Genomic DNA, 72,089 nt, shown 5'->3' with positions numbered 1-72,089 from the left:
TTCCAGTTCACTGTAGGTTTTTGGGAATTTGCTGCAACAAATGAATACTCAGTCTCTCCTAGGAGAAGGAACCTACTAGACATCACTGGGTGTGTAAAACAAACATCTTCCAAGGGATCAGCAATATCAGATGCTATTTGACCACTGATAAAACAAGACACAGCAGTTCAGAACAGGCAGTAAATTTTGTACTTTGCAAAACAAATGTCTTTTCAAGTGCGAATTCAGCATTTAATCAAAGCTTGTGGTCACAAGAGAGTTGTCAGCTTTGTTTTCCCTTGTTCCTTCTTTTTTTTTTTTTATGAGTTGCTTTTATTAACATTGTCTTTGATATTTCCTAGAAACTCTTCTTATTTTTTGCTATTTTTAAGAGGTGTGCTGCTGGAAAAGTATTGCTGTGCAAAGCGCTCCAGTATCAAACTCCTCTTTGTTTTCAATGTTTTAAAAATAGTTCTGTATTTCAATATTCTCTAGCACTGAAGAAAATAACTGAGCCGTTTCCTTTATGGTTTGTATTGAACCATATGGATGTGAGGCAGTGCTGTACAGGACTTCATATTTTTTCATTAATTTAGTTTGAGAGAGTAGCTGTTTGATGTGCAGCTATTTCAAGCCAATTCTACTTTCTAAAATCCTTCTAATCAAATTGGATAGCCTCCTGATATAAATATTTCATTTAAAAAATCCTCACACTTGTGATAATTTTTATTCTGTATTGTAACTTTCAGACTGTTCTTCTATGCATGAAGAAACTGATGTTACTCTCATATAAACATGAAGACTAATATTTATCTTCTACCTTGTGTAAACATGATTCAGTATAATTAACTAGTTTAAGGTTTGGGACTGACTTTAGACGTATGACAATGCTGTGTCTGCTCCTGTCTGTAGCTTTATCTGTAGCTAATTTGAGGCAAAATTTGCATATTTCCTAATGAATTTGCCAAACTTTGAGCCATAGCAAGGAGGGAAGTGTTGCATTGCCTGTCTCTGAGGGGCTGAGCAGGCATCACCCTGTTATTTCAAGGCTCTTGTGTCCAGGACAGTGCTGGAGATGGTGAGTGTTGGGCTGCCACCACAGAGGGGCTCGTGGTGGATCACACGTGCCCAGTGCCACAGCCAGGCACCAACAGCCTCTGAGCATTGCAGTCCTGACACACAGCCTGTCCTGGCACCTGCACCAAGGACACTGGGGGCAGCTGTCATCCCCTTCAGGTGAGCATCTGGACCTGTGTCCTGAGCACAGACACTCACTCTGCAAAGGCTCAACTCAGAGATGACATTTAAAGAACATTTGGAGGGAAAGAAGGCTGAAGCAAGACTGGCCTTTTAGGACATATTACAAACTACAAAAAAATGAGAGGTGTTGGGTGATTTTATCTTTTTTTGGTTTCCTTTTTTTTTTTTTTTTTTTTTTTTTAAATTGTTTTGGGGGTTTTCAATTATTTCTGCAGTCTAGAAGGGCTCCTGGCTGAGCTTTGCCTCATGCCATTGTGTTGAGGCAAGTGTGGATGTGCAAGTGGGAGGCTTTACAGAGAAAGTGTGCTACCAGTAAGATGTAGCTTCTTCCAGGATTTACAGCAGCTGAATGAGAGTTTTCCACATCACACTTAAAGACTTAGATTACTCTTCAATTATAGCTGGCTTTCTTGGGGTTAGCCTTTAACTCCTCTGCCTGTCTTTTTCTCTCTGTTGAGGATATATACCTCCCTTCATGTACCTCAAAGAGAGGCTTAATATCTATCTTATATTACCTCATCCCTTCTGTCTTCCCACCAATAGATGATTTCTCTTGGGAGAAGTACTTAGGATTTTGGGTGGTCCAGTTCTGAAAGATTTTGGACACGAGAAACAGCCTCTTTCCTTATGGCACAACATCACTTTGTTCAAGTGGTAGAAGTTGCATTCCAGTTTAAATTTTTATTTTTCCTAACTTTGTCCTGTGAGAGTCCATTTAATTATACCAAGCAACTAAGCCAATTCTCATGCAGCCAAATTGGTGTTGGCTTAGTCTAACTCCCCCTGAGCTTGGAAAAGCACCATACATGTGGCAGAGTGGTAAAGGAAAGACATTCCCCTAACAGTGTCCAGTGGGTTTGCTGAGAATTGACCCCTCACACCTTGGCATGAGCCTGAGGGAAAGCGAACAGCCTGGGCCCACATCTCCACTATCCATCCAAATTTTCCATCAGTTTGATTTCTTTTTTCTCCAACCTGGTAAAAATGTTGATTTTTCTATTTAAAATAAAATAAACTCCTCTGTTTTTCAGCCCATTGTTATTTACCACAAGTGGGACTGAGGCATTTCCCCTCCTTTTTTCACTTCCCAAAGCAGGCTACAGTCAAATTCAAAATGCTCTGTGGCAGACAGAAGGACGGCAGGCAGACACATGGAACACATGCTGAACATTTTGAATGGACTCTGGAAAGAAATTTAGCATTTATTAGAAAATGGAAACACTTTTGTTTCTAATGTGCAATAAGGGAATTAAAAATTTTTAAAGAAAATCCAAATAGTCAGGATAAAAAAAAAATTCCAACAGCCAAATACCCCTAGTAACACTCAGGCCTGGCATTTAAATCAAGTATCTCCCTCTTTCGAGGTGTGATCCTTTTCAGTCGCCCTCTCCCATCCATGGCCACAAATCAACATTTAATGCCATTTGCACACTTAGAAAATCCACTCCTTCTGCTCTGTGAAAGATTCCTTCACCCTTCTCTCTTTCCCTTCCCAAAAGCAGGGAAAGGGTTGTTCAAGAACTGACACATTGTAAGAGAAGCTGTTTAACAAGAGTTGGGCAAGTTTGGATTTTTTCCAGAGCAATTCCTAGTGCAGCAGCTGTGAGGGTCCTGTCAAAACACCAGCCTAAATCATTTACTTGCTGTCCTTTGCCATTCCTCTATCTGTGAACAAACTAAAAATAGAGACCAACTGTGGGGCTCCAAGCAACTACACTGAGTGTAGCATTTGAGATGATGGTGTGTATTTAACAAGAAATGTTTTATAATTGAAACAGAAATAGTAGGAGCTAAATATAGACCTTTAAATTCATTTAGACTCTGGAGTTGGCAGTTTTGTCTTTATGGTATTTGTACGATTTCCTTATTTGAACCAACATGAAGTGATTTTTTTTTTTCAGACTGCAGCATTTCAGTGATCCAACTTTTTTGGTGCACATCAGCATGGAATATCTGGCAAGTACAAGTCAGATTTTAAAATCAGATTTTTTTCCTCTTAGACAAAGTGCCTGTGATGAAATCAAACTGGGTAATAGTGAACTCCTCAAAGGGTGACAGAGAGGAATAACTTTTTTTGCCAAATCTATTATTTTTGTTTAATTTTGATTAACAGGTCTGGGGTGGTGATTCTTTCACTCTGTTTGTAGAGAGACATGAGTTACTTCCTCTCACACTGATGCCAAGCCAGAAGTGCTCAGAGACAACTGAGTCTGCTGTGCACAGTTTATTGCTGCCATGCCAAGCTAGAAAGTCCTCTTCTGTGATTTCCCCCTTGAAAAGCTCCTGAAATCGCTGCACCACATTGTGGATATTCTCTGAATTCTCCTGGGCAAATGGAAAGCAGTCTCCTTTCCTGTAGGGCAGATGTTGCCCAGTAAATGAAAAGCAAGAGCATATTGAGTTGTCATTGCCCATGGATACCTGGAGGTTTTGGGAAGTACAGGGTGGGGAAGAAAAGAAACCAGGGTAAATGAAAAGCAAAACACTAAGGTTTCTTAGTCCTTAAATTTCCCACTAAATGGGCAATAAAACATCGTGAGGAGTCCTCTCACCGAGCTGTAGCTCCCTATAAAACAGGAGTCAGGTCTCAGCTAATTGTCTCCCTCTAAGACTGGGAGAAAGAGGGCTAATCCCACTGTAACACAGGATTAGTACTGCCCACTGGAAGTGTGCCACTCTAGTGGGTACTGAAAAAGCCTAGATGCCAGTTCAGAGTCAGAGAATTCTATTTGAAGAACAGAATTATCCAGAAAACTCAGAGATCAATGTGGGCAAAAAAATTACTTGAAAATGTCTCTGTAGAGGAGATTTTATACAACTTTTCCTTTCCAAAACAAATTATTGGCTAAAGATACCAACTCTGCTTCAGTTCAATCTCATAGAAATAAACAAAACATATTTTTCATTAAAACCAGCGATTACTGAATAACAGGATTTAACTTCCCACCACATCCTATTTCTAGCTGCAGGCCTTTTGAAAATGCAGCAGCATCCCAGTGGCAGATTTTGTCTGCCATGCACTGTTGTCTGAGCTCTCTGGTGACAGAGCTTTCCAATAACAGCAAGTCTCATCTTCACCTCTCCATCAGGGCTGCCAGGGGGTGAGTTCAGAATTAAGTCAGGAGGGGCAAAGACATCACTGCATCATCTTTCAGGCCTTCGAAAAAAACAAAGAGCACATACTTGGCAGCACTTTGATTTCTATGGTTACTTATGAATAACAGCACAGCTGGGGAATTGTTGCTACAATCCACTAGCAGAGATCATTTAAGAGGTCACACTTAAGCATATCCATTAAAAATTCTCTTTTTCAGAGATAATAAAACCAAGGGCTGTAGGTTGTATTCCTTATGTTACTATCAAGTGGACTATCCTAGTCCATGGTCATAGTTTTGCCCTCATTGTTTCAAAAGCAATAGGACGAAGGATGGCTCTTTATTTAAGACACCAGCCATGACTGATGATTTCTGGAGAAAATCTTGGTCAGGAGCATGATTCACTTGGATTTTGTCAGTCACAGATGTTGATTGTCTCTCATGCTAATGCAGGCCAGTGCTTCACACAGCTTGGAGAGGCTTTCTTCTGCATCAAGCCTTTGCTTTCTACCAAAGGCACAGTAACACAATTTTCCAGCAAAGTCCAGAAAAAATAATTGAGTAACTCTGAATCAGAATGATTTGAAAGCTCGGACATAGACTTCCTGTACAACATGGGTTCAATGGCTGGTTTGTGCTTTCAGTTTTGATCTTTATTTTGTTTCTTAGTTATCAGGGTGGCAGTCGTGAGGCCCTGGTACCTTCATTGCAATACAATATATTTTTAATTGATGGAACAGACTTTAAAAGTGTTTTGGCCAAGGAAATGTTATTGCTTTGTGTTTCACAGTGTCCTAATCAGGAGGGAAGTGAAAGCAAAATTCACCCGTATTTTGTCTGCTATGCACTTAGTGTGGTCTCCTCTGAAGCAAATTTACTCCTGAACAGCCAAGGGTAAGGACTTTAAGTACTTACGCTACTTTTGCAAATTCAAAAAGGCAGCACATCATCAGGGAATGGAAAAACAGTTATTTTACTTGTTTATGGGTAGAATTTGAAAGGACACTATTATAAATATAAACTAATTACTAAACTTAGAATCACAGAATCATAAATCATAGAATAGTTTGGTTTGGGAGGGACCTTAAAGATCATCTTGTCCCACCCCTCCCCCCCAACATGGGCAGGGATGTCACCCCCTGGATGAGGTTTCTGCATTAATGCACTGAGCCTGTGAGTCGGCCCACAGAAATGCACTGCTGCGTCAATGCAAATGTTGTGTTTTGACATTTTATTCAGTGTAATACAGGATTAGTACCGGAAAAGACAAATGAAATCCATGTAAGTCCTTTTTCAAGACTCTTCTTTTTACATACTGTCGCTACACACACTGGAATAAGCACATCATCCCAAATAAAGCCACTGACATCAGTAGTTTCACCTGGGACAGATTTGGCTTACTTTTGCTAATTGCATCATTACCCTCAAGCTACACTGAACAATTCATTAGTGGCAGACAGCTGAATTTCTAAAAGTGTGTGTAACATAACTCTAACAAACAGCACAGTAGAAACTACTCTCAGTAGCTCCTCTGGGCAACCAAGGACACTATGAAATTGAATAAATAAATATAAACAAAGAATGTTTTTCAATTTGCTTCCCATCTGGAGAACTGGCTATTTTTTCAGCTCTTAAACTGAGGCACCTTTGCACGCTGTTAAGACAATTCTCTACCTTTTGCCATCCCTGATGACCCCAGTGAATTTAAGAGCATTTTTATAAATTAGAGATTTCTCTTTTCAGAATAAGCCAATCTGCCATCAGTTGGTAAATTTTGAAAATTCCTGCTTAAATCTTTCTTTTTTTGTTGTCTAAGGGAAAGGTCAAAGTATGATTTCGATTTTTATTCATTCTTCCTAAATTTTTCTCGCCTATTTTAACCTACTTGTTAAATTCCTACAAATAATGAGGCATTGCTGGGCATGGCTCCTGGCCGAGTGGGGCTGATCTGCCAGAGCAGTGGCTGGGCTGGGGTGACAGGGACAGTCAGCTGTCCCCTGCAGGTCCTAGGGCCATTCCCCATGGTGATGTCCTCAGGCTGCTGCCCTGCCCTGGAGGAGAGGGGAGCTCAGTGGCAGAGCTTGCCCTGTGCCTGCCTGACAACCTTTCTGAACCTGCTTAATTTCCTTGCAGAGGCTTAACCTCAGTCTGCTGAGGCACCTTTCACTGGCAGTGCACATTGTGGTCCTTCTTCACTTTCATCTCTAACACCACTTACAGAGGAACAGTATTGCTTCATCCCTCTTGTGCTGGACTCTGGATAAACAGGATGTTTCTGACAGAACTTGCAGTTTGACCGATGTGTCTAATACCCAGTGTAGGACTTAATTAAATAAATATCCCCCATCCAAACAATCTTAGTTGTTGGTTAAAGTTTAATTTCTTGAAATACAAAAAGTTACCTCATCTGAAATGTCATGGTTCTTGTCCTCTTTCTCACTCTCTTACTTGTGGCCATACTTCTCAGTAGCAGTGCTTCAGGAGGAGAGGGACCAACACTCTATTAGTGGGATACTCTTCTTTCTCAATTGCTCCATCAGTGGGATACTCTTTTTTCTCTCTTTATCTCATGATGGCTGGAAATGGCAGAGGCTGTATGTAGATACTCACAGGCTTGTTTTGGGATCTCACCAGAGCTGATTTGGTGCAAGTGCAGCAGATCTAGGGACATGTGAAATAGACCTACAGGTATGTGCCCTAACAAATACTATAGTCTGGAAACAAATAACTTTTTTTTGTCTGCAGAAAATGTTGTTCATTTCACCCCACCACAGACCTCTGAAATAGCTGTTATGGACTGTACACTGCAAGACCCTGTTTCTATTCAGTGATTATAAGGGTATTCTAGATGATCACCTCAGTGCACCTTCAACAGATATCTAAGGCCAGGAGAGGCTAGTTCAGACACCAATCCCCTGCTGAATGTAGCTCTAGGTGGGGGCTGCTCAGCTCATCCCTTGATGAAATATCACAGATCGTATCACAGATTTTCTCACACAGATACTATCTACAGAGCAAAAATCTGAGATCAAATCTTCTGTTTCTCCAGCATGTCTCTCCCCACCCCTATGTATTCAGCACCCTTTGGCCAATGCCCAGCTTGCAGACTGAGCCCAAGATTTCCTTACACCCTGTCTGGCTTGTATTTGAGGAAGACCTACGTGTTCCAGTCCCAGAGTCAGCATTTTCAAGTTTTTCGAGAGCTGAGGTTGTGCCCAGAGAAGTACACTGGGGACTGCATTTGTGAATATTCCTGGTAGATGGTGACTAACCTGCACCTGCCGCTCAAACAGGTCCCTGTCAATCCTCGTTGTGGTCTGGGTTTTCTGTTGTCTGAGAAGTGCTGACTCATCAGAGCCTCTCCCATTATATGCTGGAGCAGTCTCCCCCTTTGTCCTGGACTTCTTCCAGACCTTATCACTTCTAATAGCACAGGGTTTCCAGGAAAACAAATCGTCCTTCATTAATGACCTCATAAGACAAGCATTTAATTGTCCTCCACCTCTGGTGAGCTAAAAAAGTTCCATGTAAATAAAGGAGCTGAATCATCTTTTTCACAAATGTTTAACTTGACCCAGTCAATAAAAAAAAAAGGATAAGAGTAGAAAAAGATTTTTATAAACATACTGTACATGTTCAATTCTTCCTGCTTCAGCAAAGTGTAACCAACAACTAGAGAGGTGTTGACCAGTAGTAGAAAGCTTGTTCCTTGTCTATCTATCTATCTATCTATCTATCTATCTATCTATCTATCTAATCTCAGTGTGTTCTTGCTTTCTTTATATCTACAAGGCTGATCCAGCAATTAAGTTTGGGGATTAAAAAAAAAAAAAATCTATTAAGGCCTAAATTAAGGAGACAGAACTCTAAAACTTAGTTGAGACCATGAGCAAGTAAGTTTGAAGGCAGCTTAGTGCACAGCCAAAGTGCTGGGAATCCCTAGCAAAAATCCCTAACAAACTCTCTGTGGTGCAGCTTTATCACTAAAGGTTGTGTCTTCATATAATTAGTGGAGTAAATTACAAGTAAAAGTTTATCTGACTCTTTATTTCTCTACTCTTTTATGTATATTTCTTTACTTGAGTTCTCTCAAAGAGTAAAATTGCTTGTGCAAAAGGAGCAACAGCAATGACAGTTTCTCACTTCCTCTGATTCCAGGAGTAAAGACAAAAAAAAAACCCCTCTGAGGCTTCACGTCCTGCCTGTCCATTCAAACCAGCTGCTATGAGTCCAGCCATTGTAATAATTCTCTGCATTTAATACCTCTTTGCTAATTTAAGCTCTCAAGCAGAGATTAAGGGGATTAATGAAATGGACAACCCAGTATCAGACTAATTTTTCTTTTAAACACAGAAAGTACCCAGTGTGAAGAATATAAACTGATAGCACTGTCATTTGCAGTAATTGGTGAGCCCCTGGTCAGAGGCCCTGGTCATTGGGGCTGTGGTGCAGTTGTGCAGTTCACCATATTCCTCCTTCTCATCTTCAGCCAAGGACATCACACAAGTTTTTGTGCTGAGGGCTTTGTAGAGCACAGAAGGAGCTGGGAACCATGTACCAAGCCTAAACATCTACTGCTGAGCTGTAGCTTTGCTTCTGACATCTCAGGATGCATGCAGGGCTGGTTTCAACTTGTTCCAGTCAGAAGCAAGTGGTGAAGGCATTTCCCAGGAAGGGCAGGTCATGCTGAGAAGGGAGCTCAATGCTGTCCTTGCTTTCTCTGAATCAGTCACCTCCCTGCTGGCAGCATGGTTATAAAGGCTCAGCCTTACCCACAGAGGGGGGCTGTGGACTTTGCACTCTCCTGAGTGTGATAAATTTGGTGTAAAAATTCGTGTATAAAATAATAATCCAATGTATAATAAGAATGATGTTAATAAAATGCAAAGTCTAGTAGGTAGCAATCTGTATCCCTAGCCTGCACGGCTTCAGTTGCGAAACAGGACAAGGACCATCAGACTGGACAAAGACGCTAGCCAGCCCCGATAAGAATCACATCCTTTCCAATGCAAGGAGAATTCCTTCTTGACGACGATGCAGATTTCATCAACGCCCTGGCACGATATGCACACTGAAATCAACATAAGACTGACTGGTACAATTGGCATAAGAAAAGACCAACGGGACTTGACAAGATCCGGGAAGGCCATCAAAAAGAAATTCGGACTATTTGGCCCACCCTGGACACCTGGACTGCCTCAGGGCAGAAAAATCCTATAAAACAGTGGACTGAGGACCGTTCGGTGTGGATTTGGGCATGTGCAGACCCCTATCCACCCGGCACAGGGCTGCTAATTTCCTATTTTGTGGTTTTCTCTTTTTGTTGGTGATCGATATCATGTTATTAATAAATTGTTTCTTTATTAATCCGATATTGCCATTTATAACATGGGTGTTCATCACCACCCTGAATTGGACTCAGTAGCTGCAGAGAGAAGCAGGGCTTTAGATGCACCTGTCTGCAGCATGCCTCCTATCACCAAGTCCTGCACCTCTCTTGTTCACAATACATACACCTGCTTGTACTTCTGCTCTTGAATTTTTGACCCATAGTTATGCCAGGCAGTTTTGAGTAATGTGATTACAGTGAGGTTTTTTTAGCACTTCAAAAATAAAGTAAAAATTAGTATTGGTACATTTAAAAGGTACATTGGACAGTTTCGATTGGGACAGTGAATGGTTGTCCAACTTTAAGCAGATTTCTTGCTATAATTCCTTAATGAAAATAAGTTTAATTTGTTGTGTGAAATGGGTAAAAGATTTTAGGGACCATTTAATACTTATGTACAGTCCAAGCCGATAAGTAGAACAGAAATGCTTTTTTTTCAAAACTTTAAGAATCATAGCATGCAGAAATGGTGATATGGCACAGAGCTTACACAATAGATTTCATTTTTTCTTAAGAGAACAATAATTGAAAACTGACTTAGCCCCTTAAATAAACCAGTGACAGCTAGAGAAATCAGCAGATTGGCCCTTTGTGCCTGTTTATAGTAGATTTTGGCAGCAAGATAGTTGATGTAGTCTCTATAGAACACATCTATTATATCTTCCAGATGTTCTTGACCTTTATCTTGGATAAAAAAGCATCTTGCCATAGAAACTATCAATTTATGTACTCTTAGCCTAAGTCATCAGCTCCTTTAAGATGCTGAAAAAACCCTCTTGTGATGGTAAAGCTTCCACTGCCATTCAGTACAAACATCTAACTTGTGAGTGCCTAGATTTTTCAGATGTGAGCACATAATTTAGATAAATATGCTTGTAGAACTTCTAATATAAGGAAGATCTGTAACACTGAGCGACAAGGGTTGCTCAGTGCTTGCAGAGGGACATTTGGGAGGTCCTTCCTTTGCTAGCTGCTCACAGGGGCTGGAAGTAGAAAGAAAAATGGCAATGGCTTCTTTAAAGGTTGCATTATTATCTATTTATCTGTACAGGGTGATTCTTCCATTCCTTTTGGTGATTTGGGGAAACCATATCAAGCACAGTGCCCAGGGAAGAGCTAAGCTGCAGACAGCTGAATGCTCACCTGCCAGGCAGTGGAGAAGGGCAAGGCCACCTCATACTCTCTGACTCAAGGGGACAATAGGACACCTGTGACAATGTTAACTGTCCCACTGTCAAAACTCCAGAGCCAGGAAAGGGAAAAAAGGAGCCTGTGGCTGTAAATGCACTTGATGAAAGGAGGATTTTCAGTATCTTATGTGATTCAAAATTTGTGTCAAAAAACTACAGCGGCACTTGGGGCAGCACAAGAACAGAGTGAGCGCCAGATATCACTGTTTATGGGGAGGAGAATAGGGGACATAATGGAGCAGAGGAAAATAGGGGAAACAGGTAGAGTGTTGTGGGATGAGAGGAAAACTGTGGGAAACCTGGGCTTGGCTTGGAGGCACGGAGGAGAGGTTGAGAGCATCACATCATCTTGATGGAAAATAAAGCAAGATGATGTCAAGTGTGTTGTACTTGCTGTCATATATTCAAGCCTCTGGGCTAGTAGCTGAAGAGTGTGGCTACCTGCCTCCCAGTGTGGCATCTGCTAACCCCATGCTGACTGAATTTCTTGCTTTTCTATTTTATATAAGTCAGGTATGAGAACTCCTGAAACAGAATACAGGTTCAGTAGAGGAATCCAGGCTGACACACTCACTCAGAGAGTTCTGTGTCCTGCTCAGTGCATCTCAGAAAACCTCAGTTCAGCACTGAAAACCTTCTGTGATGTCCTTTCATCACCAGATGATGTGATTTCTTGGTCCCCTGTAGCTAAGCAGGCTCATAGGTGTGTTTGTCACCTGCTCCAGGGCATAGTGCTCCCACAGGGCCACCTCGTTATGTGACTTTGCATACAAATGCCTTGTGTTGGGAATGTAAAGGTTTGAAGTGGGGTGTGACAGAGTGGATTAAGGTTCCAGCAGAAGAAACCTTGCTGCAAGAAAGAGCCAAGCAGCATGAGCCTGTGGCTCACCAGTATGGACCACTGACAACGATGAATACAACTCTGCCCTCTGCATTGCTGTGGGACAGGAAGATGAGCTTATAGAAAGATGGGAGTATAGAAACGATGAAGGGAAGAGAGAAGAAAGAGGCTGATCAACATTCCCTCATGTCCAAATTTCCCCTGGATGTAAAACCTTTGAGATCTTGTGACATAACAGCAAGGCAGTTTCAAGGGAGGAGGAGGATTCTGGAACACCATTTCTGGAATAGCATGTTGCACTGATTTTCTGAGGAATTGTTTGTGGGAAATTAAAAAACAAGCAAACCCAGAGTAACTGCACAAATTGGACCTAAACTGAGCACAGATCAAATATCTTGATTTTCAACCTTTGTGTCTGTCTTCTGGCTCTTCTATTGAGTCAAAAATGCCAGCTGGCAACAGATGGATGGCAATTTCTGAGATGTTGTTTCCTGGAGATGGGAATATTTTTAAGAGAGGTGATAGGCAAGGCAGGACTTTGCTTCATCATACAGATCCTCTGGTGTAATGTTGTTGGAAGACATTGCTTAGTTTTGCAAAGTGGCAGCTATAAACAGAGCTTTCTTCCTGTGCTCTGCAGAGCTTCCTGAAAAGGACATATTCCATCTATAAATCCCTGTTGGGGGAGATGTCATGGTACACATGCCAATGCAACCATATTTGGGACTTAAGTAATTTCACAGCATCTTTAAATCTTGAGGCAAAATAAGGGAGACAGTAAAGCAATATAGTAAAAATGTATTTCATCAAAATAACCAAAATGTTGAAATAGCAAAAAGGAAAGAAAGCAATTTGACTGGTGGGAGGAGGAAACAGCTGCGTCAGTCGTTACTTTGCCTTGTAAACAATTTAAAGCAATTATAAATATGCTTCTGGTCACACTGTGTTGTAAATAAAAGTTTTTCACGTACACTCTTCCTCTGCTTTCAGTGTAAGTCTTGCTCTTGAATCACAGGCTGTCTTGGCAATTCAGTAGCACATGGTGAGCTGTGTTTGTGGAGTGGCATGCAGATGTTTCAGCTGGAAACATGAAATGTTTCATGTTGTGCAGATGCTCTGCTTGTCTGCACCACTGGGGAAGGGCAGGTGCTGTCAAACCACAGGGCTGGGGAGCTGGGTTCAGGCCGTGCCTTATGCTTAGGCTTGGTGCCAGGCTAGACCACAGCTCATCTTCTCAGTGACCCTTACAAAATGCTGCTCACGTTTGACCCACACCTGTGATCTCTGACAGAATTAATCAGTCTTACTCAAATACCTCATGACATTTCAAGACAAAGCAACAAGACATTTCCCAAACTGTAAGTCCAGGTGTCTCCCCAGTGTGGCTTGTCCTATGCTGTGGCCCAGCTAGGGGACACTCTGATGGAGCTGTTGCCCTGAGTCTTCTGCCTGCAGGGTCCTGAGGCACCGGGTCACTCAGTGCACAGCCCTGGTGCTGTGGAGGCAGCTTCCCATGCACGGGGCACTGCCTGCTGCTTCTTCTTTCTGCTTCATCAGCTGAAACCCTCTGGCTTACAGAACATTACTTATTCTAGACAATTCACTATTGATTTTGGATTTTTTTTTTGGCATGATTTTACCCCTGACTGACTTGCTGTGCCATAGACACACACCATAACCTGCGTGAGACATGGCAGAGTTTGCATAGGTCACAAATTCAAGGAATAAGTTTATGCAGAGTTTGCCTTTGAAGTGTGGAAAGAGTACAATGCAATAATTTAAAACACATTTTATTGCCTCAGTAATCAGAGAGGGTGTTTGTGTTGACATGGAGTTTGCATGAAACCTTCAAGCTTTTGTAACCATTTATAGTTTACATAGCTATATGTTAATCTACAGAAAATCTATAGCTCTCAAGAGCCTCATAGCAACCACAGATCAACAAATGATTTCCCTGGGCTCTTAGGCATACCACTGCCCTTAGGTCCTCTGATTTTTAATTAAGAGGAAATGTCTCTAAACATCTTGAGGTAATTAAAGTGGTAATATCTTTTGTAAGATGCATTTGAAAAAAAACAGGAATTCCCCTATGTGACTCAAAAATATAACTGCAACTTCATTGCAAAAATTAGATTTACTGAATTTTTATTTTTTGTATGAACTTAAAATGTAAGGTATGCTCACAGTTCTGCTGTAATTCTTGAATGTAATAAGAGAATTCCTTCTCCCACATTTTACAGTGTAACTCTTGATACAATGCTCTTATTAACTTTTATTATGATTCTAATTAGTATGTCATGTTACAACTAGCTCCTTATATTTCTTTGCCATCCATTACACTTTCATAAGAAGATGATTACTGTGATAATGTTATGACTCTTAAAAAGTATACATGCTAACCTAGATTTAGACATTTATTTCTGGCTGAATTCTGACAGAAAGAAGTAGAACCCAGAAAGAGTATCATTTGCATAAGCCTGCCTAAAATTGTTTATTTTTGCTTCTGAACACACATGTGTGGGTTGAGTTTTGTCAATAAGTATGTGTCTGTGTGCATTTGAAATCTGTATATGGAAATGTTGCAACATGTTGCAGTGAACCACTGGATTTTAGAAGTTTCTAGAAAATAATATTATTCCAGGTGTTGCCTAGATACACATGGAAGCAAAAAATAACTGAACAAAAATTTTAACAGATGTAATTACTTAAAGTAGTGGTTTAAGGAGAGATTTCCAATGTGGATGAAAGCTCATCATCAGCCAGTCTTGCTCTTATGTCCAAACTATCTCTAGACTTTAAAATTCTTTTGAGTTCTCTGTAAAAACTATTGACTTCCCTCTCAAACAGCAAAACATACTTATAGAACTATGTACCCATTATTTCCTTCTCTCTGTCCTTGGAACACGCACCTCTGTCCTTATCATTCCCATGCCAAATACAAGACATTATTTGCACTTTCTCTTAGCACAGGACTTGGCACTGTGCCTTGCTTTCTTTGCCTCTCCACTGACTTCATTCCTACATTAAGTGTAAACTCTTGGTCTTCACTCTCAGGACTCATCATAGTGTTATCTTAAATTTGAAATCTTTCATTCACTGACAGGATATTTACTCCAGTCTCTATGATGCCATTCTGGATGCTGAGCACTGGCCACCATTTTTCACATAAGCTTCTTTTCCAAATTAGAAAGGCCTCAGAAAATTTTGGCTAAAAATGGCAAATGGAGCATTGAGATTGCTGCACATAGTGCTAGCCAGTACTGACATATTGATTTGTTCAAAGTGCATAATTTCTTGTCTTCTCTTTAAATTGCAGTGTTTTGGAGATCTATTTGTGTTCAGCATTTAGGATGGTGGGACCCTGAGTTGTAATTTCCTCTCTCATGCATTACAAGTCCACCAAGAATCTACAAAAACATGTGATGAAAAAGTACTAGATTTTTAAAACAAATCTATGCCTGTCTGTTCCAGGAAGTTAATTACAATTTAACATTGGATCTGCATTGAAGAAAATGTGAGATTTCAGGACTAACACAGCTACTATTAATCTTGTCTTGAAGAATAGCACTTGACCATACGATGAGTTGGTTCATTTCCTGTGATGTGGGAACATCTATGAGTGAGTCTATATTGGACCTCCTAATTGTTTATCTTGGTTCCATCCCTGAATGGGAATTTGAATACATGAGTGAACTTCTGCTAGTTCAGAGGTAAAATGCTGGTTCTGAGAAGTGGTGAGACACACCTGATTACTAATGGTGATGCTACCATATTCCTCCCCACTAAAACAAGCTGTAATCAATCATATTGCAGATTGACCTTCCAAGGAATGTAGAAGTTTTTTGTAGAAGTTTTTTGCCTTCTACCCAATTAAAGCAAAATAAAGCATGAGGCTTTTGAGTCTGAGCTTTCTTCAGTCAAAATGAAAAACAAAACAAAACAAAACAAAAACAAACAAAAAAAAACCAACTAAGAAAAGATATTTTTTTTTCTTTAAACATCTAAAATCTTGTCTTGTGAGATTAATGGGTGAATCAAGTTTTGAATAATATTATTATGGGAGAAGTCAAGCAAACAGAAAGATGACTCAAACAGTTTACTGCCAGGACTATTTCTTAACACAGAGGAAAATCATATCTGGTTGCATATGGAATCCTCCCACAATGAACAGGGAGCCTGGCAACAGAAATAAAACTGCAAATGCTCCAACTTTTATTGCTGAACTGTCCTCACAGCTGAAGTCTAATGAGAAGACACCATAAATTTGGACACTGAGGAGGAGAAACCATAACAGAGCTAAACAATTCTGTGCCTATTGCCTGATTGTCAAAACAGACAACCTGGTCATTAGAAAGGTGAAATTTTCTTTAATTCTCCCTCCCCATCAAAAGAACCAGAATTAAACCCAAATAAAAAGTAATCCAAAAAGATAGAGGGAAAATCCTTGAAGACGTTCTCTCTGTAACCACAATGGGTTGTGCAGGCCAAGAACCTGTTCTTTCTGCTCCAGGAGAATACAGCAGGACAGCCCTGCACCACCTCCAAAGGATCACCTGGTGACTATCACAGGCCACCCAGGAACAGAGCCCAGCAGTGAGAGCAAAGAGTGGCTCTGGCTGGACCTGTGCCCATGGGCTGTGCCTTGGATGAACAACACTGAGTGCAACTGATGGCTGTGAAAAAAGTACATGGTTTTCATCTGCCACAGAGCATAGCTCAACCATGCAAATATTTATGTATTGAGCAAAGAACTGGGCTGCTGCTTGCTGAGTGTCTGAGGCACTTGTGTGTTTGTCCCACTGCCCCACAATTCTGGCTGCAGGACTCACCCACAGATTTAGGACTGGAACAGGATATGCAATTCTGCAGGGCTGGAAGGCATCCCTTTAATAAGAATTTGTAAGGAGATCAAAACAAGCACAGAAACCCAATTCCATCCTATATGTGTCAAAAATAAACTTACCGCTGGGAATACTCCCCAGGAGATATGTTTTTCCTGGCTTCTCCCTCACACTTGTGAAACACAGCCAGTGCTCAGTTCTGGAGTTTGCAAACACTCATCATTGATAAACTGGATGGAAAAAGCCAAGTGTTTGTGTGGGCTTAGAAAAAAATCATTATTTAATGACACTCAGACAAGTATGTTTTTGGAGGGCAGTTCATATGGCACCAGCTGTTCTGATTTTTAAAGGATCTTGGTACAGCATGTAACAAAATCATAGACCATGGTTTTGTCATCCCAAATAATGTGTATATGCACAAACCTTCCTTCAAAGTAAACCATACCCTTAAATCTCTCCCCAGTGATCAGACACAAATTATATTTGTTTTGACATACAGCATTTTGCTCCACTTTGGAGAAGCCTATAATACTGCAATTGCTCCAAATTTTAAGCTTCTTTTTGACATGCTAAATATTGAGTTTGCTTAGTTTCCTGTTGTATCACACTTTTTTCCAGCTTTGAATTTAGTATTTTTGCTCCTTTCTGTTATTTTGTGTCCTGTAAGGAATGCAGGAGTTTGGCATATGGTTTCTGCAAGCACAGATGAATACTCATACACAATACAGTTTCCATTTTCTAGGCAGGCTGGCATTTGGAGCTGACTTTTTTAACAGGACTGGACAAGAATCAATTCTCTGATCATATTAAGGTTATAATGATCTCACATTTTCTTACTCTTCCCATGACACTTCTGTGGCCTTTAGAAAAATTTCAGTTCTCTCTCAAATACATTAGTTGAGGTCAGTCTTTAATGGGAGCAATCAGCCAGTGTGGAGAGAAAAGCACTCACCTTCCCTCAGCTCTGTCTGGCCTAGGATGACAAAATCTCTCTTTACCCCTTCTCATTTTTGAAGGAGATGTTGCATACTTGGGTCACTAAAACCAGTCTGGTTTAAACTTATTAAGCATTTCAGATTAAATCTGTTCTCACCTAATTTACCAGTCCACCAATTCTGCACATTTTAATAGTAGAGATTTTAAAATTATTTCCAGCTCACTGAGGAATATAATAAGCAGTGGCAAGTCTAGGATTATCCTTTACAACATCCCTAAAGCACAGAGAATGATTTCTCTACTGATGGCTTCCTGAGATCCTGTCAGACATGATGCTCCTAACCCAATTCAAGTGGGAAATTATGTCTGTCTATGGATTGTTTTGATTCTTACATTTTACAAGAAAAAAATATTAAAATTTCACACTATTAAAAGAGGTTTCATCTTCATGCAATGGTTGCCCATACAGGCTGCCCTAAAAAACCCTGTGGAGTGGTAAGGAGGTGGTAAGTGCAGTATATGCTGTACAATAGAGTGGCGTATGTGGCTTTCCTCTGGATGCCTTGGACCAGTCCTGGCCCATGGATCACATGTGGAAAGCATGAATCATGTCACAGTCACAGGACAAACTCCAGATCCATGCTGGTCCTTCCACAGGTTGTTTTCTAACTCCTGGTTATTTCTCCATGTCAAATATGCTGCAGACAACTGCAGCGGAATAACAATGAATATTTTATAAGTTGAGAAAAAAAAAAAGTAATTAGCAAAGCTCTGAGTAGAGAGAAGATGACAAGTGAAATGAGTTGGGAAAGGCAAGAGGATGGAAGAACATGAGCAGGTGAAGGCAGCTAATGTCCCATGATGCTGGGTCTTTGGAGACTGACGCAAATCTCAATAGATGCTCTACACTGATGCTGACAAAAAAAAAAAAAAAAAAAAAAAAAAAGGAAAAATCTGTAAATTGTCTTCAGGAAATACACTGGGAATTCTTCTAGCCACACACTTACTAGTCTATTATTTGACAGACACAGTGAATTCCTGATGGAACTTGAATTTATTCAAGAGAGATTCATGCTGTAGCAATGTTGAACAAACACAACCAGGCTGCAAACATTTAAGAAAACAAGGCAAGGTAGTCAGCAGAACTGCTGCTCTCAGCATTTACCTCTCTTTGCCTTCAGAGGGACTGATGTGAAATGATCTGCTTGTATTTCATAGACCTGTGACTTGACTTGCTTGGAGAAGAACAAAGCTTTCTGCTTCTGTTGGCAGTGACAGTGCTGTGGGCAGCCCGCTGTGATCCAGCTGACCACCACTTGGCCGCAGTGTGTGCTCAGATTATACCATCACATGGATGTCTCATGCAGAGAGCTCCCCTTTGCCTATGGTGCTCCTTAGGCCATTGAACCAAGTTAAAATGATCTCACTCTAATCTCAGGCTAATGAGAACTCGGAATAACAAAACACTTGAGGTCTGTGAAGGTATGTTGCTACCAGAGGACACACAGGCCTCTGTCATGTCCCTATGGCTGGAACAGAGACACAGACTGGTCATGCTGGTAGCATGGGCTGGTATGAAATCATCACTTGTGTTTGAAAACACATTAAGTCAGTAAAAAAAAATATGAACAAAGGCAAACAGAAGAGGAACTTGCATCCCTGCAGAAAACATGATAAATCATTCATTACAGTGGGAAGGAGGCTTTCAGACAGAAATAGCAGCATATGAGTCTACTTATTCCTGCAGAAAACAAGCACCTCTGAATCTACATCACAGAACTACAGATGTAAAGCACAGCAAGGCTTCCACCTGACCCACAAAACATTCCTCTTCAAACTACCACTCCTGAAAAGGTGATGTGAAATATTTATGTATTTATCTTGCCACATCAGCAAGGGATGTGCGTGCATTCAGTGCACTACCACACATAAACAACTTCATTTTTTTGTTAGAACCTTTTTGCTTTGAGTCACATCAGCAGAAGTAACATACCACAGAAGAAATAAATACCTGGTTTGAACTACCCACGGCAGGTGGTTTGACAGTCACAAAGCAGAAAACTGTCACTCTCCAGGAGAGCAGCAGGGCACAGGGCACTGGAGAAGCAGTGTTAATGCTCTTTCAGGCCTACTTGGATTCAGCTTTCTGGTTCCTTCATGTGGCAGCTTAAAAGGACAGATTCCTGAGGCCAAGTTGTTTTGGACTGAAGCTATTTGACTGACTTTGACCCAGCTCCCCAACCGAGATAAAATGACACATCCAACTTTATTTGGCATTTGAAGTGGGAGGGAAATGACTTCTCTGTTCTGCCAGAGGCCTCTTTTATTTAACATTTTACAAATAGGAAGAAACTGCATATAATAATGACATCTTGTGGTAGTTGTTGAATTATTACCCTATGATTTAGTAGATAATTAGATGCCAAATTTCATGACATCTCTCTCTTTCCATGCTGCAGCTCTGCAAGTTCAAAGTTACAAATTCTCCCACTCTGAGGAACTGGATGTAGACCTCTGGACCTCTGCCTGTTGACTTCAGAGGAAAAGGATATTTTGCTCATTTTATTACACAGATCTGGCTAAAAATACAGATCAGAAATTGATCACAGTTATTCAGGTATTCATACAGAAAACAGTAATTTTGATAATGTTGAGTGCAGAGTGGCTCTGGCCTGTAGAATGAGCCTTTGTGAATGAGTGCCTTTGCTGCACTATGGCTTTGTACTGGGTGTGAGAGTAAAGAGTGACTGCCTTTGCTGCAGCATGTAAAGCCTGACAGCTGCTGAACACCTGCACTGAGCTTGCAAACAGCCCTGGTGAGCAGCCACCAGCACCCAGTGACAGGGGACACAGGATATTTTAAAGAGTAAATGCCCAAGGCCTCACTTGCTTCTACTTATTTCAGCTTTGGTGCTCAGGTCTGTAACTCCTGACATCAACCAGGTATCCAAGGGTCCCATAAAGCTCTAAACTTATTGCAGGCTGTGTGACATTTCATATTCAGGGCCCATAACCATGCTATTTAACTGAGTATTCCACTGTGCCTTCCCATAATCATGTTGCTGTTGCAGCCTCTGCTGTGCTTGTTCTAGTTGATGTTAGAAGATTTTCAGAACAAACAGCACTTTCCCCTGCCAGTTTGTACAGTCCTTATCAGCACAGAGGGGCTCAGCTTTTATCAGGGAGTTTGGCTATTGCTGGAATAGTCATAACAAATAAGATTAGCAGGAATGGCTTAGGGATATACTTTTACAGGGTGTCTCTTTATCCTGTCATGTGTTTGGTGAGTATCCTTGTGGTTCACCAGGTCTCCAGATCTGTGCTACTGTGACAGAGTTCGGCTGTAGTTTTTTTATTGGGATGAAGATGGCTTAAGCTATATGCCAAACACCTTTGTGTTTTCTTCTGGGCTACCAAGGCCTCATAAACAGACTTACAGTTTATACACAAGATTTACACACAGCTGTTTCCCAGCTGTGGGGAAGGAGGCAAGAAAAGACCGAGTTACTTATGAAGAGCTCAGAGGTGATGGTGACATCACACACATGTATGACAGTGAAATAATGCTGCTGATCAGCATTGATAGTACAGAATGGGACTGACAGATCGATACTACTACATTTAATGTAGCATGGCATCCCTTTCTCCATTTGACTTTTTCACTGCCACAGTTCCTGGTGTTCACATTGGATGCTGGGCATAACAAGCTCTTCCTCTCTCCTTCAGAGACACTTGTTGGATTCTCTATCCGTATGGAAAATTCCTAAAGATAATCATGAGATCCCATGAATGCATAGCATCTAATGAAAGGTGTTTAGCTGTACTGATCTATGTTTTTTTTCATAGGATGATGCCACCTATTGGACTTTATTAAAAGAGGCAAAACAGTTCAAAGAAAATAAATACTTTATACTGGGTTGGTTTTTGTTTTTTTTTAGCAAAAAAGGTTAAACTTTCCTACAGTTCAATTGCAAGAAAAAAAATTTCCTGTTAGGACATCCCCACTTATAGTACCTCATTAGAAAAGAAGAATAGAGGCAGAAAAACCACAGGCAACACTGACTATCTCTGGTGAAGAAAAAGAAATTAAAGGAAAAAAAATAGAATTTAACTAGATAGCTTTTATCCATTTTTTTCCAATGGGGCTATAAACAACAGCCATAATAGTTCAGGCTTATTATTATTATTATATTTTATTTTAACTGAAGTGTGTTGAGGGTGATCATTTTTAATTGACCTTGAACTTGTGGTGGTAAAATTATTAGTATTTAAGACCACTCTCAGTCTGGCTAAGAAGTTATATTTACTGAAACAATATTCCTTTCAGCTAGAAGTTAACAGTGTGAATGTTTCCAACTTCCCACTTCTGAGCTAAGACAACACAGGCTGTGCTACTCGTCAGAGCCATCTTTCCATATTGCCATGCCAGTCAGTCACTGTTTGGTTCCCCAGAACTGGGGCAGTCAGCAAGCTCCCAAAGGCATCCTGTGCCTCCAGGGATGGGTACCTGGCTTTGTTAACATTGAAATGACTGCTTTTCCTTACATCTTCCTTTCTTTTTTTCTGAAAAGCAATATAGGTAGGTTCTCTTCAATCTGAGGACAGGGGAGCAGAGGGAAAGATGCTCCCCCAATGTTCTCTCACTGTAATCATAGATAATACAGGCTTTTTTCCATCCTGTCCTAAATTTTTTTTTGCTTTTATCAGTTTATTCATAATTCCTGGTGGCAAATGTTTTTTTAATTATTTACCTTCCGCAATATGAAAGTAATGACAACAGACTGATTGGAAAAAAATTTTAATATAAACTTTGCAAAGCAGCGATTATAATAAATCTTCATTTTTTAAAATTTAATTGAGTAAATATGTATCAAGTGCAGACGTGTTGCTCTTGCTCTTGTCATTATTATGTTAACAGTCCCTCAGATCAAGCTGGACTTGATTTCAAAGTTATTTTAAAACTTGGCACCTCTCAATGAAAATCTCTTCCATTTCCAGCGTTGGACATATGGTCTAATTTCCTCCTGATGTTTGTAACAAGGTATCCATCTCAGGCCCATCAAGACTCTTAAAACTTGTTTGGTTTACAATCTTGACCTCAGCCTGCCTATAACAGGTTTATTAATGCAAAATTCTGCCCACCATGAAGGTCTGTTCAGAGTTTTGTTGCCTTGAAGGATCTCTCCCCACATATTTTTATATAACTGCAAAATAATAATAAAAAAGGATTAATGGATAGAGAAGAAACAAAACTTCTACTTCTAAGTAAACCCTTTGGCTGAAATGAGATTTTGATTGAATTTCTAGATAAAAATGTGAAAAATTAGGTACAAGCAAGAACAAACAGAACAATAAACACAAAATTTTAAAGTACTGTAAACATCAGATTTCCGTGTAAATCATTTAGACCATTGGCATAGGAGCAGGAAACCAGTAACCTTTATTATTTCTCATTTTCAAATTGACAGGGGTTGTACTATCAAAGGTAGAAATTTGGAAAGATTATATTAAACTAATCATTGTTCTGTCCAAACCTGAGGATTTTGTCTGAAAGCACTCATGGCTGTTGTTATCTTGCTTGAACACGCTTCTGGAAAGAAAGAGAACTTCTCTCCCAGTGTGGGCTGTTTGATTTGAGCAAAAGAAATTGTTCTCTCAAGAGTAGATTGCTTATTTGTCATTTTACCATTTTGGATTTTTTTTTTTTTTTTGTGGAAAAATTAAAAAGAAACAGATTTTGCAAAAGTATAATTTTAGCAAGATTTGTCAATTTGTAATTAACAAAAGCTTAAAACTTTAAATAACATTATAAAAAAATCAGGAAACAAAGAACATATTTTTAGCAGTAAGAGAGTACAGTGGAACAAAATATTAATGTAGTATAAAAGCAGTCAGTGAGGTAAAATGAAATGACTTTTTTCTACATCAAAAGATGCTGTGATGACTTAAATATCTGTGATGACTTAATATGACATTGAAATATTTTTAATATTAAATATATTTTACCTTGATTACATGGGCTAATGTTTTGTTACTATTTATTTCATTCTAATTTTGATTAAATATTGTCTAACAATTTTTAATTAATCCTGAAATAAATGTGGTAGTACCTTCACAGACTTAGGCTGAGATTGTCAAAACTTTTATGGAGAAATTATGTCTGCACCATCAAATTTTCTTTTAAAGAGAATCTGAATTCTTTAGGGCTTAAAGTTGCCTATAAAAAAACTTGAAACTTTTCCTCAGCTCCAAATATGATTTGTGGCTTATGGTGCAAGGCACTCCACTGCACAACAAAACTTATCCTGAATTAAATTCACCTTTTTGTTATATTTGGATAATCTATTCTTTACAATATTGTAATTTTTACTAAAATGTTTGCATTGGTTCTCAGAAGGTGCTAAGATAGCAATGAAGAGAGGATTAAACATAGACAGCCAGGAGACAAGTATCTTTATTAAGTATTTTCTTTGAGTAAGGGATTGGCAGCATTTTTTGAATTTCAGTTGAAAATATTTATCCAAGTTGAAAACCACAGACTTACAGGCAGAAAACCTTCCTGAATTTTATAGAACATGGTTTGAATAGCACTTATTAAAATTATTTTCTTAATGATTCAATGAATTTACAAAAAAATTAAGTACATGAGGAAGTGTTTAGATTACTACATGCATTTCTCACATATTATACTCCTAACTTTAGTATCTAATATTAATAAGTCTCTGTGGCTTCTGCATTTGCAAAGCTAAGAGCTACTCAATGAGGATCCAGCCAAATCCATCACGACAGCTTTATCAGCTACTGATAAGAAATCTCCAGGTGACTGCTAAAAAGGGGATACTATTCTAGGAAAGGATCACTGTGTACTTGTACCATATTTTATATTTCTGCCTATAGCATCTGCTCACAGCTTCTGCTAGAGACAGAAAAATGTGTTAAAATGGGATTTTGGCCAACACAGATACTCTTAACATTCTAACAAACTATGTTCCTTCTCTGGAGAGTTACTTTTGGAACTTCCCTCCCATGACCTCCTGCATTAATTTAATCCTCAAAAACCTGTGGAAATGGAAACAAAGTTTCCAGTGATGATTACAGCCCTCTAGGAGATGGCTGGATAGGTAGAGCCAGCCTTTCCTGCCTCATTTGCAAAGACTGTGCTAACAAAGTAATCATTGTGTTAGGTCAGCTTAGAAACATCTGTTCTGCCCTCTGTATGGCTGGATCACCATGGGAACAAAGGGCAACTTCAGACAAGAAGTCACAGGAAATACTGAAAACCATGGAGACTGTTTGATGCAGCATTCCTGTCAAACATCCTGGCAGGCTCCCCAGGCTCCAGGGATTGTCTACTGCATCCATCCACACCAACCCAAACTACTGTACTGCAACACTGGTCCCTACAGAATAGTTATCCCACAGCTTTGCCCTGATGAGAAGGTTTGGACCAGTATGCAAAAATTTTGACTTGCTGAAACTTTGGAATAAAATACAGATCTTGGTATATGTCAAAAGGCAGGGAGGGACCAGGAGCTTTTGTAGCCAACTCCATGGTGTACTCACATCCTGAGTCCTGCTTGTAGGTCTGGTTATGCCACTTCAGAAAGGATATGGTAGAAGCAGAAAATACCCAGAGGGAAAACAAGGTCTGCCAGAGGAATGAAAAGGCTCTCACAGACAGTAGATAGACATGGACTGAGACTAGGAAGTATTTTCTCACAACTTGTAGAAATGATGGTGTGTTATAAGCCAAAGGACAGCTGAATTTGAAAATGGATGGAAGAAAATGGAGACTAGACACATCTGTGGCTACTAAACAGAATGATACAAAGAGAACCTATGGCATGAGACATTTCTTAAACAGGAAAAGAACACCTTGCTATTTCATCTGTTCCACAGTGTTCTCTTTGGGCATCCATCCCTGTCAGTCACAGAGTATTCTGTGAACTGAATCCAGTACAGCCCTTCTTATGCTCTTAACTCTTGCTTTGTGTAATTACACCGAAAAATTTCTCTCAGCCCTTTTTTGGTTCAATGCACAGATGCCCCCAACTGCACACTGCAACAATAGAAAGCATTAAAGCTTGTCTCCAGTAAATGAAAATGTTCATTTTCTGCTGATATCAATTTAGCTCTGGTAGTATTTTCCACTGAAAAATCATCTTTCTTTTCTTTTGTACTTATGAAATGTGTTGAATATGTTAAGGTTTATTAGAGGCAATATCTTCTTCATGATTAAACTTGCAAATTTTACAGTGGGTTTTCTTACCTCTCCGTTTGCTTTACCAATGGGAGAATTGAGAATGAAGTCAGAAGGAGCAAAGACATCAACCAGGGCAACTGCATCATCTTTCAACTGTTTAAAACCAAAAGACATACATTTGACAACTTCTATAGTTGTCTATGGCTGAAGTACAGAGCAGCATAAAAATTATTTTCATAAAGTACTAGCTTTGATAATTTAAGAGAAGTCCACAATAAGTAGCCTAGTTTTATTTTGATTTTTTTTCACTCCTGAAGTCATTGGGTGACTCTTTTTGGTCACTGCCAAAAGTGACTGTATTTCAAATGTTTTCCTCCTTTACCAAGGGGGTTTTAAACACATTTTAACCAATATGTTGCTGTTTTCACATATAAACACATATACTTTTTGCCTTCAAAAACTTAATGACCAGATTCTTCTTTGAAATTTTGCTGACCTGCAAAGAATATGTTGCAGTTTGAAAAGCTTTTGTGCTAAGAAAAATAAAATTCACAAACTAACTCAATAATGAAATAAAAAGAACTGGATTGAACTATTTCACTGGCTTTCCAATGAAGATGGCAAGGCCATAAATGCTGTGGTGTTATTTGGTAGGACATATTGTTTTCCATTTATTGATAAATAATTTAAGACTAGATCCAGGATCAATGAGTTGCTAAACTTTACAGAAAATTACTCAGAAACCAATAACATAATATCCTGCTAACTTACCCCTTGAAGTACAGAATAATCTGATGACTATAAACCATGTATCTCTTTTTCAGTGTTTATATACTATATATTTAATCACAATTAAACAGGCTTACCCTGTGGCAGAGCTCCAGAATAGCATTCTGAATAAATTTCCCAGGTTGTTCACCTGAAGCATAGCCACCTTAAAAACATTCACAGAGAAGCTTAGATCAGTTAAGATTACACTGTACAAACTTTTTGCCAAGTTCATGAGTTCAGTAGTCAAGACTAAGTAGCTGCACCTGTGTAATTGAACTGTCAGTCATTAATTAGGTGAGTGCAAAACTCTTAAACTAAGCTGTGTAGAGCCCTTTGCAGTAACAAGCTACACTACAGTGTCTTGCAGCCTATCCTTCATCCTCTCACAAAAGCACTGGATCACAGCAAAACCTGTGATCTCTCCATCATCTCTGACGTAAGAGAGAGCCTTTTAGGTTAATTCTTCACCGTAGATTCCTTCTCCTGAGAATTTGGTTGAGAATGATTGTTTTGTATTAAACAAGCAGTAAGAAAATGCTGTAACATAAATCATTGCTAGCACTTCCTGCCTTGGCCAAATCAGGACTTCACATAAGTGACATGCAGAGCACATTCAGGGAGCTGATCTCACCTTGGTAGAGCACAGCCAGGTGTTTACTCAAGGACCAGAGCCCATAGAGAGCACTGAGGTTCCTCAGCACTGTCTGCAGACCTGCTGGGACGCTGGGATGGTGAGTGAAGTCGTGGTAGCGCTGTAGGGCTGTTTGCTCAATAAAAGCAATAGCCAGAGACCGGCAGTAGTACACCTTAGGAGACGGAAGAAGGACACTGAGTAACAAAAGACAAAGAACCAGTCCTCAGCCTGTGCAGAATGGCATTGGTCTGGTGAAGTTAGTGGAGTTCTGCTGATTTAGGTGTGATGATCTAGTTTCAGAAATTCTAAGAAAGAGTAGGAGAAAACACTTTCCACAATGTCTGTGCAAAGGTTAGGTACAAAATGTCTCATGAAATGCCTATTAGAAGTAAGACTGAATGCCTATTACCAGCGTAATTTGGCAGTTGCACTCAGGCTTTATAGGATCAAGAAGCTACATCAGAGAGAAGACAATGTAAAATCAGGTCTGCTGATTTTAGGATTGCTAAGAAACCTCCATGAATCTATGAAGAAAAAGGTAGGTTTATATTTATTTAATGTGATCTAGAGTTTTATAAAGAAGATAAAATCTTTCTATTGAAAAATTATTACAGTCCTTTCAAATAATTAACAAAAATCTAATCATGTCAGCATGAGTGGATTCTGTTGATGGACTGCAATAGACAGCAATATGTTTTGAAAGAACTATGCAACTACTCCATGCCAACTACCTGATGAGAAAGACAAATCACCAGTTACTGTAAAGGCAGAGTATAAAACCTTAAGTAATTGTATGTACTTACATAGGAACATTTGCCTACGTTTATATACTTCAATTTTGCTATATGTGCTGCCATGGAATAGATTGCTGACTGACAACATTCTAGCTGGTGAACGGCAGGGGAATATGACACCACTGCTGTCCTGGCTGACACTTGTTGCAATGATGTAGCTCATGTTTGTTTTCAGTTTATTTTGTTAAGGTTTGCGTGTCTCACTTTTTTCATGCAGAATTAGTTGATTAGTTTTAATTCTTTTCTTTTAAATACTTGCGTTATCCTTGCAAATGCAAACTAGATCCACTGCAGCACGCAAAAAAGGCATATTCCAAAGATCACTGTCTCTCTCAACAGCAGCTGACCAGTGGCACACTTATGTCCAAACTCAGATACAACTATGAACAGCAAAATACACATCAGCTGTTCTCTGCAGCAGTATGGAGGACTGCCCCCTTACTAGATGGTTTTTTGAGATATGCTAATTCCCCAGTCAGATTGAAGTAAGTCCTAGCATCACAAATTAAACATTAAGGATTATTTTCCTGTTTTCCAGTATAATTCCATTTTGCTCTTTACCACTGCTTGCACTTCTGTACTGTTTCTATCAAGCTGCTCCCAAACCAAAATAACCTAGGGATAGGCTAGGAATCTCTTCCAGATCCCCCATAGCATGAACAAATATTCTGTATTAGTCAACCACTGGGCTGACAGAAAAAGTGTTTCTTCATGCCCAGAAAGTTTTAAATCAAATATGTACATGTCTTCAAAGCACAGCTTGTAAATCATTTTCAGATGTCTTTGAGGCATGACATTTAAAATGAAAAGTTCTGCTGTCCTGAGGATGAATTGTTAGGAGAAAAGAAAAATTAATGACTTAAAGTATATCAACAACTATTTCAAAAGCAGTTGTGTGCCTGAACCTCTTTGAATTTTAAATATAATAGATGAGACAAACTTCATACTTCTGAGCTCACCATTCTCTCTAATGCACTGGCCCCAGCACCAGCTTCACCAAAACCTGGCTAACTGACAGGCAATCACACTGGATTTTCTGGCAATTCCCATTCTGAATTTGACCTTGAAGAATTTGTCTAATAAGCTGCTTCTAGGGTAAAAGCAGGAAAGATTTCCTCCCCTCTACCAGTGGTTTCACACAAATCATCCCCTGTTGAAGCTAGGCTGTGTCTCTCTAGGTGCAGAGTTGAATGTTGACTATTCCTTCCTCCTGTTTTTTAGCTTTGTAGATAAGGCAAATGACACTGACCATCTTCAGGGAACTGACCTTTCTCAGTGACAAATGAGAAGTGCTCATTCTTTGGATGTGAGCCGATTTTTCTCATGGAGGTAGGAGAGGAATCTGGTGAGCGTGGGGATAAATACTGAAATTTGGAGTTAAGCCATTCCTAGCTGTTAAAACTCTCTGGTGAGAGAGTGGATCTGCTATATGTAAATTGTCAATGTTTCCTTTTCAGGTTCCAATGCTGTCAGTCTGGTATCTTTCATGAGTACTTTGCACTATAGGAATTAGAGATGAAAAAGACCTATTAGGTCATCTAGTTTACCTACCTGCCAGAGCAAGATTCTTTCCTACACTATGTGTTTGGCCACAAGTGCAGATGGAGAAGTAATAATCAGATGATGCAGTGTATTTAATACTCACAGATTTAGTCTTCAGAAGTTGTGCTATCAAAATTGCAGACATCACAGCACAAGTCTGCAACTTTTCTGAAGGGAAATATATCCTGAATATTTCCTGGAAAACTGCTGATAGTAACTGTCCTCGTGCTATCACGTTCTATGCAATGCACACAGTCAGGTATTAACTTTTATTAGTTATTTGACTTGCTGCTTTATGGTTCAGGAAATTGTACTTTATGACAGGAGAAGATAAAACTAACAAGAAACTGACAGACTTGAATGAAAATAAATAAACATAATAAGAACGTTTAGTAAGTATTACCTGACAATTGTTTTTTGCCTCAAAATCACTTTGTCCAGCCTGCTTCTCCTTATTAATTTTTAGGTCACTTTCTCGGAGCAGGTAGCAAACCAGCCATTTATAAGCTGCTAGAGGAACTATGAAAAGGGAAAAAGCAGAATTCTTAACATTCACATTTATGATGCAAGGAAGTCACATGAAAATTCTACTGCAGTCCCAGATTTTTTAACTTGAGATGAAAAGGGAAAGCATTAATTAATCAATTCATTGACATGCCATTTTTTCCATTAATGTAGATACAATAAATATCTGGGTAGAACAGTCAGATTTTGAGTGTACAGTGAAGAAATAACCATGTCTGACCATACACTACTTCAAACTGACCCCAAGCAGGAAGATGAGGTGTATCCACAGCTCAGTTTAGACTTCTTACTTGAACAAATTTTTTAGCTTTTTTTTTTTTTTTTTTTTTTTTTTTTTTTCTATATTAAGACTTACACTGCAAGATACGAAGACTCTTCTGAGAATACAAATACAGAAGACAGTCTGCAATTACTGGAGCGTTTGACTTGCAACATTCTTTTCACTGGTGGCTGAACGTAATCACATTTAAATTACCAGCTTTGTACATAATTGTGTCGTATCTCTAAGAGCAGCCTAGAATTATTAAGGTAAAAAGTTATTTTGCATAAAGTCCTTGCGTGAATCCTGCTTGCTTGTTTCTCAGCTGAAGATTTAATGTAGAGTATACCTTAGGGTATAGGGAGTGTTTATATGCTGCCTAAATTAAGGCATCTAAATTAACAGTCCAGTTTCTAACAGAATGGATCAAGAAACAGATTCAGATATTTTTTAAACCATGGTCTGTTTCAGTAGCTATTACATGAGAGAAGAGAACGTGTTGCTCTGTAATTATGTGTTGGTATTCTTTTTAACTTTTGTGTCCAAGGGCCAATCTAGGCTCACAGTGATACACAAATAGGAATAGCACCTAAGGTCATCACTTGATTATAGCAGAGTAAAGCAGGAAAACTACAGGGAACACTTTACCCACCATTACTCATTTTTCTACATACAACCAAAAGCAAGTGTCAAAAGCAGATTAACTTTATGCCTTTTCAACACACTTGTAATCCCTTGTATGGTTTTCTAAAAGAAGCTATTTTAGTGATAGAAGGTAGTGGCAAACACTCTCCATAGAACTGGAAAACAGCAATACAGTGGTGCAAATCCCTAACTGTTATTTTAGAGGAACAAATGAGAAAAAATAATATCTGATGCTATCCTCCATTCTAGAAATGAATTTGGGGAAAAAAATGTATTTTGAAATGCAAAGTATGTTCTTAGTAAATAAAAATGCATGTAAGACAAAAAATGTCAGCAAATATGACAAATATCTAATAAGTAGTAGAGGTTGAATTTCAAATCTCTGGATCCTTTCCTTTGGAAAGGAATTTAAAATTCTAGAATCAGTTTAGTAACAGCAGAAGCCTACCTGAGGAGTCCATACAATCTTCAGCACTAATGGCTGTGAATTTCCAGCCAAGGATATGATGGTAGTCTTGCAAAAAGTTTATTGTTCCCAAAGGGGATTCAAAAGGAGCTTTATCTGAAATACCAGAGAAAATAAAAATGATTTATGAGAAAAGAAATCAGACTTTTTGGAACTAAAAGCCTATTACAAAGCCATGCATACATTTGACAGGCCAGATGTAATTAGGCCATAATACTTATTTTATTATGGCCTAGTCCAGCCAAAAGAGGACTGGTAGACAAGTGTGGAAAAACTTGACATCACTGCCTATAATTATTCCCCATAAGATTCAACTCCAACTGCTGAGTTTTCCAGCTCTGTAAGATGCTAGTGAAACTCACTGCTGGAAAACTGAAACAAAACCTAGAGAACTACAAGATGTGGTGATGGATATTGCTACCAAGTCAGGTGATATGAACTGTTCCAAGTACAATAAACAGACTTATGATGACTTTACCAATACGAGTCACAGAATCATAGAATGGTTTGGGCTGGAAAGGACCTTAAATGTCAACTTTTTTTAACCCTCCCATCCTGGACAAGGACACCTTCCACTAGACCAGGTTGCTCCAAGCCCTATCCAGCCTGGCCTTGAACAGTTCCAGGATGGGGCATCCACAACTTCTCCAGCCAACCTGTGCTAATGTCTCATCATCCTTGCAGAGAAGTTTCATCCTAACATCTAATCTAAATCTCTCATATTTTCATTTAAAACCATTCCCCTTTGGCCCATGACCATCTGCCCATGTAAAAAGTACCTCTCCCTCTTTTTTATAAGTACTGGAAGGCCATAAAGAACCTTCTCTTCTCTAGGCTGAAGACACCCAATTCTCTCAGCCTGTCTTCACAGCAGAGGTGCTCCAGGGTCTCTGAGCATCTTGGTGGCCTCCTCTGGACCCTCTCTAACAGGTCCCTATCTTTTTTTTGCTTAGGACCCCAGACCTGGAAGCAGTGCTTAGGAATTTGGTTGAACTAAACTGCATTTCTCAGGGACTAAGACATGTCTTAACCTGATTAGGGATGGCAAAACACCTAGCTAGCTTCTGCAAGACAGGAGAAAACATTTCTTGCAGCAAATATTTCTGTATTGTGAATGTACCATATGATGCAGTCTGAAGCACATTATTTATGCTCCAGTTAATTATTAAATGACTGCCAATGGCTTTCAGTATGAAATTACCTCCTAATTCCATTAGCTACACACTGTTGGGTCCAGCACAAGATTCCACAATGAAAACATACCTCTTATGCAATTCATCCAGCTCATTAAGTAGTTGCTGGTTTGCTGAAGCAGGACATTGTTATCTCCCTCATATGTGCAGTTTGGATCATTGTCATTTCGGATGTCACCCAGACGATTCACTTAAGAAGAAGAAGTGCACAGTTTAACGTATTGCAACATATTAATAGAAGCTAAGAGAGATTAAATAATTATTCTGTGACAAAATGCAGAAGAGCTGTCTATTCCTATATGTAAAACTATTGTTACAAACAGATGAGCTTGAAAATTCACTGATCACCTCGTACAGTAAAGATTTTAGTAAAGTGTGTAATTAAACTTACAAGAGAATTTTTCATCTATAAAGTCTGTATCTTTATATTTGAAACTGAGACTGAATTACTTGTACAGTCTGTCCAAATGCCGGCACAGATCCTGTATGGGTTTAGGGAGGTTTTTTTGTGACTTCAAGTAAGAAATAAAATCTAAAAATATGGACAGGAGGATAAAATACTTTCTAAACACATTGCTAAAATTCAGAAATCATAGCATAACAGCAGATGAATAACACATCAAAATAACCATTCTCTTTCTGATCAGTGCATGCAGGGTCTGTAACTTACTGGCAAGGTAACCATGTCCTCCACAAGCTTCTCGGCACTCCTGGGCTGCCTGCTGAGCAGTCCAAGATGCCAGCGGTTTGCTGGCAGCAGATAAAGCATGAATCTCACGTCCCAAATCAGCCTTTGTGAAAAAAAAATTATAAATGAGGAATAACTTTTACAGAAATTAAGTTGGTCACCAGCTAAAGCCATTGATACATGTATTGATTTATAACAAACAGTAACTGGCAATACAGGCATAAAACTCTCTGAGATCTATGTAAGTGCAATGCACATTCTTTGGTGCCACAACTGAGGAACCTTCAGCACCAACTTTCTTATATGAGACAGCAATAATTTGTGTTAGGTAATGGGCACATGGGTGCATCTTAGCTCAGCTGTACCAGCTGGCACAGCATTGAGTTAGTTCACCACCTGCCAAGCTTTCCCTCCCAAAAATGGAGAAGCAGGTGGTTGAGGGCCTGTCCAGAAAAGGCTTCTATCCTCTCTGGACATAAGCAGTATCTCTCTCCCCAGCCAGCAGTAGGATATTTATAATATTTATTGCCTTACACAGTTTTCACTGATCTTTTAAGCAACAGCTTTGCAATGAGCAGGAAAACTTTTATGTATACCCTCAGAGACTTCAGAGAATCACAGTACCCTGCATTTACACTAACTCTGTTGACCTTCCTTTGAAAATGCATTTGGAATTCTGGTTTCTGGAGACAGGGGCTTGATACAACCAAAACTTGTGTATGGCACCTTCCTGACTGGTGGTGTTTGTTTGAAGATCTCCGGTAGAACAAAAGAAATCCATAAGGATTACATTCTTAAATTTTTCAACAATGAGATTCCTTCCTATCATGACTTTTTCCTGATAGCCAGTGTTTTCCCTAAGATTAGTGACTGCACTGCAGACCTCCAGAGACAAGGTATCAGGTAAAAAAAAATCAAATACAATGTTCTGTGTTTTGTGCAAAGAGAAGAAATTAAAATACTCCACCATTAGTACAAATTATTTTGTGAGCTTTACTTTAGCTGAAAAAAGCTTGAGGATTTAAGTAGGACCTGAGCAAAAGACAGCCAGTATGTAAAAGTTTTTATTGCCAGAAGCCCTAAAAGTTTTTTTTTTTTGCCAGAAATTATAAAAATAAATAAAATTTATATGCTGTAAAACCACAATACTGCAGTTAATTTGATTAAGAATCAGTCCTGGCACAGACTGATAGATTAAACTATTTCCTCTGCTAAGGGATGACTTCAAGTGGGCTGATTGTGGATGAAGAATTCAGCGTTAAGACTCAAAAGTCAAACTTTTGTCACTAAAAATATTTATTTTAATGCATGAATTTGAATTGCAAACTCATGCAAGACTCAGGGAGTCTGCGCAGGAATTAAGATTAGTATATTTTCAGAAAATCTTTGATATATGCTCCCTGTAGAATAATTTACAACAGTTATAACCTGAATTTACACCATCATAATATATTTATGATAAAAAAATCTGCAAGAGAACATAACTTTTAATCCCACAGAAATCAGTAAATCTTGAATCACTCCATCAAAACTAATTTGAATGCTTTTCTAAATGCAAGTTTAATCAGTACTTTGTATGCCCCATATTTCTGAGACATTGCTCTATCATTCTTGATCGTAAGAGAGCCTAAGATTTCTAAATAGGTCTTTCATTTAACAGTTTACAGTTTATTATAGTAAGAACTCAGGAAAGAGGAAATATGTAAACATCTCACCTGTCTCTGATTCCTTTGCTTTGTCAACACACCTGCAAAAAACTCAAGGAAGTTCTCAATCAGGGACTTTGAGAAATAATCTAAGACATACGCAGCAGCCAGATAAGGTAAAAGACGCCATTGCTGGAAAAAAAATTGATTTGATCACAAACTGATATATGTTTTTAATAGTTATTATATTGAATCAACTTGTGGATTTTTACTGTGTTTAAAATGAAAACCTGCTAAATGGAGAAGAGAATAATAACCACCTATAATGTAATTTAATTACATTTAATTATGTTATAGGTGGTTATTGTTCTCTTTATACAAGTTATGGTTATATTGTTTTAGTTGTCACATTTCATGAATTTGTGATAAACATTCTCTTAAACCAGGGAAAAAGTTCATTGAAGCTTTGGGGACCAAAATATTTTTGCCATGTGTTTACAAAAAAGTCTGGCATGCCAGGGTCAGTCATGATTCATAAGTTTCTTCAGTACAAACATGACAGAGGTTATAACCATTTCATGGGGCACACGAAGGAAAAGAAAAACTGCTTGAAAGTATTTGTGGTAAAGGAAGAAGGGAATGAGAGTTTCAGCAAGTGGAACCCACAGAACAAGCCAAAACTGGGAAAAATTGAGACTCAAAGAATAGTGGAAAGCAGACCCTGGCTTATTCAGAAATGGTGGAAGGAAGGCACCTTCCACCAGTTTGTAGAAACGCATGAAATATTTCAATATTGCAAGGTAAGTGTCAACCTGGAAAAAGGTACCCACACTGCAAGGACCAACTGGGCAGGTTTGTTTTCAGCACTTCTTATATAAGAACCTTTGTCATTCAGCAGATCTGAGTTTTCCCTTTTCCCCAGTTATTCTACATACACTTTTTCAGAGCAAAAAGTGTTTTTCATCTGCATAAACTGCAGGTAAGCCTTGATTATAATCCTCTTAAGTCAGTATTAGCTTGAGACAATGAATGTCATTGAGCGCTGTACTTTTAAAGCATACAGGCTACAAATGGGAAACTTACTGTAGCAACAAAAGAAGCAGTGATATTTTGAAACAAATGCTACTTTTTACATCTGCAGTACCTTGGCATGTGCATGTAAGACAGTCTCTCTTAAAAGGTTACTATTTTAGAAAATAAATGTTTCTAGGTATTTCAGAGAAACATGGATTTTTTTGCTTTTGCTATTCCAAGAACTTATGTTAAAAGCCTGGCCATGCCAGGAGAAGGCTCTGAGTTGCAATGAACCCCGCAGCTGTACTAGAATGATGCTTCAGGTGACACAGACAACTTTAATTTCACTAACTTCAGAGTCACTACTGTGATCTGCAGTAGCTCTGGATTACATAGAAATCTGTAGATTGAATTCCAAAGTATTTACCTGTGTTTGGTACTCAAGGACAGGTACTTCTTCATCTTCAGTTGGTCCAAACTGACGGCGAGCTGCTGAGAAGCGAATGGCTATTGCCAAGGCAAGCTTTAAATTGGTCATGGAAAGTCCTGTGATCGTAATTCTGCCAGTGGACAAGGATCCTAGAGCTGCACTGAAACGTTCTTTAACATCCTGAATGAACAGAAGACACAGAATGAATGCTGAGGCAAATATTTCATTTTAGCCCCATAAAGATGCAACTTGGTAGCAAGATCAGAAGCAATTTTTCCAATTTTCTTGACTCATTCAGATGAGGTATTCAGGTGAGACTCAGAATAGTCTTGTCTGAACACAGTCAAACTCTAAACTTTTTGGGATCAGTGGAGGAGTGCAAAGAGCATGAAGTTCAGTAAAGTCAGCAAGGTGAGTTGCGACATCTTTGAAATGCAATTAAAAAGCCAACATTCATACCCCATGTGAAACTGTCAACATCCTTCTTAAGTTCAGGTATTCAGTACTTCCTGACATAAGAGGAAGCTCTGTCTCTCAACCTGCTTATACCTTTATATATTTAAAAAAACAAGACCTTGTTTCATACCTTGACAGAACTTGAGTACTTCCCCTCAGCTGTGACATCTCCAGCGATATTTAGTATGTTTTCTTTTGGTATCCTGACATTGTGGAACATGGCAAACCTGTTTAAACAAATACATAAACAGTATAAAATCTATGTCTACATAGTCTAAGGTGGTTATATTACAAAAAAAAGGTCACAAGAAAGATGGGATTGCAAAATTATCTCAGGCATGTCAGTGAACTGAAAACAGTGTCCATCAGGCCAGGTAGGCAATTTTAGGGAAGTATTCTTGGGACAACAAAGACTTTCAGACTTAGAGCAGCACAATAAATTCAAGAAGAGAATTTGTTATAACTCTTCTGATTTTTGATTTTTTGTTTTAAAACAATGATGTTTACAAAACCAGAAAAAACAATTCGTTGACTCTAGGAGACCTTTTCAGCAGCTCTGCAAGGAAAGAAATAAAAAAGTAATGGAAGAATGAACAACATATTCTGGTTGAGGGAAGGGACAAGTAAAGTTACTTATTAGAGACCTTGTACACAGGCAGTTTGACAGGTACTTTCACTGACACCTCAGAAGGCTGAACTGAATTCTCAGGCTGCATGACTTAGGTTGCCTTGGTTGGTATTTCAGCTGTTAAAAAGCTTGGGAAGATGAACAACTTCCTTCTGCTGCCTAGAATGGGACTTGGCCATTCTCATTCCAAATAATTCCCCGTCTCAAACAATTCTGCAGAACTATATTCTTAACTGAGGTGTTGTTTAGTCCAGTCTCGAGACTGCTTTGGAATAGAGACACTATATATTTTTATGAGCCTAAAATATAGATCTGTGAGGATCACTCATTCTACTGCAATACAAATAAGGACATAGCTGAAACAGTGCCCTGAGAAGGAACCAAAAGGAAAAATTTCCTTTGTTTAAACTCAAATAAGGAATTCTGTTCCCTGAAATGTGGCATCTTAGAAAATGAAGAGCAGAACAACCCTTTCTAAATTGCAGCACTCTAGCAGCAATAAAGAGTGAAGTTCCTAAGATAGGGAGAATGCCCTGAGTATTCATATTTTTCAGGATGAAAGTGATTGAACTGTTTCACCCAAATGGGCAACACAATTTGGCACAATAGTAGCAGTATCAACCCCACTCACAAGTATCTCACTGTGTAATAGCACTTGAAAAGCTGTATTTGTAATCAAAGAAAATTCCTTTTTCCTGCCAATAAAGGCTGATCTATTTAATATGGCTCACGAGAGCCAGGTCTTTCACATTAATAAATTACATAAGGGCTGCATAGCTGCATGTGCTTTTAAATTATGAGTTGTTTCCAAGGAAACATATCTGAATACTGAATTTATTCAGCCTTAGAGATACACAGTATTTTCGGACTTAAACACGGAGAAAGGCGTGCTATACTAACCAAGAACCAGCTGCCTCAACAACACTAATAAGTGCTTTGTTAAATGCCAATTTCAGTGAGACTACACTACTTTGTAATAGAAGCAAATTCATATTTTCCAAAAATCTGATTTCCATCTACATTAATATTTTTTTCATATCACTGAAAATAAAAAATCTCTTTCTAGAAAGATCTTTTGGCTAAATTCACATTCTCTGCTCCCTATGTCCCAAACAGAATCACAACTAAAATTGTGTAACAACTGATATTTTTAAGCAATAGCATGCATCTTAGAAAGAAATTGAGCTTTTTAATTATTATTACTCATTACTTTGGTTATGGAAGAGTGTGTGTAGCAAGGTTTGGGTTCCTAGTTTACATTCTTTTTTCACAGTTGCTGTCTCCATCCATAGAATTCCAGGAAGGTGCTTCCTCCTAGCACCTTACAATGCAAGCATAAGGCAGGAAGCTACAAATATATTCGAACAGTGAAGCAGACACTAATTACTGAAGAACATTTTCCTGACAGAATGCCTGCCAGTCACAGCACACCAGCAGCTCATCAATGGCATCTTTTTACAAGCCATTAGAGCAAACAAGAATTTTAAGAAAAAAAACAGTGATGAAAGTAAGAGAGCTCCATGGATGTTTATAAGGATCGAATAGAAAGGGATGCATGGAAGAAAGCAATAAAATATTATTTGAAAAAGCTATTAAATGGGTGGTAAAAATTGGAAGCCAGACAAAAGGAAGAGTTGACCTAACAGAGAGATGACACAATCTTTGGGGCACATAATAGGACAGTATTTCAAAGGACTCCAGTTCTTGGGCTTTATCTCTGCAAATACATATCTGGAACATGCTTAGCCTTGTATGTGATGAATGGTAATATTTCATGGCAGCATTCATAGAGTCATTAGGCTAGAAAACACCTCCAATATCAGAGTCCAACCATTATCCCAGCAGCACCGTGTTCACCACTAAACCACATCCCTAAGTACAACATCCACACATCTTCTGAACACGTCCAAGGACGATGATTCCACCCCTTTTCCCTGGGCAGCCTGTCTCAATGTCTGAACACTCTTTCAGTGAAGTTTTTCCCAGTATCTAACCTAAACCTCCCCTGATACAACTTAAGGACACTTCCTTTTGTTCTGCCATTTGTTACCTGGGAGATAATGACAATGACTAAAATGGCAAATTATCCTCTGTTATGTGCTGTGTTTTACACTGTAGTGATTAGTTCAATTCACTGAGCAAAGTTGTGCAGTTGTAGAAAAGTTTTTATATTGACCCATGCTTGAGACTCAAGTGTTTGTAAAAAGGAAATTGAAAGCTACTGCTTTATAAATCTATACACCAATTCCCTACTTTTAGGAATTCCAAGCCTACTCATAATGAACAGGTGACAGATGTGTGCTGAACAACACAGCCCCCAAAATGACCTAAACAATTTTACCCACTTTCACTTGCTGTAACACAATCCAAAACAGTTAAATCTAAGGGAAGTCTTCTGTTGCAAAGAGTGCAAAACCTTCAAGAAAGTTTTATTATAATCTGTCTGACACAAATATAAGGAAGCTAATTCTGTACCACATAAAAGATGACCTAAAATTATTAGGATTAAAAACTACAAGCACATGCTTCTTTAATAACTTCTTTCACAGAGAGTGAACCAGAATACTGAATTTCCTATCATTATATGATAGCCTATTTTCTTAAAATCAAAATGAATTCAAGTAACAGGTCTTTAAAGTTTAGATTTTTTTCCCTTGATATTATCCATTACAGATATATTATACAAAGATATGTGAATATGCATATTAGATGGCAAAGACTTTAAGAAGCAAAGCAGAGAGGCAGAACTAGCAATTAAAAATTCAACAGAAAATTTCCATGTGCAAAGAAATAAGATATTTTTGCCTATAAGCATGAGTGTTGAAATAAAAGCAGAACCTCACAGGACTGGTGGGTTAAGTGACCTTGTGAGATTGCTGCCAACTGCTGTTATGCTCCTTCTCCAAGAACTTTGCTATTGGGAATTGTTAGACACACTGGCCAATTGGAATTTGATATTGGAACATATTAAAAATAAATAGTAAGATTTAATGAAGTCAATGATCACTTTTTAAATGGTTATTAGCCTAGAAAGGGTAGACTTGGCCCACATCTGTCAACACATTTAGGGGAAAAATCTCCTTAAAGAATTGAAGAAATATCTTACAATAATGGAACTGTATACACAGTCATGGGGATATCATGTACCAGCAAGTTTGGAAAATGGCTAAATTTCACACAGTGATGACAAGACCAGAGGTCTGAAAGCTGCCCTACTTAGGGCCTCTTCAGCACAGCAAATAGCATGACTGAGATGAAGGCCTCTCAGCAAGACAGACAGACAGCTGTCACTTTAAATAGATATCACAAGGCTCTACAGCAATGTGCAATTTTGCATCATGTAGGCACATTTTTTACCACAGATAAAAAGAAACTGTATCACATAGATTTCTGCCAAGAGCAGCTGAGCAGAGAGAAGTGCCATTCCAATAGTAGCATTCTTGTTTGGGTTCTTTGGCCAGTAGTTTAGGGAACATTTCAAACTAAGTTAATCTCACTGACTTTAAATCATGCAATAGTAATTCATCTGGTGTGCAGTAATGCTGATAAAAGAGGAGCAGCTGGAAAAGCTACGAGCTCCTTTTGCCAGTACTAAAGTAATAAACTGTTACCTATAGTACAAATAGCTCAAACATGCTTTGGTGAACTTCAAACTCACTAAAATGCCTTTTCTGCCAGCTTTTGTTACTGACCACATTAGAGATGGTACAATCATCTCTAATGCCAGACTTCCAGCCAGAAATAGAAAGCAGGTGAATGGTATTGGAAGGCTGTTTATGGGAGTAAACCTTGGGAAGAATAACATTTCAGAGGTTTGATGAAAAACTTGCAGAAGGAAAGAAAATAACCACATATTCTAGACTGATGCTCACAGAAAGGTTAGAGCTGAAAAGAGTTATAATAAAACTGGGGAAAACTGCATGGCAGTATCTTACTTTTATTCTCTACAATCAAGGCTCTAATCTAAGAATGCAGCTCTCTACGGTAATGCTCAATAGCAAGGATAAAACAACACAGCAGTTTATAGGCCTCCTAATGCTAACCTAATGGACTTCACAGGCACACAAAGACCCACTCACACTGAAGTTCTTACAGTCCAAGTGACAGTGTTTTGAGGAGCTCTGCACGTGCACACTCCTGCAGCTGCTGAGAGCTGACAGAGCTCTGCTAAGGAACAAAAACAGTCAGTTGAAGTTCATGGCAGATGTGAGGCTGTATTTCTGTGGTCAAAAAACAAATGCATGACCAGATCTAAATCTTCCTTTCCCCATTTTCACCCACATCAAGTACCTTTCAGTGTGAAGTAGCTATGGCTGTAGAATTTTAAGGCACATGAACATGACAAAAATGAGGGGATAAGGCAGCACTCTGCAGCAATGTGATCGTAGCCTAGTAACGTGCACAGCACTATATGTACCCACATAATGTCCAACCCTGACTGCAGAAACTGCATGAGGAGGGCAAAGCAGGGAAATGTCAATGATTCAGCTTTAATTCAAGCTGTAAACATGCAAGATGTGTTTGCAAAATACCTAGTTTTAACTGTGGAAATAGCACTTTTCACAACGACTAAAGTATTCATGGTGTATTCAGATAACATAAATACAGGGCCAGGTATTTTACCATTCTTTTTTCTTCTATAGCCACTTAATTGCTATTGCTATTGTTTGAAACTTAGGTCAGAGGCTGTTAATGAACACAAAATATTAAACAAGCCCAAGCTTATTTATTTGGGAAGCAGGACTGATTTTTATACTCGATCTCTTATATCTCTGTTCTTTTTTCTGTACCAAAACAGCCACTCCTAAAGCCTTGCAGTGAACAAGACCTGACAAATTATCTGACTGAAGACAGCAAAAATTGCTGGGGTTTTTTTTCATTAGTTTTCAGGCAGTTCCAGCTCCCTGGCTGAGTCCCCTACAGCTACATAAATGTTCATCACAGCACAAAGAAAAAGGCAGTCTGGGAGTAGAAGCAAATAACCAAAGAAGCTGATTATGGATATTATCTTCACTGAACTACTCTTTCAGATTGAAAGATGAAGCTTCAAAGACTATTTAGGCTTCAACCATGTATTATAGCTCCTATCTTCCTAGAGAAATAACTTTGACAGTAACAAAATCTAAATGAGCATGAAGAGAATAAATAGAGGTAGACAAAAATGACTAGACTTTCATTTGTTCTGCTCTTAAACTAGCAGTAGCAGAATCAAAATGTATTATTGGCAGTGATACTGAAATAGTAACAAAAAAGCAAATTATGAATTAACCATTTAAGGGCAATTTGTGAAGGCTCAGAGGTCATGTGATATATCCCATCTTTGACAATATTCAAGGAATTATAGTGAGGGCTTTCTGAGGTATCTCTTTCCAGAAGAGATTCTTTTACACAATTTAATGCTTTTCTGTCCAATAAATCCTCTTTACCCATTTCTCTTGGGTGTTTTGTTTTCAGTATCCAGAAAACTGAATCTGACCTCACTGACTGGTAGAGAACATACTGAACATCTTACTGTGCTGTATGTGTGCAAAGATTGACCACATTTTAATTGTGGATGAAAGGCTGTTAAACAGCTAATAAACCCCATCAGTCTTCCCGAGCCCATGATTATCATTAGATCCAGTCAATAATTCTTCCTTGAAAAGACCCTTTTCTCTCCTACAAAAACTTAAGGTAAAATCACAGTTTCAATTCTCTAATTCTTCCCTTAAGAAAGGTTTTATCTGCAAACAAACTGTATACAAGTTATCAGTGGACACAGCTGAATGAGCTCAACATGTTTTCTAAAGAAAGGCATGGTAAGCACCACTTCAAAAATACAATTATAGCTGATTTTCCACTCTTCCCCACGCAGATTCAGTTGGGCATCATTTCGATCTCTCAAGAGGGGAAAGCAGAAATTTCCTGCTAGTTAAAACTGGACATGGAAGTGGCTCACCCCCAAATCAGTGTCAATCATTTACTGATGTGCACTGAATAATGTGTAATTTGAGCAATGCTTCAGTAGCTAAGGTACATCCTTCCCCCCCAACTCCCTCCCAAAAAAAACCAAAACAAAACCCAACAAAAAAAAACCTCCTACACCAAAGGACGGAAAGAGAAAGGCAAATCAACATAGCCCAGCTCTTGCTTTATGTGTGTCACTCCCCTGCTCCTTATGCCTCCTACACATTTTATTGAAAAGCCCTGAAATCCCAGATACTCATCATCAGGTTTTTTTTTTTTTTTTTTTTTTTTTTTTTTTTTTTTTTTTTTTTTTTTGTTGTCAAGGCAGCTTAAGTTACAAATGGAACAGTTTATACTAAGCGTCATCACACAGCACTTACAGGATGGCCGGGCTATCAGACCCAATCAGCAAGCATTTAGAGGGGTAGATCACGTTTGACCAGCCTGGTCTTCTTTTATGACCAGCTGACCTGCCTGGTGGATGCAGGAAAGGCTGTGGATGTTGTCTGTTTGGACTTGAGCAAGGCCTTTGACACTGTTTCCCACAGCACACTCCTGGAAAAGCTGGCAGCCCAGGCTTGGACAGCAGCACTCTTTGCTGGGTTAAGAAGTGGCTGGAGGGCTGGGCCCAGAGAGTGGAGGTGAATGGTGCTGCATCCAGCTGGGGACAGTCACCGGTGATGTCCCTCAGGGGGCTGTGCTGGGGTCAGGTCTGTTCAATATTTTTACTGATGACATGGATGAGGGAATCTTTCATTAGCAAATTTACAGACAAAACTAAGCTGGGAAATGTGTTGATCTGTTGAAAGGTAGGAGGGCTCTGCAGAGAGACCTGGAATGGCTGGACGGACGGGCAGAATTCAATAAGATGATGTTCAGTAAGCCCGAGTGCTGAGTCCTGCATGTTGGCCACAAAAACCCCCTGCAACATTAAAGGCTGGGGACAGTGGCTAGACAGGCAGAAAAGGACCTGAGGTTACTGATCAGCAGCTGACTGAACATGAGCCAGCAGTGTGCCCAGGTGGCCAAGAAGGCCAATGGCATCCTGGCCTGTATCAGGAATAGCATGGCCAGCAGGACCAGGAAGGTCATTCTTCCACTGGTGAGGCTGCACCTTGAGTGCTGCGTCCAGTTCTGGGCCCTCAGTTTAGGGAGGATGTTGAGACACTTGAGTGCGTCCAGAGGAGGCAGCAAGGCTGGTGAGGGGCTTGGAACACAAACCCTGTGAGGAATGACTGAGGGAGTTGGGGTTGTTTAGCCTGGAGTAAAGGAGACTCAGAGGTGACCTTATCACTCTAACTCCCTGAGAAGTGTCTGTAATCAGGTGGGGGTTGATCTCTTTCTCCAGGCAGCAACTGACAGAACAAGAGGACATAGTCTTAAGTTGTGCCAAAGGAAATATAGGTCGGATATTAGGAAATATTTTTTTTATGTAAAGAGTGATAAAGTACTGGAATTGTCTGCCCAGGGAGGTGGTAAAGTCACCATCCCTGGATGTGGCACTCGGTGCCATGATCTAGTTGAGGTTAGGGCATGGGTAGGACTTGATTACCTTGAAGGTCTCTTCCAATCTAGTGATTCTGTGTGAAAGACCTGATAACACGATGTGAATTTTGGACACTCGAATCATGAAACTATGATAATTATTTGGAAAGATAATTTTAGAAATGGATTTACACTGCGAAAAGTCCCACATTAGTTCTGAAGTTCTTTCTCTTGCTAAAAACATTACACTCTGCATTAGCAGGAAACTTTCAGCCAAACAACCCAAGAGATTGTTTTTCAAAGCCAGAACAACTACGATTAACTAATCTGTTTTCTTACATAGCATAAATCAATAGCATTTTCCAAGGAGGCTCTGGAATTTCTTCCCCATGACCTTCATTAGTGTTCAGGAACTTAACTCTCTGCATCCATATTGAAAATTATTAGCATAAATTTCTTGAAGCGCAGGAACAAAATCAAACATCTCTGTCAGAGATGTCAGACTCTGATCCCCTCTGTGACCACATATCCTGAGTGTAACTACATGGAAATAGACCTGATTTACTAAGTGTTCATGGTAGCTGAACCAGACTTCACACACACATTCAAAAAAATTTGGCAGTGCATGTAGTGGAGGCTAATACTTGTAGTCACAGTGTAAGGGAAGGTTTTCTCCTCTCCACATACAAGTCTGTGCTTTCTCTGGAGTAAACGAGGATGTAAGATTGCTAAACGGCCAAGGAGAACACCTTGACAAGGCAGTATCTGGTGAAATATCTCCCTGTGGATCCTGACATTTGGCAGATCATGCAACCAAGAGTCCATTCTCTAGGGTGGCATGGCTTGTCTCTGCAAACAAATGCAGAGTTTCCTCTCCAGTCCTCCTCCAGACCTTTGTGTATCTCTGAGAGCAGACATCTACAAACCCTTACACTCCTGACATCTCAGTGTGAGCAGCTAGGTTGCAGAACAAAACTTGGTTCCCTGGTTCTTGAGAGCAGTGTTGGCCTGCCTCTAATCTTAGAAATCTCCAAAAATAAAGTAGCTGAGGTAGTTCAGGAACACAGGACCCTGGAATTTCTAGCTGAATGAGTGGTATCTATGGGTAACCTTGGGCTCCCTCATCCTTCTCTCTTAATTTGCAGGTGCTGTCTTAAGGTTTCTAATGCAGGGACTGTCTTAATGCATACTTAAAAGATCTATATCCATGATTGGGACTCTTTGGGCACTACTGTTTTAACATAATAAGAATTTTTTTAAAACCAACATATACAAAGTAATCAGGAACACCCTATGACTGCTTTAAATGACATATGATGCCAACTAAGACTGGGACTCCATCTGACATTAAGACAGGAAACCACTGATATCTCATTTAAAGAGCATTTTATGGATTATAATTTCAAATTATTCAGTTATTACCAATACTTTAAGAAATACCCTGTTTTCCCAAGTAGTTAATGGAGAATTGGATTTAAAATTACATTCATTTTAAATTCAAATAATAAACATACTCTTCTTTCCCATGTTGCACATAAATCTATATTGCAATATAAGAATCAACAGCAGAACTTAAACACTTCTACAGAAATACGAAGTTGAAGAACATTTAGATTACTCAGGCCCATGCAGCTGTGCCATCTGGTGGCCATTAGTCTGTAATGCAGAAGCAGGAAAGAATACCCACCAAACCTTAAACATTCCTCTTTTCCTATCCTTTCTCACAGTTTTCCTCTATAAATTAATTTCGGGTTGTTTCAGGTTTTTTTAAATTTATTTCTTCTGTGTCTTCAGGAAACAGAGAATCAATGATAATGAGCTAAATAATTACAAAATGCCTACAACCTTCTGGAAAGACAGTCAAAGCCATAATATCTGAAATCTGGATACCTTAAGAATCTATACTGTGTTTACTGCTATGTCTGTTTTGAAGGACAATACCTAAACCTGTAACGAACTGAAACAACAGAAAGAAGGAAATTTGAGGCATAAAGAAGTGAAACTCTTCTTTACTGTTTAAAGTTTATGTCTTTATACCTTTATGTCTTTATATAGAGCTACATAACTAATGCAAGAGTTTAAATAATTTTTACATAATGACTATTTTAATGCAGAAATCTATCTCTGTTTCCTCACTGTATCATCCTCCCCATCACACACCTTTGGTTAGTAAAGTAGACACAGAAAGGCCCTTGGAGTCCATGACCAAGAAATGGAGCTAGGTATGTTTTTATTTCAACTGTACACATATAATACAGAAGAAAATCAGTAGCCTTTCCTTTCTTGGCTGCAGTCTAGAAATCACATGGTTTAAAAAAGATACATATTTCTCTCTTCAGCCTCATTAATCCTAATCTTTACTGAAAATAAACCTTGTCTAGGGATCACCACTAGCCTTCCTGTAGGCTGGAAGTCAACAGAAAAAATAACTAAAGTCTTACACCCAGATGGGTGCAGAGGCTGATAAAGTTCTTGACTCAGTAATTACTAGATTTGTTTTTCCATTATTATTGTTGAAGAGTTGGTAACTACAAGGCTGCCTGGGGATATTCGCAGAATACCAAGAGCACTTCACATTTTAAAGAGTGAGAAAGGCTGAAGGGCTGTTTATTCAGATAAAAAATACTGAAATTCAAGATCTTTTAGTCTAGGCTTTTTTCTTTAGAAATATCAACAATTTAAAACCACTAGTGAACACTTCAGGAATAAATATGGAACAGATATAGGGGGATCTTTGCACCACTACATTGTGATAAAACCTAGATTCTTTTCTCTTTCAAATGTATTGACTTACCCATTATCCAATCCATTTTGCCCAAGTTTCTTTCCTATGTCACCCACCATCACACCTGGCATTGGTAGGAGAGTTTTTGTATCTCGAATCTGTAGAAAAGTGAAACAAAACATTTCAGTTATGGAACAATAAAAGTTATTGCCTGAATTTTTCAAAGGTTGAAAATATTCCCAACTTGTACCCTGTTATTAATGATAAAGAGATATCTCTGTTTCTTTCAAGCACATAATCCTGGATATAACTTGTACTTATGCATCCTCTCATTCAAGACATAGATACTTTAATGAAAATTACTTTTCACTAATTACATCACTGTGTTAAATATCCCCTAACACTGATGACTTCTCTCATCAGACTAGCACTGAAACCTAGTTCAGGTGTACACAGACACAGGAGAAACCAATGGAATTTTAATGGGACAATCAGCTTTGAGATATTCCCTGATTCTGTAATAAACTTCGATCAGTCTGCAACTAGTTCATTTTATTACGTACAAGTTTTCTATTGCACCAACATATTTTCTGATGCCTTTAATCTTATAAATAGATTTCTGTGGTAGAAGTTTTTCAGATTTCATGCAGATCAGCCTGCAGCATTGGCAGACACAAATCATCTTAAGCCCTGTGCAAGACTTTCAGGACTTCATACAACACAGATAAGTTTTAACTATATAAGTACCATGATCATGTCCGGAGACTCTTCAGGTCTTTTGTATTTTCAGAAGTTTTTGCAGAAAACTGATAGTATAAAACTAGCTCTACAACGTTCATAGAATCAGTGAACATTTAAAAATGTATCCTGTTACAATTGCAATAAACTGTGAAGATATTAAATAAAGCATCTGCTAGTCAGGTATAAATAACAGCATAACAGAGTCTTTAATTTAAACCCACTCTTTCCCAAAAGAATAAAAGGATTAGCAATATTCCCACCCTACCTGTACAATAAAGGAATGTATTCCCTGGCACTTTCCATCAGGAGTATAGAGCTGGGCAAACAAAACTGCATGAGTGGCATGTTTCCCCAAATTACCAACCCAAAACTTTGCAGCTTCAAAGTCAGGTGTATTGATGACAAATTCCTGTAGCCAAGAAAGAAAAAGAAAATTATAGAAATAATAAAAATCAGGTCACAGCTTTTTTTCTTTTTCTATCACCCTGGCAATGTTTTGAAAACATTCATTAACTGCTAGGATTTTATTCTGTACTGCATTCCAGCACCTGAGATCTCTCTTATTATGTTCAACTTTAGAGAGAAGATATGTAATAAGGAAAAAAAAAATTAGGGTTCAAAAAGTTCATTACCTCATTGTAAAGCCTGAAACTCAGCTTTTCTAATTGCTCATTTAAGCAATTAAAAAAAACAAAAGCAGTTTAATGGACTGGGAAGCATTTCCCAGGTCTTAAGTTAAACTGAGCTGTCAGTTCGAGTGAAGAACTGAGAGAGCTGTTTCAGCTGTGAGAGATGAAGCCTACGCAGGGACCAACCCCTCCTTACACAGTTTTGTATGGAAAGGAAGCCTGGTTGACAGTGTGTGTCAAGGACTAACCTGAGTGCTGGGATCAAATGTGGCTGTAGTCCTTATGGCCTTGGTGTTAGTTCCGTGGCTGAGTTCAGTCAGAGCAAAACATCCAAAAATCTAAATAAGGAGATACAGGGCATAGTCCAAGACCACTTTATTACATTAATTAAAACTGCAAGACTTTCAAGCTATTTCAAATCCAGCTATCGGAGAGTAACTTGGCAAAAAAAACCCAAAACAAAACAGGAAGCAATAAAGAGCAACAAAAGAAGCACAAAGCTCAGTTTAAGTGCACTGAGACTATTTATCTTGCAAAATCAAAGAGGGACTGGCCAGACAGTAAATGTTACCCACATGGTGTAGACTGGAGAAACTGTTTAGGATTGGGACCTCCTGTATCAGACAGGCTGCATTTATTCTGCAGAGTACTTGGTCAAGAGTCCTCACTGAACTCCATGTGGTGTTTCTTTGGCATTAAGACGTTATTATTTTCCATTTTATAGCACTAGAATGGAATTTTTATGGCAACATGTCAAGTTTAAGTGCATCCTAGTAGGATACTCTTAAATGACTCTGGAAAGAGTCTAAACTGGTGTAATGTCATCTCTATTGCCTTTTGGGAAAAGTTCCCAAATTTTGTCTGGATGTAAACTTGGACAGTCTAAAACATATCCAGGAAGTGGTTTATGGCTAATTGTGAGGACAGTCAGAGCTCAATGTTGAATCTGCTCCATGGTCTTTTCTTTTGCTATTCAGAGGTACCTAGGTATGTAAAAAGATCAGAAATAACACAAAACTGCTAATAGTGACACAGTTCTAATAATATCCATTTCTCACAAATTATTAGAAAAGAATTACCTCCATGTTATAAGTTTGTTTCAAAATGTGTGCAAATCTCTCAGAAGCACTTATAATTGGACCTGCAAATACCTGTAAAATCAGAATAAAGAATGAAATCAGTGCCCTGTGATGAAAAGCACAAATTGCACATGATTTTTAACAGTGATGTCCAATAAAGAGACTGGGGAAAGTGGGCTGCACTGTAAACTATAATTAGACTACAGCTGGGGGAGGTAAGTCAGGATTTGATCTTGTCAAGGCCCCTTTACAGCTGACTTGTCCCAGCTCCAACCTGTTCAAGCCTTCATTACAAATGCTTAAAAATTACTTTCCACTTGTCCTTAGTGATGTTCCCTTGAGCAAACGAAAACTTAAAGATTATTTTACTGCAAACAGATCGGGAACCGAAGGAAGGTGCTTCAGGATAAAACAACAATGCTGATTTGAAGGCTACCTTCAGTTTTCACATGGAAATTCACACAACAAAACTCTCATTCCTAGATGCTTTCCAGCTATGTGAATAGTAATAATTAATTAATTAATTCAACTTATAATATTTGACCAGCTATGTTGAGCATTCTTTGCGAGCGACCCATCTGGGAAACAACTGTTTAACAGAATTCAGCCACTGATGTGAGAAATTTTAAATTGTTTCCCATTCCTTCTGGATTCTGCCTTTCATTAAGACTCTGGGGCTTAGAGCAGGTATTCTGATATCTGCAACTCTTTAGCAAGCACACGGCCAACTAACAACCAAGTTCTTTGGCTGCCCTAGAGAGGAGGCAGAAGAGTAAACAGAAGAAGGCATCGAAATTTTTTTCTTCATCTCTATCTGTACTGTTTCACCTTTGCTTTCCAGATGGGATTCCAGTGGAGACAGGGGTTTAACAACAAGATTACCCACAGACCTCTGACTCTTCTAAATAGTTAACAGTTAAAAGTTAATACTATTTTTGAAAAGAAAGGACGAAGAAAAGATCAAGTTTTAATAAAAAAGTTATAAAGGCACAGAATTATAGCATTAGAAGTTACTTAAATTAAAATATATACCACTATAGCTCTGGAACTGTACTTACAGCACAATGTAAGATAAACTGCAGACATGGAGACCAATCATACATTCCTAAACAGAGCACCATATTATAACACCTTAATGGGTTCTCCATCATCTCTTGTGGATTAAGAAAGCCATACTCAAAGAATCTTTTACAGCGCAGGAATGTCAGCTCCTGATATTTCTCACGGCACAAATCTTCTCCAGGCTGATGTGCAAAGAGAGGATCATTTTCCAGAGCAGAGAAGATTCTATTCTTGGAGGGGAAAAAACTGACATGAGAATATTAATCTAAAAGCATTAACAAAAACAGCGAACTTTCTTCCAGAGTAACACTGGGTCTCAGACTACAATCATTTGCTGGAAGGTATAAACTTATAAACCAAGAATTCTAGAGAATTAGAAAATATATTTAAATGGTCTGTCATATATGCAGCTCATGGAGCTAAATTTTATGACATCTCCTTCACCATGAAGTGATTCACTGATTCACTCTGAATCCACAAGAACAGTATGGTAAAACTTACTTGCTTTGTATAGCAGCTTCACTATCTCAATAAACAAAGCTGCTGGCAGAATCTAAGGGGCAAAAGTACCTCAGTCTGAGGATAAAGGTAAAACTCCAGGGCTTACATTCAGTTAGAAATATGCCATGATGGTAAAGCCATTAAGCTACCACAAGTGTTCTGTTCCCAGATAAAAGTTAAAAAGGGCTCCATTTAATGGAACCATCATATGCAGCCCTTCAATGTGGGGATGTACATCTTTTGAGGTTGTAATTTGGATCCTTTTTGTATTAGATAATATATTATGGCACTTTTTTATCCCAGAGTTTTGTCTTTAAGAAGATATCTACATCTTCTTAAATGTCTTTCACATAAGAATGAAGAAACCCAGACTTCCTGTGCTTTCCTTTGAAAGGCAGTCATTCCCTTTCTCGGTGTAAACAACTCTACATGCCCACACAGCTTTAAAACTCAAGACACAGAGCACTTGTGGTTTTTTCTGTGCTCTAACACACACCAGTCAGATGCAGAAGCAGGTCTTTTTGAGTTCTCTGATCTACCTGCTAGGATTTTTATAATTATGGTGAAGATTCCAGATTAGCTTAAATCCATGTAAATATACACCACCTTCAGAAAGCTAGTTCGTTTTCCTCCTATGTTTCCAAGTCGTGCATTTCCACATCATCTCATCTGTATTGCAGATAATGTCCTTTCTTGGTAGAATTAGCTCTCAGTAAGGTTCACATGCTAATCTCCAATTGCAATGCCACACAAGCATTAATGCAAGCACAGAACATCATAGGAAATTAGGTTAAAGTAAGACAGAAATACTGTTTGACAGTGGCTTCAACTTAGCTCTGTATCTGTATAAGATATAATCCCTTGCCAAACCATGGGATCTATAATTTAATAAAAACAGTAAAGAAAAATGGTAGAATATAGCTCTTTCTCAGTTTGAAATGAATACTCAAGTTCTGAAATGTAGCATCTGCTGGTCTCCCCTGTACTGATGTTCAGTAATTAAATGAGTCTTACAAGAGAGCAGAGTAGATTGCTTAAAAATTCACCTCTTTTCTGAAAACTGGCTATGCAAATCAAATATCTTCATGCTTCGTATTTACAGTGTATTATTAACTAGATTCCCTTTAAAAACTCAAACTTACTTCTACCGATATCTCCACAATTATAACATGCTTACATTTCTTAATTTCATAATTTTCTTAATAATTTTCTTAATCTCATAATTTACCTTCAGCTGGATGATATCTTCACCATCTATGAACACTGCCATCTCCTTCCAGTTGAAGGAAGCTTTCTTACGGTATCTGGAAAGTGGGCCTTCAGGGAAATCTGGTAGCAAACTATCCCACGAATTTTGGTGGCCAGTCATTTCTTTCTGATTCAATGTGGGTGCCATTGTTAGCTAAATTGCAGCAAACGAGAAAAGATAAAACACAAACTGAAGCACCACAGATGTCTGTTTTTTAATTATGAAAATAAATTGAAAGAGTTGTTAATTAAATCCATGGACTTGTTGAAATGTATGAGTTCAGCACTGCACAGGCAATTAAAAGCTTGCCCTTTCTTTTTCTAATGCAATTGGCTTGATAAAAAGAAAAAATGCCTTTGATCCAATGTAAACACATTGCATCATCTTTGTTATTAAAATATGAAACAAGGACACCACTGGCTATCACCATATTGTGTACTAAGAAAGGGAGTTATAAAAGACCCAGGCAAGGAAAAAAAAAAAAAAAAAGGCTTAAACACCAAATGGAGTAAGGCCCCATGAAGTCTGCTGGCAATTTGTGTGCATCTATGGGGTCAGGCAAGAGCACTACAAAAGTGCACAGACCCTGCAGGATTTCCCTGTCAGTAGGTACAACTGCACTGGTTCAGGAGAGGAAACTCTTACTTTTCCTGGCCCAAAGAAGTAGAGTCTGATCCTCTGCTGCCTCCAGAAGCCGGTGTTGGAGAGCCCTCTGCTGCTCACAGCACCCCCAGCGATCCCTGCCACCACAGACGGCAGAGATCTCGGCTGTGCTTGGAGGGAGCAAAAACCATCGGACAGGGCAGCAGAAACCGGCCACGATTTGATGGGACTGGCTGAAAGAAGCAGCTCAAAGCTATGATATCCCGGCCCAGGGCTGGCCAAGGGCTCAGTATAGACTTTAAACATAATGAAGTACAGAAACTACTTCAGCAGTCTGCTTTTTCCACTCGTTTTTTCCCCCTCATTATCTTGCTACATCTCCTTGATACCTCTCTTTTCTCTCAACCTTGTCCTTTTATGGAGGTCATCCGCTAATTCTGAACAGTACAAACATAGCAGAAGAGAACAGCAGGATAGTATTTCTGCATTTGTCTTCCAAATCAGTTCTAGGAAGATGCAGATCCAGTACTGACCAACAAGTTTGTAAAGAGAGAAAAAAAAAAAAAAAGAAAAAAAGACATTAAGAAAGTGTTTCAACCTCCAGCCAAATAAAAAGAAACTACAATTCTAACTGGAAAATAGGTAAATTAGGCAGCAATTGGAGGCTTTTCATAAAAGAGAAAAAAATTACATTGTAATATTGCAGCTATTGCATCTAACTTTATTTACACTGCAAATCAGTGATATTACCCAAATGAGAAAACCTAAGAGTTTATTAAAAAAGTGTTCTGTACTTAAAATATATTACGAATTCTCCGACTTCACGCAATGTTTTAATATCATTTGGCTCCAAGTCAACAGTCCAGTCCATTTCAAAACTAATAAATCAAAACAGGTGGTTACAACAGTAAAGTAACAACGAGCTGCCCTAAAGAATTTCGGGCTTGCTCTGAAATTTTGAAACGTGTGTGAAGGTGGAAGTAAAATCCGCGTTACTTTCAATTTGCAAATAACTGCTGTAGTTTCACTGCGGAATGTTGAGTTGGAAACCTTCTTCCGCGGAAAGTGCTCCTCCTAGTAATTCGAATTCATACCCGGGCACCAAAAACGGGTCCCAAACCACGAGGGCAAAGGCCAGTTTGCAGGTACTATCTATCGCCAGCTATCTTAGCTAACAACGACACCGCTCAGACACTTGGTAGGTGTCAAGAATAATGATACTGTACTCTTATGGTTATGAGACGACATAACTAGCTTTTTGTTTTATTTTCTATCGGCTCTGCATTTCCGAGCGATCTGCTGCCGGCAGAGTCGCCCAGAGCAGGACAAGCCCCTGCGGGGTCAATGCAGGGCAGGAACTGATCCCGTGCGGGTTCATGGCACGACGGCCCAAGGGCACGGCGGGACCTCGCTTCTGCTCACACACGGCAAAAACAGCTACATAACGTACTGTTGCTGGCTAAAAAAAGGTCTACCGAGATGTCTCCCTGACGGGCCGGGCTGGCTGTCCGGTGGCAGTCAGCCGTCCCGTGTGGAGTTTGCTCTCAGGAGGGATTTTCACGCAGCTGTCACAGGGCACAGACCTTCCCCAGACAGAGCTGCACATGAGGTGACGGCCCTCCGGCCTCACGCCCTGCTGGGAGCTGGCGGCTGCCCGTGTTTTCAGCGGCAGGACGGCACCGCAGCGGTCTCTTGCGGCACTCGGAGCCCCAGAGCCGCAGGCCGGGGCGAAGGGACCCGGTACATACCTGCGGCCGCCGCTGTCTCCGCCTCGGGAACTGACGGGAGCAGCCTGCGACGCGCTCCGCCTCCTGGCGCGGCGGCCCGGGCGGCGGATGGGGCCGGTGGGGACGGCGGCCGTGCGGGACCCCGGGGGCTCCGCGCTGCCCCGCGGCTTCTGGGCGGCCGTGCGCGTGTGGCTGGAGAAGCCGCAGGTGGCCAACAGGCGGCTGAGCGGCGCCGCTCTCCAGGCGGAGGGGCCGGTGCCGCTGGGCGAGAGCGGGGGGATATCTTCATCCTTCGCCGCCGCGGGGGCGGGCGGGGACGGCGAAGGGCAGGAGGGGCGAGCGGCGGGGGCCGCGGAGTTGGGCCGGCTCTGGAGGGAGGTGCGGGGCCAGCTGCATCTACCACCGCCCCTCACGGCCTGGGGCGGGCCCGGCGAGCTCCGCGCTGTGCTGAGGACGCTGCTGCCCCGGGGCCGGCCCGCCGCGCCCCCGGCCCGGGAGCTGGCGGTGCAAGGTGAGCGGGGGCGGTGCAGGGTGAGCGGGGACGGTGCCGGGGGTTGGCGGTGCAGGGTGAGCGGGGACAGTGCCGGGGGCAGCGGGAGGCCGGGCCCGGAGCGCAGTCTGAAGGGGCCGGGGCTGTCGCGGGCCTGTCCCCTCGGAGATTGTCTCGCAGCCGAGAGAAATACCGCTCTCTTTTCCCCTGTTTGTGGGAACGAATATGGGCTGTTGTCCCGATTGTGTGCTTAGGGTTTATTTTTACTTTTCGTTGTTGCGCTAGGAAGCATTGAAGTTTCAGCAGTTGAAATTACAGAGGCCAAAGCCCTGTAACCCTCAGGAGCTCCTGTCATGAGTGAGCTGCCCACGCACAAACACTGCTCCAGGTGCAGACCTAATGACGGGCTTGTAAGGAGCGAGTGGTGTTTGGAAATGCAGAATTAGTGAAAAGAGTAGGCAGCTGTGGCACCTGCCTGCCCCAGTAGAAGTGTTTGTATCGACTTTCTTAATGTTTACTATTGCTTAAGAAAGAAGTTCAGCTTGGTGTTGCCTTGCTTTGGGGTGGTTTTTTACACCGTATGATGGTAATAACCTGCAATAAATCCTGCTAATATAAAGAACAGTTCTGTTCCTGGCATTGTGGTTCTTTCTGTGTTGTTTAGGTCTTGCCTCAGTGATTTGCAGGCTGTTCATTTTGGTGCTAATAAGGGTGGGTTGCACCATTGAATAATCAGCCCCTATTTGCATATCTTTTCAGATATTTACAATGGAACTGTGACCTTTCTGCCTTTGGAGGAAAACAGTGAAGGAAAATACCTGGTTAAAAAGTGCAATATTTATCAAATTCAACTTAAACACATAAAAGATGAGGAATGGTAAGTGTTGTGGGAGTGAGAGAGAAAGCAAACAGTAAGTTATTGCAAGAGTCACACAATGGTTTAGTATTGGTGTGTAGGCAATTTAGATTTTATAATTTTCTGCTTGATTAATAAATTAGAGTGGTGGTGTAATATGACTGCATAGTGTTATCTAAAAAGAAACATCTACAATACCCTGAATAATGTAAACCAAACCTGTTTCACCTTTGAATGCAAACATTGACTGCACCTGTGTGTGGTCTAGAAAAAATATGCCTCTTCTGATCATGAGGATGTAACAGTGCCTGTGAGAAAGTTTCTGTGGGTGTTAGTAAGGGTGAGGATCAAACTGGAGTTGCTGAGCCCACTGAGCTTCAGTCACTGAAATATAGACCATTCAGGTTGGTCCTGAGCATTTGGGGATGCAGCTGTAATAAAATCTGAGTAAAGTTAGAGATGATTAAATAATGAGTTGTGACAATAGATACATTTTTCTCCTAAATTTTCCTGTTATTTTTCAGGAATTTGGTAAGTTGACTTTCACTGTTTAGTGTTTGGCTATATTGTGAAATCAGGTTGCTCATCATGTGTGAGTCCTCATTTATTGTGCTAAATGTAGCATGGGCTCTTGTGTACAGTGTTTTAATTGAGAGATAATGAGCTAACAAAATTCAGGGGAAACAGTTCCATTATTCAGTAACTTCATTGGTTTATTTTCCTTTTGTTTCTCTACATACTTACTTATTCTCCAATCTAGTTTTACATCTCTGATTTGCTGATTTTCTTCACTTAATCCTCATTTTATCTGTCCTTGAGATAGGTGAAAAAATGTAATATTGTATTTATACTGAATTTTTTTTTTGTTTGTCTTTTAAGGTGTATATCTGTTGTAGCTCCATTTCCAGAAGATTGGTTTTCAGATGGAATTGTTTACCCCAAACTAGCGTGGCTTGAAAATGAACTTTTGCCCAAACTGGCTAAATGGTCTGTGGAGCAAAAGCCCAGTGAGTTTAAAAGTACACTCTCACTCATTTCAGTAGCAAAATACAGCAAGGTTTATCAGGACCTCAAAGAAAAGTACAAAGAGATGGTAAAGGTAAGTTCAGCAATAAATGCAATAATATTATCCTTTTTTTTTTTTTTCACTTTGTGTAATAAAGCTGCTTCTTTCAATAAATTCTTTTTTAATAAAAGAAGCCATTGAATTATAATGTATGTTTTCTTGTTTTGTGTTTTGGAGATTTGTTTTTTTTTTGTATATATGGAGAATAAAACAGTTTAGTACTAAGAAGAACTTAATTGGAGAAGCAGTCTTTAAAGCCAAATTCACAATAAATATTTGGAGGGGTTAGGCATTTTCCAGGATGTATCACTTGTGATGAAAAGGAAGCAGTAGGTCAGTGGAATTAATAGTCATCCACATTTTAGAAGGCACAAATAAAACACCTCCTTCTCCAGAACCTTTGGATGTTATCTTAATATCTGTTTAAGTTTGAAGACTAGTGTTGTCACTTTTTTTTCTTATCCTGGAGGTCCTGAAGAGCAACAGAGTGCATGATTCAGTCTTTAGTTCTGCAGTAGAATTGCTGGTATTGAGCATTTTAGTCTTTGTTTCAGTTCTTCATTTACAAATAATGCTTGGGTATAATACTTGCACTTTCTGTCTTCCTACTTCAGATTTTGATTCTTCATGTTCTGTTGTGCTAGGATAATTCTAGGTTTGTTCCCTTGTGAAAGGAAAGTTACAACATGTTCTCAATGTTGCAGAGGTATAAATAAAATTTTCTCTCATGAAAAAGTTAAGCAGAAGATAACTAGTCTCTTACAGCACAGATGCAGCTGTTTACTTGTGATCTGCACATGTGGATCCAAAATGTTCTTAGAGACTTTATTGTTTGATTGAATCAAGCAGTCTTCATATTCTCTGGGTATATTTTAATGAGGTTAAAATGCAAAATCTCTGAAGTCCAGAAACCTGCTGAAGTTAACAAGTGTCCAAATTGCTGTGTCTGAGTTTTTTTGAGGTTATTTCAGATGATGCAGAAAATAAATTTTTATCTGATTTTTTTATTCCTTTTTTTTTTCCCCGAAGGTGTGGCCTGAAGTGACAGATCCTGAGAAATTTGTTTATGAAGATGTTGCCATTGCCACTTACTTGCTGGTAGGGAACTGCTTTACCTAATAATATGCTGTAAGGTTATATTTTCTAATAATAGAACCTCTCTAAAGAAGATAATTTTAGAGGTAAACAAGAACTTCTTTGTAAAAATATGATGAGGATTTGCAGTCTTCTGTCACAAGGAAATTTATCATCTACATACACAAGATTTATTTATTTTTAAGTGAGAAAGGCAAAAGCATTAATGTAGGAGTGATAAGAGGGATCAAATGGAGATTAGGATTGATTGTTTTATGAATTTTTTCTATTGCTTGGTCATTTTATACTATGAACAAATAAAAACTTAATGTTTTTTCACTGCTGTGCCTTTTCTTGATAAAATTTCAGCTCAGATCCCATCTTCAAGTGTAATAAGGTCGAGTGCAGATGCAAGGAGTGCAGAAAAATGCTTGGTGTAGTTTTTGTCAGGCATCTACCTACTTAAGATTCTTAACTGCCACCTGTAGTTCTTAGAAACTTGAGGTTTTTAAAAGGCAGGCACATAAATATTTTTGTTTGCTATCCAAGGGTGTGGTAAGAGCATGTCTACCTTGAACTATTCTTGTAGCATCTTACCTAAATCAGTATTTGTGAACAAGCTCATTTACAGTACTCATTGAGGACTAATTTATTTTGATAATTAAGGGTTTAACCCCTTAGAACCTTAGATACTGGCTTGTGGAAAGACCTATGTGATAGACTCATCTTTAACGTTTTTACCACCATCTTAATATCCCATCTTGAAAATTAGGAATTTAGTTGTAGCCACAAGAAAATTCTAGAGTGATAGCATTTTTATACACGTGAATGTTGGTTTACAGTGATTATGTTTTGGCTAATATAGCAGTAGTTTTCAGAAAGTTACTAATGTCATTCACTATACAGCTTACGTGAATGCAAACTTAAGATATGGTATCGATAACCTAACCTGCTGCAAAATGTTCAGGTATCTATGTGATGGTGGATGGAACTCCTTGTTTAGAAGTACATTACACAGGTGATTAAGAAAAGGTAGGTCCAGTGTTAAGTTATTATGGGTTTATGACATCTACATGTGACCTCATTTTATTCAGCAGTGATTGAGATCACTCACTGTCCAGGGCCATGGCCAAGGACAGAAATTTTGAGTGTGTTGTGAAAAACTCTGCAGGAACTGGAGGATAGGTGGGATCTCTGAAGGAGGTAATTAGGGATTTCTGAGATACTGCCTAGAGTGCCAAAGTGCAATGATTGGTAAATCTAAAAGCATAATCCATGAGATTAGCAGACTATGTTTATCTTCACCTTCTTTGCCTCTGGAAAAACAGATATTCAAATGTGACAGTGTTACAAACACTAATTTTCATAGTTAAATACGCCTCAGGATTTTTGGTAGTCATAGTGAAAAATCAGAGTACAGAGTTATGAATGTATGGTCTCTTTTCATTGAAGGAAAGAGTTGGAAAGTGGTAAAGGTTCATCCATTCTCTGCATAGAAACACCCACTTATTAATTACAGATTAGATATCTATATAAAAGTACTTACCTATGTAAGATCAGGGACTACAATTTGGATAAAAGCTTTGGGGTCCCTTAGCTGGTGTAGAATTTTGGGCAGCTAACTTGCTAGGTAACACTGTTGCTTTAAAGTTCAGTAAAAGGGATGTTACATGTACACTAAGTATGTCACCAAGTGATAACAAAGAATATTTTGGAGTTTATTTTCAGCTTTGCCATCAATGGCAGTTTCAGCTCTGCATCAGTTTAATACAGTGGATATAAGTGCAGCTGTGATGTTACTTGCAGAGACACTGATACAATTTGATACTTCCTTAATACTTCCCTTGCTTTCCATTGTTCTTCTCTTGCACCCATTGTTTTAGCAAGTTATTTTATATTTATGCTTATTCTAGCCCAGAGTTGTAAAGCCCTGGTTCATTTCAACTACCAATGACTCAAAACTAAGTGGAGGATGTGCTTAGTACTTAGAAAACTTGACATTTTGCAAAATAACTCTTGTTCCACTCCATAAACAGTGGCCATGTTTTTGTTTGTTTTTTCCCCTCTAAAGTTATTTTACCTGTTAAGGACAGTGAACGTTTTCTGTCAAGTCTGCATTTCCAGCTTTCTCCTTTCATCTCCAATAATCTTTGATGGTTTCTTATAGGGTAACTTGAGAGCAGAAGTCTAATGTGTCCTGTTTTCTTGTCTTAGATTCTTTGGGAAGAAGAGAGAAAAGAAAAAGGGTTGACCAAGAAACAGTCATTTGTAGATCTTGGATGTGGAAATGGTTTGCTGGTTCATATTCTAAACAATGAAGGGGTAAATAGAATGCTTTTTAAAAATAATTATTAAAAAGTAGTGTTAATATTCTTGTTATGCTTTCCTTTTATCTGGCATGCAAATAGCCAAAATAAATTAATTCATGTTGCTAGAAAAGGATTTTCTTACTCTAGTTACTAGCAGAAAATCCTATCAGAGGATTAGAAACCATTCATTTATTTATCTTAATTAGTGTATTTCACCTAAATTCAGGGCTATTTTTTCTGAAGTAAAAAAACGAAGAGGAAAAAGAAAAAGTAATGGAGTATTTTAGTTCTGCAAAAAGGAATGTGGAATTTTGACATAGCTTCTCTCTGACAAGATGTGTTCATGAACTTATTTTTGTCCAAACTGAATTCTACTTGAGATGTCCTGAAAATGATTTTCTATATTTTTGAAAACAGTCTTGAGATTTCTTAGTTAAAAATGCCTAACAGTATACTGTACTTTCACTAAAAACGTGACAACATTTAATTCAGGTTTTTGAGGCATAGTTTCTGACATGGCAAGAGAAGAAAAGTGAGACTAAACAAAACCTATTGAAGTTGGGTTGGTATGTTTCAGAAAATTGGGTTTTCCACTTTTGGGAGAACATGGAAAAATTTATAGAGGAAATGAATATCTCTTATTAGATAAAAAAATGTCATTGGGTAGGTAGGGAAATGTTCCAAGTTATCCTAGAACAATGTTTCTATTCTTGTGTGGCCAGAAAACTTTTGTGTAATATAAGCTGCTGTTTTCTATGTGGACTTTTCATTCAGTGCTGACAAGCATTGACTGTCAAAAGAATCATGTATGAGACTTTTTATGAGACTTCTTTTAATAATCGATTTTGCTTAGTTCTACACAAGGTTCTTGCATTTCAAATACTGCACATTCTTAATTGCTTGCTTTAGCTTCCAGTCTATTTCCTCTTCCCTTTAATTCAAACAGGGGAAAAAAGTGTTTGGGCTTCAGTAGTTGAAAGGTGGTTCTCCACTAAGGACTGCTTAGAGTAGCATTCTTCTTTGAGCCCTGTGGGCCCTGCAGTAATACTCACCTTGGGAAAGGTTTTGATATTTTAAAAACAAACAAACCAAAATAAACACCTCTGCTTTTACATTTGTAGAGATACAGGTTTTCAAGAGCAGTCTCAGTAGGTGTGCCCAGGTAAAGTTTTGAACCAGATATATTCTTAAGGTTTCCAAGTAATTCCCTTCATATTTCAAAGGGAAGAAAGAGACTAAAAGTATTCAGCCTCTGCCTGAAATGGCAAAGCTGTTTTTTGTTGCTAAATTTTAGCATGAATGAAATAATAATCAAAGTTAATATGTACATTTACTGAACCTATTTGAAATTTCTGCTAAAAGTAGTACTTAAATTGAATCTTTCTGTTGTCCAAATATTTCAGCATTCAGGCAGAGGAATTGATGTGAGGAGAAGAAAAATATGGGACATGTATGGACCAGAGACACATTTAGAGGTATTATGCAAATGTATGTCAGTCTTAACAGATATGTTCATTTATTCATTTGTTCATTGTTTCAGGTTGTATTGATGCAAATTTAAGGAAGTATACTGGGTTACAGTTTTCTAAAGGGATCCCTGGGTTTGGTATGATACTACCCATATCCCTTGAGGGTAAAGTAAGTTGTAAAGGGAATTATGAGAAAAATATTGTATTGTACCCTGCTTATTTCTCAGCCAGAACCACTGGCATGACTTCTCCCTGCATGTACAGAGATGCACACCATGAAAAAAGCTTTCTTTTTACCAGAGGATCAATATTAAGTAGCTTTGTTTGTGCCACTAGCTCATGAAAGATAGTAAAGCCACCCATAATTTTTGATATTTTCTTGAAAGCAATTTTGACCTTCTAGTGATAACGTTATGTTTTGGGGGCAAAATTGTTGTTGAACCTCAAAGGAGCCAACCTAAATAATTGCAATAATAGCCTTGAAAAATGAACAGGAAAATGAGACTGCAAAAGGGATTATAATTCAAGTTTTACATTAGCATTTTTATGAACAATTTGAGCACAGGAACATTCACCTCCATTCCAGGCATTCTTAATCTGATAGTCCTTAAAGCGTAGTGCCAATGAGCAGTTGCCCTTTGGAGGTGAAGTGTTCTGGTTTCTTGTTCTGCAGGTCTAAAATTTCTTATTCTGTTCTGTCAAAAACTGTCAGCTCCCAATATAGTAAAATTAATTTTCCACCTCTGGTTATTGTCTAAGTAGTGTTGTTTTTTCAACATATCTTTGGATGCTAACGCATTATATTAGAAAAGAACATCAGTTTTCACAGATGGGAGGTCACAGATTTCAGTGTTCTGTAGCCTTTTCTTTGCCACCCTGCCATTTTGGGTACAGGTTGCCAAAACTGCCATATTCCTTTGTTACAGTCTAAAAGCACATCTAACTGAAAAGCTTCAAGAAACAACCCAAAACATCAACTGTTGTGCTCCATCATTCATGTTGTACTGTATTAAGTCACATCTGATCGTGCTGAACAGCATTTTCTCTTTATCTTTGTCTGGGCATATTCCTTTTTCTGCCCAGAAAGAAATACATATATATATATGTAAACAATATATGTATTTTTTATATATATATATAAACAATATATATCTATAAAATATATGTATATATAGTATGTATATATATACATATATATACACAACATACACAGTATATATATACACATATATATTGTATATATATGTATATACATACATACATACATATATATATATATATAAACAATATATGGTGAGGAAAGTGATGCTTTATGCTGGGAGGAGTTAGACAGTGAACAGGAAGGGTGAAATGATTCTTCAAGGCTCCTGGCCATAGGAGCCACAGAAGGAAAAAGCACCTGCTCACAGCCTGTTGTTACCCCTGAAGCTAATTTTGTTTTGATCTTTACTTACAGCATGAGTTGCAGGGTGGATGTTGCCATCTGTGTGGTTCAGTGCAGTATTAACAACATAAATGGATGTAACAGGTCACACTTTGTGTTTCCAAACTGCTGTCAGACATGGTGAATGCAAATTTGATTGGGTTAACTATCAGAATGGGCAGTGTGGCACTGATAATTCATGCTATGCCTAATCTGAATGATTAAAACTGAAATGTAAAGTATGGGTAATGTGTTTAATCAACCTTAAACACTTTAAGGATTGGTAATTTAGCATCCAGTAATGTGCCGAAAAAACCACCTTGTTACATTCATTGTCTAGAAATGTTTATACATATCTAAAAACGAGGTGTTGTATTTAAAGTGAACAATTTTAAATGCACAGTCACTATATTGATCCTTAAGAGGGATTTGGAATGTAACCAAGATAGTCTGAAATTCCCTAATAAGTGGTTTTGGTTTGTTTTATTCTTTAATTTCTATGCAGATACTGCTTTGCATGTACATGTGAATTTTAAACTCTTAAAACATATATTTTCTATATAAAAAGAGATTATGGGTATCATATTCAGAACATTTCCTAAAAGTTTGTGAAAATTCAAATCTAAAACTTTTCAAATTTGGCCAATAATTCTTTTAATGTTCATACACATTATTGGGGAAGGGGGTCTACTTCCATGGTGTCAACATCTTTCAGTACTTTCTCTGCTGAACTTAGTTCAGAGTGAGAAAACATATTTGTGAGGCACAAACAGTATAGGCACTGTAAAACGTTTGAATTTAGCCTGCATGCAGAATTCATCCTGTTGGTTTTATTTGGGCTTTCTTTTGTTTGTTATTTTATTATATGTGAAGGATACTGTGTGAAGAGGGGTGTTCGGTATACTGGGATTTGATTTGGGCAGTATCTGTGAAGGAGAAGATAAAAATGAAGCTGTGTTCTGATTAATTGCTGTGTGAGTCCTACAGGCTGCAAGACAGCAAATAAAGTGCCTTTATGAAAAACTGAGTTCAGGCATACAAGTGACAGAAGGAGATTGGCAACCAACCATAATTTAGCATATATTTATTTATATGTATTTAAATGCCAGACATCTTAGTCAGAGTTGTTATTCCACCTTTTTTCTGACCCGTGTTTTGTAGGTGTTTGTTGCTTAATTACTTCTCCGTAGGTATAAAAAATTTCCAACTGAGGAAAACATTGTTGGTGTCTGTGGTGCTCATTCACCTTGTATTTATCAGCTGGTATTATTTTATATTATTGCTTAGTGCTTTAACTAAAATGCTTTAAAAAGACCTATAATAGGATTCACTTACTGTGTTGTTCTTTTTTTTAGGAAGCTACGATCATTCCAGGTGACAGTCATCTCTTTCCAGATACTGACTGGCTCATAGGAAACCATTCAGATGAGTTAACACCATGGATTCCTGTAATTGCAGCCAGGTATTTTTGCAGAGGGAGGGGAGTGGGATGGAAGAAATTAAAAAAAACCCAACCAAACAGAAATAAAACAAATTTCCCACCCCCCTGTAATTAGCCATGTGGGCTTGGTAAAAGCTCTCAGCTTTGGTTCCACACCTGTTGTTCTTGTAAGACTGGCTACTTTTGATGCAAGTTGATTATTTTTACAAAATGTTTCTCTTTCTGGGGAGCAGCACAGATGTAGTATTTACTTTTTCTCATGGAATTCAGTGCAGCATTTTGGTTTTGAAATTCAAAAACCGAAACTGTTTTTTATTCCTTATATGTGAAGCTGTTGTTTGGTTTTTTGCTGTGTTTTTTTTTTCCTTGTAAATACAAGCTTATGGTTCTGCCTTCCCTTGAGCTGTTGTGCCTTTTACAACCTGTGACAATAATTTAGAGTTTTACTTCTGCAAACTAAGTTGGCAAAGTACGTTGCTACATCAAATATTTTGCGAAATGGTATTTTTAACTAAACTAAGAGTTTAACTAGAAGAGGAAGTTATAAATATTACTGCATGAAGCTCTGTTGCTTAATAAAAAATTCCATTGTTGCTTTTATTTGATAGGTTGCTTGTTAAATTTTTATGCTTTCTGAAATAACTTACTGTCCAGCAGTTTGTTATCCTTCTTGCAGGTCTTCCTATTCATGTTGCTACTTTGTACTGCCATGCTGCTTCTTTGATTTCCATGGAAAATACAGCCGAAGACAAAGCAAGAAAACTCAGTACAGAGAATATCTTGATTTTGTTGCCCAAGTTGGATCTGTATGTGGCTTTCATGTGGAAGAAGATTGCCTTAGAATTCCATCAACAAAAAGGGTAATTTTGGCTTCTGTAGGGCTTTTGTCTTTTTTGGTTTTTAATCTGCTCTATTTGAAGCATGTGGATGTTGGTTAATTGTTATTGTTGTAAGATGAGACTATAGTCAGCTTCATTACTTGATACAGTATGCTCTGAAAAGACATTAAAAATACTAATTGTTTCCTTGGGAATTCTAATTTGATGTTATAGGTACAGTCCTAAAACAGGAAAAAATTAAACATTTCATGATTTTCTCTTATGTCACTCTATATGATGGAAAACTTAAAAAACTTTCTGGCCTTAATTTTTCTAGCTGCGTGTCTTACTCTTTTGTAGTTAATTTTGCTGTTTTTCCTGTCCAGTGAAATTCAAAGGGAAATGTTCTCAGGGTAGGAAGAGGTGTCCAGCTTTAACTTTAAATAATCTGAGGGTCAGGAACAATATTCTTGCTGTGTGGTTGTATAGTGTGATGGATTATGATTTGTTTACTGGATTTCTTCTGGAGCACCAATATTTAAAGACTGGAATTAAAAACCCCTCAAGTGATACTGAGCATTCTGTTGGTGTTGGATTTTATTGTAGATAGTGAGAAGCCTGCATGAATGTGTGGAGGTTGTGGGGCTGGGTGTAAATGCTCTGATAGTGATTTACCTGTTTGTGCTAAACTAGGTCAGCTTTGTTGGGAGAAGCAGGAGTTATGCAGCCGCAGAACGTGCTCGGATTGACCAGCAGATAACACAGTTCATTAACAGCCGTCGGAGCTGTGCTGTGGCCACATGTGACAGAAGGGTTGGATTTAACCATGAGGATCACTGTGAAGAAGCAGTCTCAGAACCTCCTGAAGATGAGACTGAGACAGCTGGTACAGTCTGGATGCCTGGATTTCAACCCAGGGAAAAAGTGGAAAAAATCAGAAATTGTGCCTCTCTCCCTTGGGATTTTGTTGATGAAGTGGTTCTCAATGTGGCAAACTTGCTGTTAAATGCAGCCCCCCAAAAATCATGTTCTGATAAACAGGGTGGAAATATGAATACCTGGAATCAAGGAGGTGAGGTTCTTTTTCCTTTACACTATCTTTAGCTGATAGAATATGTCTTTTCCAGCAAATGTGCATGTTTATGAATAGAATTTTAGTGTTTGTTTTACTATGTGCAGATTTTTAGGAAACAGTGAACAGTACAATTGCAATCAAAGGTGCTTTTTTTTCCCCACTCTGTTTTATAGAATAATATTTTGAATGTTTTGAAGTTGGTGTGAGATTTTTTCCTGGTTTACACTTAAATAATATAGAATCCATTTTTATTAAACCAAACCAAACTAAACTGACAACTCTACTCTATTTGGGGAGAGTATTATGGTTTAGAATATTAACATAATAATTAGCTATAAGTCTGTGAGAATTTGTAAAAGTGCCATTAGGTTGCAACATGATTAGGAATTTCTAGTTTAGTTTTAGGAATGAAAAGAATGTTAAACTGCTGTTAATTGTATAAGCAGTCAGTTCTCACTACTACCATCTTTCCATTTGCTTCCATCTGATTTTATTATTTACTCACTGTAGTTTGTTATATGTTACTGACTTAGTCTTCTAACTACATGTTTATAAACAGTGCTTATTGCAATGAGGGTTACATGCTACTGTATAAAAAACAGAGCAAATAAAAATTGTGTCTCACTGTGGAAATTCTGACCTGAGTCCTGTGAAATGGAAGTTGCTGTTTTACAGACAATATACATATAAAACATATGCCATATAGCATATTGTAAAAAAAAAAGTTGCTGCAGTACTGCTAGGTTATTCTGACATGCTGCTCATAATCATTACCTTATATAGAAGTTGAATTATGTTAAGGTTATATATATGAAAGTTTTTAATAATTCTACCATTTTTTGTTGCAGAAAGCCTTTCCTTGAGAGAAGTGGCAGAACACTTGAATAAAGAGACTTTAAAAAAGCTGAAAAGTGAATATGGAGGCCTGCAGACACTACTCAAGAACAATCATCAAGTATTTGAAGGTAAAGGAGTTTTGAGTTCTGTTTTCTTTTTTCCTTAATCATGTATTGTATCCCCTATGTATGCAGTTAAAACTTAACTGAAAAATTACCATGGTGGTGGTTTTTTAACTGCTTTTTGTATCTTTGTGAAAGCTCAATGTTCTTTATGTGGCCATTGTTCCAAGTAAAGCTCTTATGACTGAGATTGGTAAGGCATCTATCAGCAAAATGTTCTCCACAGCTTGTTTCTGAAAAGACAAACCTTTAGTTTAAATGGCTAATTTGATGCTATTCTTTGACCTTTTATTTTTTGTTTCTTCCTGTGAAGGCTGTCAAATACAGAGCAATTTTACTAAAGTGTTTAACTGAGGCTTAATGTGACCATACCAAGCCCCAAAATGAGAATGCTGGCATGAAACAAAATTAGCCTCCTTAAGAACTTACAATTGTGAGGCTGGACGTGTTCATGTAGCTTGTGTTTGTGTAGCTTTTGGTAGCATGGCAGAAGAACTCAGTAGGTGGTCTCGTTGGCTGGCTGGGTTTGTTGATAGCAGTTTTTTCAGTTAGGGTTTTTTTTTTCCCTGTTGTAATATGTGGTGACAGTGGACTTTGTGTAATTGGTTTTTGGCTTCTTTGTCAGTGTGAAGCTTTGCAAAACCAAAATTTGCAGTAATTTTTGCAGTAATACGAGATCTTCAAGGTTTTATCAGTATTAAAGCTACTTCAATTTTCAAACTGTGTTATGTCCTAATAGTTCTATGTCTCCTGTAAAATACCCATCAACTAATCCATGGCAAGTAATCCTGAGTATGCAACCTGTTTGTTGCCAATGGTCAACTTAAGCAAGTTTAGCACCCACTAAACATTTCTGTACACTTGGTTTACAAAATCCTCCTGAATTACCATCCATTAAAAAGAGTTGGTCACATGGACTCTATTACACATCCAAATTTGGTTCCCTGTCATTAGGAATAGGTGAAATAGGTTTTGCAAGTGTTACATTGTTAATGGAATGAACATTTTAAATTGGCTTGGAGGCTATGTGCAGATTACCTATGAAGAAAGGGCTGACTTAATCCGAGTCTATCTCAATAATTTACATCACATGGACACTCCCCTGGGCTTGGGGAGGGACCATGTGGTTCCACCCTTAGTAGCATGTCACCATAACAAGAAACTTCTGGTGGTCTCCAAGGACATTGCTCCTGCCCAGGAGGACAGAGAATATGCTACAGCTCTTTTGTCATCTTTACTGAATTGTTTTTCTTTTAAAACAAGGAAATGGATGGATGTACACACACTCACCAAACAAAAAGTGGGTCTTAGAATAACTGATTGGTCATTCAGTTTCTTCAGATCAGATATCTTCTCCAATACAAGACTGATTTTCTAGGGAAAATTTATGCTTGATCATAAATAGCTGCTGATTTTTCTTCATTTTTTGTGAGAGTTTTTAAATCTCAGCTGGAATTTCTTCTTGGTTGGCTTAGTATGAGTTCAGATCTGTCTATGTATCACAAGGAAACCTGGAGACATTAAGTCATCCAGTGAAGACTGTGTGATATTCAGCTTTCACTGGACTTGTTACGTTTTGAACAGCAATTATCAGAATGCAGAATGGTATTGGTTAACTATCCCAAGCTACACGTTTCTGATACAGAAGGTCTGATTGAAGCAGAATACGAAAATACAGAGCACGGCAACTTAAAAATGGCAGATTCTTCCTTCTTGAGTTTCACTGTTGTTTGTTATCTGTTTTTTTCTTCCTCTTTGGCCAACTTCCTTTCATCTATTTTGTTTACTTTTTTGAGGAGTTGACAGACTGTGTGCATGTGCAGTTTATGGTCCTAATACAGCAAATGAATTTAAAAAACCCAAAGTGCTGATCCTTATTAACCAATGATAATTCAGTGTTGGTTCACATGAAGGATTAGACTTGTCATCTCCTTGGTGCAGTGCATTTTTGGGTCAGTAAATTGTGAAAGTAGTCGAAGACACTTGCTGGTAATCACATTTTAAATTCAGAATCATGAAGTTACAAATATGGGAAGAATTACAGCTCTTGAAATTGAAACTTCTTTTGTTAAACTTGCAATCTAAGTTCAGATGATTTTAGTCTAAATGATCCCAACTGCTATATTTAAAACAAACTAACAAATTTCTACAAAGATGATGCAAAGGTGCCTCAAACTCTTCAGCATCCCAGTAAAACATCTCTCAGGGAGATTAATCAAGTCTTCTTTGTACCATGTCCACATTGTCTTGGTTTGTTGTGTACTTCTTTCTGTTTCTGTACAAATGGCTCATCTGCTTTTGCCTGAGTGATCCATTTGTAGAATGTTTTTTATTCACAGAATGGCACTGCAGTTTTTTCCAGTGTACTTGCCCTGGCTGTCTATTAACAGCTGCATTTCTGTTTGTTTTTAAATCTTAGTTCTAAATGGGAGAGTTCATATTCGTGACTGGAGGAAAGAGAAACCACCAAGTAAAACCAAACCTGAAGTGAAACGGCGCCTTTCAGCTGAAGCATTTAAAACACGCCTCTGTTGGTTTTTCATTCATCATCCTGATGGTTGTTCTTTACCTTCCGAAGCTTGCCCATATGCCCATGGGACTGAGGAGCTAAGGCAGTCCCAGATAATTAAAAAGAAAAAACATATACCGTAATAAAATGTTGCAACTTGTGTTTGGGTTTATGTACATAACAGAATCTATGATTGACTTTGGGACTGCCTAGTGTGTGAACATCTGTACAATATGGAGGGATTTTCCTCATTTCTGTGCATCTTATCTTGTAGTTGGTTTACAAGTTCTCCTGTATTTCTGATTCTTTATTTTTTTATTAACAGGAAATAGGTTTAGTAAAGTATGTATATATTTTTGGATTTGTCATGTCTTGTCTTTGTGTAAGTAAAAACTAGCATGCATTTGTGTAAGTAGAAAAGTTTAAAAACTTAATTTCCTGGGAAACTCCTTATGATCCTTAATCAGATCAAAAGTACATGATGCAGAATTTTCAAAACCTGAAAATTAGCCTGTTTTGTTCCACATTTTCAAGGAGTGTTAAGGAAACTTCTCTGTCCAACCATCCAGGTGCCACTCTGGCAGCCACATGCACAGCAGCCGAGTGGGACTGAAGCCCCTTCACAGCAGGCAGCTCCAGTGAGCCCACAATTGCCCTATTTGACTCCCTACAGCCCCCACACTCACACAGTCAGACAGGGTTCCTTTACTCCCTTGGGCCCAGCATTCCCATAGCACAGTCTCACATGTCTCAATCCTTGAAATAATTTAAACTTGGTGCAACAACAGAATAACAGCTCAGGCTGCTGCCTCTGATGAGGGACCTTGTACAGAGGAACTCCTGGGCTTTTGTACCCTCACAGGCCCAGCACACAAAGTCTGGGGTCCTCAGCTCCTGCCTCATTTCTGAGTGTCTGGTGGTGCCACAGGTCTCCAGGCCCTTTCCTGTGCAAAGGATGACATTTCTCAGCCTCTTGCCTGAGGCTGCGATGGGTGGAAGAGGCACCCAGAGCTCAACCTGCAGCTCACACTGCAGCTGCTCACCTTGCTACCTGCAGTGAATGTGTTCCTTAACAGGAGGATTTATGGTTGCTCATAGAGAGAGCCACTCATAGCAGCTCTTGGGAGTCAGAAATGAGGGAGATTGCACTCTTTTCTGGCTTTATAGCTTGCTTTCCACATTACTATGCAGTAATACTATATAATACCCTTCTCTAGTCCTTTCCTTGCTTTTTTTATTGATTCAAAGTAATTGGTTTGCAAGAAGAGCCTTCTGGGAAATTACTGTGGAAGCCTTCAGATGTAGGTGTAGGTTTTTAGAGGTTTGTAGGCCACGCTGCCATAGATTCATAGAATGAGTTGTGTTGGGAGCAACCTTAAAGATCATCTAGTTTCAGCTTCCCTGCCATGGGCAGGCATTGGATTCCTC

General features: G+C 38.8%; 2 protein-coding genes across 4 annotated transcripts; one reads left to right on the top strand and one right to left on the bottom strand.

Annotated features, from left to right (window-relative positions):
• Nucleotides 1–22,344: 22,344 nt before the first annotated feature.
• ACOX3 (acyl-CoA oxidase 3, pristanoyl) lies at nt 22,345–55,226 on the bottom strand. Of its 3 annotated transcripts, none has more exons than XM_083862220.1 (18): nt 55,194–55,226; nt 52,822–53,000; nt 51,089–51,322; nt 50,031–50,102; nt 49,200–49,289; nt 48,588–48,731; nt 47,651–47,739; nt 36,928–37,024; nt 36,339–36,521; nt 34,967–35,089; nt 33,234–33,354; nt 32,634–32,753; nt 31,353–31,466; nt 29,879–29,994; nt 27,137–27,311; nt 26,601–26,668; nt 25,801–25,887; nt 22,345–22,735 (listed from the first exon to the last, which is right to left on the bottom strand). In XM_083862220.1, the coding sequence occupies exons 2-18, from the start codon at nt 52,987–52,989 to the stop codon at nt 22,616–22,618; spliced, it is 2,121 nt and encodes a 706-aa protein (XP_083718346.1). In that variant the 5' UTR covers nt 52,990–53,000; nt 55,194–55,226; the 3' UTR covers nt 22,345–22,615. The 3 variants fall into 3 exon arrangements, with proteins under 3 accessions (XP_083718346.1, XP_083718347.1, XP_083718345.1); XM_083862221.1 differs by having other exon boundaries at nt 52,822–52,995; nt 55,194–55,211; XM_083862219.1 differs by lacking the exon at nt 55,194–55,226 and adding an exon at nt 54,667–54,734 and having other exon boundaries at nt 52,822–52,995.
• Nucleotides 55,227–55,280: 54 nt separating this feature from the next.
• TRMT44 (tRNA methyltransferase 44 homolog) lies at nt 55,281–70,821 on the top strand (the record flags this gene model as incomplete). The annotated part of the gene is made up of 11 exons (XM_083860830.1): nt 55,281–55,683; nt 56,422–56,539; nt 57,398–57,617; nt 58,614–58,682; nt 60,873–60,980; nt 62,371–62,442; nt 65,215–65,321; nt 65,977–66,160; nt 66,812–67,190; nt 68,042–68,158; nt 70,572–70,821. The coding sequence occupies 11 exons, from the start codon at nt 55,281–55,283 to the stop codon at nt 70,802–70,804; spliced, it is 2,010 nt and encodes a 669-aa protein (XP_083716956.1). The 3' UTR covers nt 70,805–70,821.
• Nucleotides 70,822–72,089: the final 1,268 nt, after the last annotated feature.

Source organism: Zosterops lateralis (assembly GCF_965231275.1).
Source record: "Zosterops lateralis genome assembly, chromosome: 5".
NCBI lineage: Eukaryota > Metazoa > Chordata > Aves > Passeriformes > Zosteropidae > Zosterops > Zosterops lateralis.
The sequence above is the reverse complement of the archived record's forward strand: the minus strand, read 5'-3'. Positions and strand labels throughout refer to the sequence as shown.

Excerpts from the sequence above, each read along its gene's own strand:
- ACOX3 (XM_083862219.1), bottom strand. The coding sequence starts at position 54,693 with ATGTCGTCTCATAACCATAAGAGTACA. Across the intron at positions 51,323-52,821 it reads AAGATATCATCCAGCTGAAG|AATAGAATCTTCTCTGCTCT; the intron begins GTAAATTATGAG and ends TTCCCCTCCAAG. Across the intron at positions 29,995-31,352 it reads AGATTGTATGGACTCCTCAG|TTCCTCTAGCAGCTTATAAA; the intron begins GTAGGCTTCTGC and ends CCCTTTTCATAG.